At 29.5% G+C, this 72,089-nt stretch overlaps 4 protein-coding genes across 5 annotated transcripts in view; 3 read left to right on the forward strand and 1 right to left on the reverse strand.

Moving 5' to 3' along the window:
- LOC137819654 (dnaJ protein homolog 1) overlaps window positions 1–951 on the forward strand; it is a 4,198-nt gene extending 3,247 nt beyond the window's left edge. For both annotated transcript variants that reach the window (XM_068623556.2, XM_068623555.2), the window contains exons 7-8: window positions 114–312; window positions 407–951. In XM_068623556.2, the coding sequence (XP_068479657.1) occupies window positions 114–312; window positions 407–738 (531 nt within the window). In that variant the 3' untranslated portion in view covers window positions 739–951. The remainder of the gene's footprint in view (window positions 1–113; window positions 313–406) is intronic.
- Window positions 952–25,581: 24,630 nt separating this feature from the next.
- LOC137813792 (uncharacterized) lies at window positions 25,582–27,015 on the forward strand. Its single transcript, XM_090296057.1, has 3 exons — window positions 25,582–26,341; window positions 26,450–26,848; window positions 27,005–27,015. The coding sequence occupies exons 1-3, from the start codon at window positions 25,582–25,584 to the stop codon at window positions 27,013–27,015; spliced, it is 1,170 nt and encodes a 389-aa protein (XP_090152183.1).
- Window positions 27,016–28,690: 1,675 nt separating this feature from the next.
- Window positions 28,691–29,786, forward strand: LOC137819451 (ethylene-responsive transcription factor ERF035). Its single transcript, XM_068623306.2, has one exon. It carries the CDS (start codon window positions 28,774–28,776, stop codon window positions 29,623–29,625), a length of 852 nt encoding a protein of 283 aa, XP_068479407.1. The 5' UTR covers window positions 28,691–28,773; the 3' UTR covers window positions 29,626–29,786.
- Window positions 29,787–59,166: 29,380 nt separating this feature from the next.
- LOC137819656 (alpha/beta-Hydrolases superfamily protein) lies at window positions 59,167–71,152 on the reverse strand. Its single transcript, XM_068623558.1, has 9 exons — window positions 70,929–71,152; window positions 70,769–70,831; window positions 67,407–67,539; window positions 65,572–65,854; window positions 63,733–63,861; window positions 63,604–63,653; window positions 63,287–63,384; window positions 62,842–63,129; window positions 59,167–59,996 (listed from the first exon to the last, which is right to left on the reverse strand). The coding sequence occupies exons 2-9, from the start codon at window positions 70,817–70,819 to the stop codon at window positions 59,511–59,513; spliced, it is 1,518 nt and encodes a 505-aa protein (XP_068479659.1). The 5' UTR covers window positions 70,820–70,831; window positions 70,929–71,152; the 3' UTR covers window positions 59,167–59,510.
- Window positions 71,153–72,089: the final 937 nt, after the last annotated feature.

Raw genomic sequence — 72,089 nt, forward strand, 5'->3', positions numbered from 1 at the left:
TAAGTGGTTATGTTTTGTACCTATTTTTAACACTGAAGTAAATATTACCTTGATGTTGATAATTAAGGCCTGGTAATGTTGGTTTCTTACATAAAATGAACTCCTTGTTGCAGCCTGACGCATTGACAGGGGACATTGTTTTAGTATTGCAAGTGAAGGAGCACCCAAAGTTCAGGAGGGAGCAAGACGATCTCTTCATTGATCACAATCTCAGCTTACGAGAGGCACTCTGTGGCTTCCAGATTGCTGTCACACATCTTGATGGTAGGCAATTACTGATCAAATCAAACCCTGGGGAAGTCATCAAGCCAGGTAATAAAAAAATTCTGGGAGTACAGATAGCTGGAGTTTCATTCAACCTTTATATTCGATTTTCTGAGTTATGTATTTTAATTCTGCTATGTAGGTCAATATAAAGCAATAAATGATGAGGGAATGCCACAACACAACAGGCCATTCATGAAGGGTCGTCTCTACATCCAGTTTAATGTTGATTTCCCAGACACAGGGTTTATTTCCCCTGATCAATGCCAGTTATTGGAGAAGGTATTACCTCAGAAGGGCAGCAAGAACATGTCAGCTGCGGAGCTGGATGACTGTGAAGAGACCACTTTGCATGATGTCAACTTGAAGGAGGAGATGAGACGAAAGCATCAACACCATTACCGCGAGGCATATGATGAAGATGAAGATGATGGTCCTTCTGGTGGTCACCGAGTGCAATGTGCTCAACAGTAGTGCAATTTATGCAATTTATGGTAGAGGTTATATGTTTTCTGCATGGTTATCTTTTTGTTTGCATAATGCAGCAGCTACCATAACTGCGTGATAAATTTACCTTTAGGTATTATCTGGTAATGTTGTTAGTTTCTAGTTCATGGCAAATAACTAAGTATGTTTCTTTTTATTGCAATATCAAGTTTATGAAAATTAAATGCCCTTTGGTATACATATTTGATTCTTTGGGACGTGGTAGTGTTCTATAATGATTCCAGATCCCAGATGCATGCTTCCTAATACTATCTTGTTCTTAGCTCTGGTAATCCTTCAAAATATATTCTCATTATTATTATTATTTTAGTTTAGGGCTAATAAAGATTGTTAATAGTAATAACAGTGATTCAATTAGTTCTAATTCCCTATTGCTCTTTTTGATTAAATATTTAGTACAAGTTTGGTTTGGTTTAGCATAATTTATAAACACCTTTAGAAAATAATAAAACTTCTTCATAAACACTTTCATCTCCAAAGTTAATTGAGTGTTTTCTATGAACTAAAACAATTTGTTAAAACTTATTCATACAATTTATGTAAGTATCATAAATTAATATATTTTTAAACAAACATCATATCATAATTTATAATAATATAAAATGAAAATATCACTGTTTAAATTATTACTATTCAAAAATATAAAATATTTGTATTAAATGAAAGAAATGCAACAATGTCATTAATAAGGACAAGCTTACATAATAGATGGAAATAAAATTACACTTAATCTAATATAAAATTACATGAAAGTGAGGTAAAAATATGATTTGAAATAATTGACTAAACCATGTTTTTATAACAAAAAGAAGCAACAGTTGATAAGTCCCTTTTTGTTTATTTTAAATATATTTCAGATTAAATTTTACTAATTCAAAGAAAATAAAATCACCTGTTAGATGCATAGTTTGATTAATATTTGATCCTCACGAATTTTAAATTTTGTATAGTAATAAAATGGTTAATAGATTAGTTCTTGCTACAATTGATTGATCTGTCTAATTTTCAAAACTATGCTAAATTCACATTTGAATTTAATAAGGTAGATTACAATCCCTTTGTTTACCAGGATAAAATTTTAATCTCTTACTATTAATTAACTCATGCTATGGATGATTGAAGTTAAATTCTCTTCTCCTACTTAAAAAAAAGTGTATGATTATGAGTAATATTAGATTAGGTTTTTTATCAAACACGTAGTAAGCAAACACATAGTTTGATTAAATTGCACAAAAGGAGTTAAACACAAATCTGATTAAGGGAGACTCAATCAATTATGCAAACTATAATATAATTACTATAAGTTTAGACAATACATTAATAAAAAAACAAAATAAATTATTGATGAAATGTTTAATTATGTTACAACCTAAATTAAAACTAGACAATCATACACAAAATAACTGAATATTTAAACTAAAAATTTAAGAAATAAACCTTAGAAGAAAGAAAATAGAAAAAAAAAAGTAGTTTGAAGAGAGAATGCAGAGAGAACTTTTACAAGCAGAAAGTAAGAGCTACTGCAAAAAGAGAGAAATAGTGAGGAAATATGATATCATTGAAATCATGTAATAAAACAATAACGAAACTTAGATGATAAAGTTGAGATGAACCTGATAGTGAAGGAATAACGAAAAGAGAAAAGCGTTGAAATAGGAGAGAATGCGCAGAGAGTGATGAAGGAGCAGATAGAACTGAGAAGAGCAATAGCAGAGAGAGGTGCATTTATCCAACTGAGAGGGAATATGGTATTTCAAATTTTTTCTTTATTACTGAATTTCAAATTCCGCAATATCTTGCTTATTTATTTGTGCCCTAAAAATATATATAATTTTATAAAAGTTTTCTTACCAAAATAATATTTTTACTTTAAAGAATTTAAATTAGTTAAATAAATAAAATATTCTTTTAAATTTTCTTTTCTAAACACTAATACGATAATTACTTTGGATAAGAATCCTAAACTCAAAACCTTAAACTCAAAACAATTAAACGAGATTGATGTGGTGATGATGTTGGATGAAGTCAAAGCGACCTGTGATACTGGATGAAGACAATGCGACCTGTGACATTGGATGAAGCGACCAAGGAAAAACAATTGAGAAAGACATAAATTGGATGAGAAAAGTAAATCACAAAATTGCATTGCATTGTGAGATAAAGAAAAGAATTGAGAAAGACATAAACTAGATGAGAAAAGTAAAATCACAAAATTGTATTGCATTGTGTTTGATTACAAGATAAAATAAAATAAAATTGAGAAAGACATAAACTTGATGAGAAAAGTAAAACCACAAAAATATATTGCATTGTGTTTGATTACAAGATAAAAGAAAAGAATTGAGAAGGACATAAACTGGATGAGAAAAGTAAATCACAAAATTGCATTGCATTGTGATTGATTACCAGATAAAGAAAAAAATTGAGAAAGACATAAACTGGATGAGAAAAGTAAAATCACAAAATTGTATTACATTGTGTTTGATTACAAGATAAAGAAAAGAATTGAGAAAGACATAAACTTGATGAGAAAAGTAAAATCACAAAATTGTATAACATTGTGTTTGATTACAAAATAAAAGAAAAAAATTGAGAAAGACATAAATTGGATGAGAAAAGTTAAATCACAAAATTACATTACTTTTGTTTGATTACAAGATAAAGAAAAGAATTGAGAAAGGCATAAACTTGATGAGAAAAGTTCAATCACAAAATTGCATTGCATTGTGTTTGATTACAAAATAAAGAAAAGAATTGAGAAAGACATAAACTTGATGAGAAAAGTAAAATTACAAAATTGTATTGCATTGTGTTTGATTACAAGATAAAAGAAAAGAAATGAGAAATGCATAAACCATGATAAAAGTAAAATTAAAAATTGTATGCATTATGTTTGATTACAAGATAAAAGGGGTTAAAAAGAAAACTCTTGTTAAGAGAGTCGGGCCTTACATAATTGGGCCCAAAACAAAGGAGAAAGAACGGTGACAATGAGAATAATCCAAATGAGTCCATAACAAAAATTGTTATAAATTGTATTGCATTGAGTTTGATTATAAGATAAAGAAAATAATTGAGAAAGACATAAACCGGATGAGAAAAGTAAAATCACAAAATTGTATTCATTGTGATTGATTACTAGATAAAGAAAAGAATTGAGAAAGGCATAAACTGGATGAGAAAAGTAAAATCACAAAATTGTATTGCATTGTGTTTGATTACAAGATAAAAGAAAATAATTGAGAAAAGCATAAATTGGATGAGAAAAGTTAAATCACAAAATTGCATTGCATTGTGTTTGATTACCAGATAAATAAAAGAATTGAGAAAGAGATAAACTTGATGAGAAAAGTAAAATTACAAAATTGTATTGCATTGTGTTTGATTACAAGATAAAAGAAAAGAATTGAGAAAGACATAAACGATGAGAAAAGTAAAATCACAAAAATTGTACGCATTGTGTTTGATTATGAAATAAAAGAAGTTAAAAAAAAAACTCTTGTTAAGAGAGTCCGGCCTTACATAATTGGACCCAAAATAAAGGAGAAAGAATGGTTACAATGAGAATAATCCAAATGGGTCCATAACAAAAACTTTTATCTATATCTATACCTATAAAGGGGATTTCGCTTTTTAACTTTCCTTAATTTTTTTTCCTATTTTATGCTTATATCAATACTTGATTTTATTTCATTATTATGAACATTGCGACATTTCCTATTTTTTCTAATTTTTTAAATTTTAAATTTCAAACCCTAACCTTTTTCGAAAAACTATAAAAATTTTAAATATCCAAATTTTTAAATTTTTAGTCTTAAATTTTCAAAATTTTCTCTTATATTTTTAAAAATTTCAAATCTTAAAAGCCTTTTCGAAACACTTTGAATTTCAAAATTCTAAATTTTTAAATTTTCAAACTTTTTAAATTTTCAAATTTCGAAATTTCGAATATTTAAATTTTCAAAATATTTCACTCTAAAACTTCCTTCAATTTTTTTTCTTATTTTATCCTTATATCAATATTTGAGTTTATTTCATTATTACGGGCATTACGTTATTTTCTATATATAAAGGGGATTCCCCTTTTCAACTTCCCTTATTTTTTTTCCTATTTTATCCTTATATCAATACTTGATTTTATTTCATTATTATGGGCATTGCGTCATTTCTTATTTTTTTTAAATTTGTAAAGTTTCTAAATTTTCAAAAAATTAAATTTTCAAAATTTTAAAATTTTCAAAATCTTTAAATTTCAAACCCTAAAGTCTTTTCGAAACACTTCAAAAAATTTAAATTTCCAAGTTATTAAATTTTCATATTTTTAAATTTTCAAAATTTGTAATCTTAAATTTTTCAAATTTTCAAACCCTAAAGCTTTTTCGAAACACTTCAAATTTTAAAATTTAAATTTTCATATGTTCTTACCGGTTGACCTGGTCGCTGGTTGACTGAGGAAACAAGTTGTGACTCTATCTATCTCGTTGGGAATTTGCTTTTCCTTTGGATGTTGGAATGCGGTTCCGTTTGAAATAGAGGGGGCCCTACCTGTTGATTGCACTCCAACGATCCACATTGTCAAGTGTTGATTTGTGTCGTTACCGTAGGTATACATATTTGAGTTATCTACAAATTAAAATAATTTGTATACAATATATGTACCATAAACTAAAGTCAATGACCATGTTGTGTTCTAGATATTACTTGAAGATTGTGACTTTAGCAACTACTTCTCTTTTTATGATGATACACATGCCAAACCTTGCGTAACTGGATCAAGTCTATACCCACACCAGACATCAGGATTTCTATTTTCTGGAGCAACCTTTGAGAAGAGGGAGACAAGTGGTTTCAAAGCAAGCCACGTGGCTAAACCATCAGTATCAACTATAGCAAAACAAATAGATCAATAGAAAGACGAATAGATAGAAAAATGATTTAAACACTAAAGCATAATCCAAAAAAAGAACAAAGAAATGCCTTTAGCATTGAAGCCTACACCTTCTAACATCTCGAATTGAGAAAGTCTCGTCACGTTTTTTCATTCACGATTTTATGTTCTCGTCGCTTCTTCCTCTCGTTCCTTTTCTCTTGGACATCTAACTTTAGGAAGAAAAGGCAAGCAAACTAGGCGACAGAGGTTGTCTTCGCGGAAGGGGAAGAGTAGGAGGCGCTCCAGCTGTGCTTTGCTTCTGTAAAGTCGTGCTGCTTGGGTACGAAAGAACTAGGTGTTGATTCCCCTAACCTGACTTTCTTTCCATAAATGGTTGAATATTACTAAAAGGCTAGGACTTAAAAGCGCCTAAGACTACGACTCTTTCCTTCTAGCAGAAGGGATAACAGTGGATGTGAAAAACTAGGTGTCAAGAATCATTGAACATTGAACTGAGTTGTAACTAGAAACACACACTCAAACCAATATATGTCCAATTTTTGAAAATTTCGAATATTTAAAATTTAATTTTTTTTAAATTTTCAAAATATTTCACTCTTTAATTTCCTTCAAATTTTTATTCTCATATCAATATTTGATTTTATTTCTTTATTTGCATCATTTCCTATTTTTTCAAAATTATTAAATTTTTAAATTTTCAAAATTTATATTTTCAAACCCTAAAGCCTTTTCGAAACACTTCAAATTTTAAAAGTTTAAATTTTCAAAATTTTAAATTTTTTAAATTTTCATATTTAAAATTTTAAAATTTTGAATTTAAATTTTTTTAAATTTAAAAATTCAAAATTTTGAAATTTTAAAATAAATTTCAAAATTTGAAGTGTTTCGAAAAGGCTTTAAGGTTTTCAAATTTTCAAATTTAAAACTAAACGGAAGGTTTTATAAACCCATGAAACCTCTTTTTCATTTTCTATTTTCATATTTTCATTTGATATACAACAATTTTTCGCAGTTTGAAAAAGTGAGGGAACAATTTTTCATTTGATATAAGGAGCAATTTTCTATTTGATGTACAAATTAGTTTTTCATTTGATATAATGAGAAATTTTCTATTTGATTTACTGATCAGTTTTTCATTTGATTTCGTCATTTCTTACCATTTTAGTTAGTTCAATCCAAGAACTTACGATCGTATTGACACATGTTCCTTTTCTCTCTCTTTTGATTTTTATCTTTTGTTGAGTGAAAAGTAGTGTTGTACTTTTTGTTGTTGATTAATTGTTGATGTTCGGGGTTTTGTTTAGTGGCTTTGGATTGCTGATTGGGAAAATCTCTAGAAGCTTTGGTGTTTGCGGTATGTTATGAGAACATCTCTCCAAGGTTGCCTTTTTTTTTCAAGGAAGAAAAGAAGTTGACAATTTATTGGCTTCGGTTTTGTTTCAGAGTATGCAATATACTGATGTAAGTTATTGGGAAGAAGAACTTGTTGAAGACCTTCTTGAGCATCATAAGAGGTTTATTTTCTAATAATTAGTTTAGCATTTCTTATCTTTAAAAATGAAATAAAAAAATATCTTCTACAATAAAAAACAATTGGTGATAATTTCCCACTGCAGAGACTTCAGGAGAAACTCCAGATACATCAGGAGAAATGAGATCTGGTTGTATTTGAAATTATGAATGCTTGAGAAAAAAAATCGAACATGTATCATGTTGATTGAATGTCTATGTGAGTTCCTCAGTAATTAAGATTGTGTTTCTAATGTAATTTCAAAAGTTATCAAAGACCATTGTTGAGGAATGAAGACCCATATTGGATGCTCTTGACATGGATGCTAGAAATGGAAATTTCTTGGAAGCTCATGCATTTTTACAACTAATACCACGTTTTGGTATTGCATCTGGTTTTAATGAGGAGAGTTATGCATGCTATTTCCAGTGGTATCTCCACGTCATCAAGTGTTATCTTGGGTATACATATTTGAGTTATTTACAAATTAAAATATTTGTATACAATATATGTACCGTAAACTAGAGTCAATGACCATGTTGTGTTCTAGATATTACTTGAAGATTGCGACTTTAACAACTACTTCTCTTTTTAAGATGATAACAGCGGATGCGAAAAACCAGGTGTGATGAATCATTGAACATTGAACTAAGCTATAACTAGAAACACACACTCAAACCAATCTATGTCCAATTGTTTTAGTTTTGTAAGCCAATTTTCTGTGTCTTTTTAGTTTTCTCACAAAAAATTTAACTACATTTCGAATTTTCAGAACAAAAACACCAAATGTGTTTATTTTAAAATGATAATACCAAAATTATAGATTCAACAAATAGAGAACAAAAGTTATATATTTTAAAATATGATGTTAATTTTCATGTATATTGTAATTTTTACACTATCAGTTAATTAAATTTTATCTTAAATAACTTTAAAATAAACTTAAATATGATTATAATAATAGATAGACAAAAGTTATATATTTTAAAATATTGAATACATAATAACAATAAAACACTTAATACATAATAATAATAATAATAATAATAATAATAATAATAATAATAATAATAATAATAATAATAATAATAAAATACAAATATACATTAAAAAATTGCAGATACCGGCGCGAGAGCTCCTACGTTCTCGCTAGTTGGTAAATAACATAAACTAATACAGTTAACAAACATAATATTAAAAAAAATCTAATAAAAATTTCAAACTTTTCTATTACAAAAGAATTTTTTTTTGAAAAATGTTTCCCTTAAATTGATATTGAAATAATTATTTATACTATGATTGTTTTGAATTTTTTTTTTTTTAAAAAAACTCTCTTTAGATCCTATTGTATGTATTTGTGACCAACCAAATTAAAAATATGGTCAAGATCAATTACTGAAATGTTTTTTCATCAAATATACACTATTTACACTATTTCTTAATCCTAATTCTATATATGTATATAATTTTATCATAAAATAAGATTAGTGGTATATAAAACTAACCAATAAAAAAAATCACAAATAAAAATAATGATGTTCACTTGTAATTTTTTTTCAAATTCATCATAATAACATAACTAAACAAGTAAAATACACTAATTACCCCTAAGAAACTATATTATGTTATGAAATCAAACTAACCAATATCTTATTTATCTAATCTATAACAAAATCATGTTGACATACAATATTAATTCCAAATGCCAATCGTAAATTTTTCGTAAATATTTATCTTTGATTAAATAATAACAATTTGTATAGAGTATGACTACCTAATATCTTCATTTGTATGATTTAGAATATAAATAAAATCTAGATATATTATTGAATCTATCAATTTAATACTTATTATATTTTCATTAACTTAGTGGTACTTCTTTGATAAGTACCAACCCATGTCAAAATTAGTCATATTTCTTGAAAATAAATATAATTTAAATATAATAAAATAAACGAAACAAAATATATTGCATAAATATTTTTACACAATATAGACAAATTTAAATAACTGAAAATGAAAGTTAATGTTAAGTTATAGAGGAATATTACCACTTGAGTGAGGTATTTTTGCTCATTATTCAATAAAAGAGTGAATTTATATAATTAATTTCTTCCTCAAGCAATGGCTATTTCTTGAGCACACCATTTTTTTATCATTCAAGCAAGTCTTAGAAGTTTAAGATATAATTTATACAATTTTTTTACTCAAATGACGGACTATTACTTCCTTAGTAAAACTTATTACTTGAGCAAGATTTAAATATTCGAGTGAGAGAGCTCAAAATCATAACTTAATTTTTATTACTTTTGTATTGCTTGAGCGGTCGACCCATTACTCAAACGAATTACATCACTTATCTCAATTTTATGTCTCCTTTTTTGTCCCTTCAATAATTTTGTCTCATAAATAAATTTAACACTAGTATAAAATGTAATTAACAATGTTAACTTTAACACAAATCTAATCTTTCTACACAAATATACACTAAATCTTCACATCTATCATAACACAAATTGAGACTTAGGTGCATATGGTGTGACCCTGATTCAAACTTCAAAAACTAGAAATGTAAACATCGAGAATTGCAACTTCCTCCAACAATAAAGGAGTTAACAACATCTAAAGTCACTATTGTATCAAACTTTCCTGACTTTAGTAACATTGAGCACCTCAAAATTCTTGATAATGACAATCATTTGGTAAGATTTTGTGTGGTTGACGATGAACATATGTTTCTAAGAAGTAAAATTTTAATTTTATCAACACAACATACCCACAATTCATTAAAACAAGTTTAAAATTATACAATTAACCATTCTAATTTCTCATCCAAGTTTATAACCCAAACAAATTCTCAATAATAACAACATCATAATCCTCCTTAAACTCACATTTAAGAAAATACCCCTTTTTAATTTCTTATATTTTCTTATAATCTAATTCAAAATCAAGGTTAACTTCACTTACATGAAAATGAATTACTCTTTAAAGAATCCAATTGTAAAAAAGAAACAAAATTTTAAACCTAAAGAGAATTGAAAAACTTACCTCTTATTCTTGTGAGTTATTTGCTAGTTTAACTTACGTCTTAGGATGAAAAAGTAAAAAAAGGAAAATGATGGTATGGAGTTTCTATAGAGAAATAAGAAGATTTGAGAATACTTTAGAGTGAATGAGATAGTTTAGTTTTATATTTATAACCTTTAAAATTTACTAAAAACACAATTATAATTATTCATTGACTTTAAACCTCACATTTTTTATTTTTTATTTTTTATCAGTAATAAACAATAAATAAATGAGAATCACTTCAGGGGTGGTTCAACCCTTATACAAAGTTTCGCAATATCTCACAATAACCAACTTCTAACTAGAACCGCCTACCTAACTGATGAAAGCACTAACTAAACTAACACGTAAAAACTTCAAGGAACCATCCTCATGCACGTCGAAGGTTCCAAACACCAATCAGAATAGGAAAAGAAAGCATAACGAGATTTTGCGGAAATCCAAGACCAAAACTTTACTTGCATCATTGCAAACACTTTTGACACATCAGCCACACCCCTTTTGAAAATGATAAGGTTCTTGTGATTCCAGATTTCACTCACCACCCCCACCCAAATTGTACTCCACACAATGTTAATCGTGTCTGAAGACTGACTCATCCAGAAATGAGCAAAGTTGGACTTAAGATCAATGTGAGACACAAACGACACTCCAAGCCACTTATAGCAAAGACACCAAACACGCCAAGCAAAACTTCAATCGAAAAACAAATGGCGGTAAGACTCTTCCTCCTTCCCACACAGACAACACAAAGCATTTTCAACCATCACCCCTCGCCTTTCCAGATTGACCCTAGTAGCGATCTTATTCTCCAGAACCCTCCAAGCAGTAAATAAAGCAGAAGGTACTGCTTTACACCTCCACAACTTACTGAACACCGGAGAACCTTCCACCTCACTATCCCTTCTAACATGCATATAAGCAGAATTAATTGAAAACTTCTGAAGACCCCCGACCTTCCAAACCCAACTATCCGCCTCTCCCAAAATCAACCTAACACCTTGCAATACCTGCCAAAACTGATCCACCAAAGGCTTCTCCCATTCGAAAAAAGGTCTTCGCTAGACTAAATGCCAAACCCAAACACCATTAAACCAAGATCCAAGCTTTGCCACCTTTGCCTCTTTGGCCAAACACAGAGAGAATAGTCTTGGAAAGGTTCTCTTCAACGCATCGCAACCTAACCAATTATCCTCCCAGAAGGAAATATCCTTTCCATCACCAACTTTCCAGTTGAACCCATCTTCAAAACTTTTTTCCCAACCCTCTGAGCCCCACACCTCTTTCAAATCTTTCCACCAAAGAGAGCTCCTACGACTTTTTCCTTCCTCTCTCAAGCACCTCCAACCACCATACTTTGAAACCAGAATCTCCTTCCAAAGACCACCCTTATCTGTACCCAACCTCCAGATCCACTTTCCTAACAAAGCCAAGTTAAAAATCTTTAAATCAATAATACCAAGCCCCCCAAAATCGCGAGGCTTACATACCTTTTGCCAAGAAGCCCAAGCGATCTTTCTTCCTTCAGATCCCCACCCCAAGAGAAAATTCCTTTGAATCCTAACTAATTTATCTTCCACCCCTGAAGGTAGTTTGAATAAGGACATAAAAAATAACGGGATAGAGGAAAGAACAGACTTGATCAAACAGATCCTCCCAGCCAATGACAAACACCTGCCTTTCCACCTACTCAGTCTAGCCTGAACTTTCTCTATCACCTCATTCCAAAAGGCACCACGCTTGTGATTTCCACCAACTGGCAATCTCAAGTAAACAAAAGGAGAAACCATCACGTCGCAGTTAAGAATAGCTGTCAAACACTAAAGCAAAAGCTGATCCAGTCTCGTCCCACCAATTCTAATTTTCAAAAAAATCACCCTAAGCCCAGAAGAAAGCTCAAAGCATTGCAGAATCGCTTTGATATTGAAAACGTTTTTGGTGTTAGCTTCCCAGAAGAAGAGAGTATCATCTGCATATTGTAACATATTTACCTTCACTTTATCCTTGCCAACCTCCAAACTCTTTATCAAATTCTTTTCTTCAACCTCCAAACTTTAAACCTCACATATACTACAATCATCAAAGGAGTATCTATTTAAAGTTACTTTAGTTTTGTAAGACAAACAATAGTGTAATCTTAACACTTAAAACAAATATTAAATAAAAATTAATTTTAAAAACCAAAATAATTAATTACTGAACTAATTAAATTTAAAATTATTTTATAAACTAAAAAATTATTATATTTAAATTGATTTCTATTATTAATAAAAAAATATATTAGAATATAAAATATTAGTAGATAAAACATTAATAACTAATTTAAATATCAATTATAAATTATTTATAAATTTGTATTAATAATAAAAATGATTTTAAATATCAATAACATGGTATCTAATTTAGTTAATATAGTAATTAATTATTTTAATTTTTAAATTTAATTGTTATTTAATAATTTTTTTATAGTGTAAAAATATGATTACATCATTTAACTGCGAAATCAAGAGAATAAATATGAATAAGAAAATTAAGTATAAATTGAGTTCAATTTTAATTTGAAGTTAATATATTTATTGTAAACATAATTTATATGTTTTTTTATCATATTATTTATTTTATCAATAAAATTTAAATATATTATTTTCTTTATTATGTAGTTTTATCTCTCTTAATTATTTAATGAAAGAGTGCTAATAGTATCTTCCATTAAGAGATAGTTTTGTTCATAAATTACAATAATCCCATTCTACTTTATTTGACACAATCATTTTAAAACATTTTGTTATAATTTGTTAGGAATCACAAAGTCATAAATAGAACTCATAATTCACAATTCCTAATGAATTCAAATAAAAGTATAAAATCGCTAGTATTATTCTATTTTCTTACACTTATCTTATGAGATTTAAATCAAATTAATTTAATATCCCATTAATAAGTTATCAAAATAATCAAAAAATTTAGTTCAATTTTTTAATCAATGCTTATATTTTCCTATCAAAATGAAACACAATAAATAACCCACATATAATCAATCAATAATCTGAATTTTTTTCCAAATTATTTCAAAGCTAAGTTTAAATATATAATTAGTAAACCATCTCTCTCTCTCTCTCTCTCTCTCTATATATATATATATATATATATATATATATTTATATACATTTTATATTCTGTGCATCTTTATAAAATAGAAATAGAATGTTTATTCTTATTTTTTTCTTACTAGTTTTAACTTATTTGCAACCGAATATATCGAACAAAGCGAATCTTTAGCTAAGGAATTTTTTAGTTTTAGATGTAATGTAGAATAATATAATGAAGTACTTAATAGACACTTAAAAGTTTTTAATGCAAAGTGATACTAAACTTGAATATCTTAGATAAAGTTTTAAATTTAAATTTTTGTAAAAGATAAAAATTGTGATTGAAAAATATTTTACTAAAAATATGAATAAAGTTATGAAAAAAAAATAAAAACTCAAGAACTAAATCTAGGAGACAAAAATATGGATTTGGCAAAATGAAGGATCAAAACTATAAACAAGTCAAAAATTAATAAATTAATCCCTATATTTTTTTTGTACCTTTTAATTTATCTTTTAAAATTATTCTGTAGAATTAAAAATATATAATAATTTTTTTTTCTTAAAAATATTTTTGAAGTTTCTTACTTTATCCTTTTCTTTTTCCATGTTATAATATATGTGTAAATTAATTAAAAGTTAGAAAACATATAAAAATACAACTGATAAAAGTGATTAACTTGGTAATGAACTTTTGCAAATAAATAAGAAAAAAAAAATCCGAACATTAAAAGTTAACTTTTCATGTATGGTGTCCTATTTGAAGGTCAGTGAGTCCTTTGTGGTGGCTGTAAGCAGTAACCATGGCCCAAACTCTTGTGTATTAATATTATTATTTATATTTATGTTTATATTTATATTAATATTAATATTTTATATTAATAGTATTTAAGATGTGATATTTTCAATGAATGATAAATGTGTTGGAGAAGAATGAATGACACAACACACACCAAACCACAGAAAGCACGCCAAGAATATTTCCAATGTTTTTGTTTTTTTCCTTTACTCAAAGAACCAAAGCTTCATTTGATTCATCACTCTACACATGAAACACTACAATATTTTTCATTATAAAAAAATAATAATTAATATGGTTGAAGAGTTTAAACGTACATTATAGAAATATTTTTTTAATATGATTTATTTCATATATAATATGCATTTAAAAATATGGTTGCTTTATATTGATTTTCTTACGTCATATTTTTTGTTTTGGTACACGTTAGAGAAATTATTTTGGGAAAGTTTATAATGGTACCATAATTTTATAATGTGTTTGTTGGTTGTGGACTGTATCAAACTTTCTAGCTTTTTGTAGTGTTTGTTGAAGCAAATATGTCTTAAACATTTTTTTATAAGGATTGAATTATTTATCAAATGTTTCATTTTATTTATTTTAATTTTTATTAATAAAAAGAATTATAATAATAATAAAGATATTAATGTACTTGCATGTTTTTTTTATTAGAAATTTTATATCAAAGATAAAAATATTTTATAGTATATAAATAACTATAATATTTTTTTATTATTAATTTTGTTAAATTGATTTAGATTTAAAGTATACTTCTTAATAAAAAAATTAAAAGTATAAATTATTGATGATAATATGCATAGACAATTAAATAAAAATGAATAATATATTGTACATATATGCTAGTCTTTTCTTATTTGAAATTAATGAAACTTGTGCTATTGTTAGATTTTCAATATTCAACTTGACAATAATTAGAGAATAACGAACAAAGGGCATTTATTGATCATGGAGACTTCTTAACACATCCATGATAATATTATTAACAAATGGAGGTGCTTTTTAAGAGATTATGCATATAATTTATAAGAGGGATATATACAATACAACACAATATTTTTAATCCCTTTGAAATTTAGAATTGAGTTTTTAGTTCCTTTAATTTGAGAAAAAAAAGCTTGTTTTTGTGAACATATTATACTAAGCCATTGTCACAAATAAATATTTTAAAATAATGGCGAAACACTTGATTGAACATTCACTACAAGAAAATCATGAAATATAAATAAATTTTTAGAGACCAAAATAATTAGTTACAATAGGAACTAAAATAGAGACCGTTTTAGAAACTAAAAAAAAAATGGTTTCTAAATTAGTTTCAATTATTTTCTATTATTGTTAAATATTGGTAGTTTAAATCTTAGTTGCTAATTAGATACCAATTTAGAAACTATTTAACAATAATAGAAACTAATTTAGAAACCAAATTTTTTTTTAGTTTCTAAAATGGTCTCTAATTTAGTTACTATTGCAACTAATTATTTTGGTTTCTATTTCATAATTTTCTTGTAGTGATTACATAGAAAAAAAAAATCGAAAAAGGAAAATCGAAAATCGAAAATCGAAGGAGATTATCATGATTGGTTTTATAAGTGAAAAGCTTTAAGCCATTTTGTACTTAACAGAAGCACGTTTGTGTGTTGTATATTTTTATATGTTAGCTTGAAATTGAAAAGCAAAAACAAAGACTACATATAAAAGCAATTGAGTATCTTTTGTTATTATATAGAAAGAGAAAAAATGAAGAGTTAGGTGATGGCATCACACACAAGTTAAATGATAAAATATACAAATCAAATAAGATTTGTTAGTGTATGATTGACTAGATACGTATTTGTTCCAAAGAGAATAATTGGATTTTGATTCTTCATATTTCAAGTGTGCAAGACAAAGGGCAAAAAGAGGCTATGCAAATTATTTTTTAATGCGTGTATAATATATTAAGATAAATGAAATTATGCGTATAATATATTTAGAAATAAAAAGTGTGTTTTATGAATTATATGAGTGTTAATAATTTTAAACGATAATTAAAATATGTTTTTTTAATGCAATGACATTGCAATTTCCCTCCTATGTGGTGGTTTCGTAGAAACATCTTGGGGGAATTGGGATACGGCTTCGTGGTCTTTTATAAATTTGTTTAAAATTTTATTGACTTATATACATAAAATTATTTTTAATTTATATTCAAGTCATTTCGGTTTTTTTTTTTTAAATACACAAGGATTAAGGAAGAAAGGTGTATATAAATTATCTTTAACCTCAACTCCTAAGCAATGTGAGACTATATTGAACGTATTGGAACAAGTCCTTTAGTCGAGGGTTAAGGGGACGATGATTCGTATTTGGAACCTCATATCATTCCCACATACGACGTCAATGTTTCGACCTCAAGTCCGTTGTGATTGATCCTAGCGATGCTATCTCAACAGATTTGAGGTCGGAACATTGATGTCGTCTGTGGAAATGAAACGAGGTTCCAAAGATGAATCGTCATTTCCCAAGGGAATGCAAAAGTGGTTCCAAAGATGAACCTTCATTCCCTTAACTCTCGACGACTGTGAGCTTGTTCTAGTACGTCCAACTATATCGCTTAGGAGTCGATGTCAAAGACAATTTATATAGATCTTTTTCCCTTAATCCTCTGAGACACCTTTTAAGAACAAAATCGTAATGAAACTTTGAACTTCAAAACTAAAAATACTTCAAATATTGTGATTGACCTAGATGTTATTTTAACGGACTTAGATCGAAATAGTTTATAATAATAAACTTCATTAATATTTTTTTTTTCTTCTTCTAAATATATTTACGGAGAAACTTGTTTAAATATATCTAAAATTCGTGATTTGACTTAGCTCAATCTTTTATTAACTAAACTAATTTGTAAAGAGTTGAGAGTCATTGAATTGATTTTATTTATATTTTTATTATTTAATTTTAATAATAGATAAAGTTAGGATGACAAAGCAAGATGGGTCTTTCAACCCGCTAACCCGCATTAGTCCGCCTCGCGCGGGCTAGCAGCGGGGCAGGCTGGCCCGTAAGCCCGCAAACCAAAAATAAAAATTGACTTTGGCAACAGTGGAGTAAATGTTATGTTTTTCTTCCTTTTTTATTTTGGGGTAGAAAATTACAAGGGTTATTGGAGTTATAATTTCCTAAAGACTCCTTTTTGGTCTAGTTTTGGAATGAAAATACTGGATGTTGGATATGATATTTTTCATGTAATTTAAAATAAATAATAGTATATATGTTAGGTAGTGGGTAAGTCAATAATATTGGAAGATTGATACTTGGATTATGTAACATTCAATTAATGTTATTGCTATATTAATTCTAATACCTTTGTTTTTTATGACAATTTTTCAAAAGAAAAAGTAAAAAAAAATTATTGAATTTCTAAAAAAAAGAAAATTGAATGTTGTCTGGCCCACGAACCTGCGGACCAATCCTTATGCGAGACGGACCCGCAAACCCGCAGACCAGCTCTTATGCGAGATGGGCCAACTCAACCCACATTTTATGGGTCAAGTGCAGGACGAACCTATGCGAGTGCCTAGATAAAATCATAATACGCTGGATGTACATATATTATTAACTATTAATGTGTATGTTAAAGTAAAAGTTCTATAAACATTTTAAGTTTTTTTTTTTAATTTTTCAACACTAGTTTATTATTATAAATCAAGTTTGTGTGAGAAAGATTATTACTCGGAAAATTTTGCAATTAGAACTTTCTAGGACTAGAACTTAAAACAAAAACAACTAATCAATTTTTTTTGGTAAGCACTATAAAAACCAAACAAATAATTGAATCTACAAGGTCTTATGTTAATATGTTAGATTATCATATAATATCCACATATCATACTATTAATAGAATATATCGTACCCACAATGTTTATATTATCAGTTTAATTTATTCAAAACAATATTATCAGTTTAATTTTCGTTAAATGAACATTACACTAAATAAAGACTAAGAATTTTTTTTTAGAAATTGAATTAGTCTTGAACAATATATATCACCTAATCAAAGTGTTCAACGGTTTTTTATTTTTATCAATTTCAAAATAATATATATATATATATATATATATTTTTATCAACAAAGAATGAATAGAATAAAAAGGAATCTTTGAAATAAAAAGGAACATTTTAAAGGTGTTCCAACCCATATATAAAATAATTTTCTATTGCAACTAGGTTTCAACTACAGAAAAATTAGAAACATTTTCCAAAAAGAAGGGTATATATATATATATATATGTATATATGACTTTCTAAATTTAAATGATACATTTTCTTCTAAGATACCTAAAACTTTACATTGTCCACAGGAAATAAGGGAATATAAACCTACCAACATAGGACTTTGGTGATGGGGTGTGAGGGTCTATATGGGGTTCATAATGACAAAGATTTTGAGTCCAGACACAATGTATTTGATATTTGTAAGTAATATATATATATATATATATATATATATTTATATTGGTTTAAACATTTTTATAAATTATCAAACACATGTTTAGATGAAAGAGTAAAAAGAAGAAGACTATAGAGAATAGAGTTAGATCGAACTCTTTTAAATGTGAGTACACAGTTCTTTTGCAAAATAAAAAGAAATAAAAATTAACTAATAATGAATAATTTGGGTAATTACAAATATTTTTTTTATTTTATTAAGCATGTGTGTTTGGATAAAGCTATGAGAAATATACGTTTCTTCACCTAATTTAAAATTTATAAAAATAAGAATTTAGAAAAATTATATATATATTTTTATAAATTATCTTATATATAAATTAATTTTAGTTTATGAAAAAAATAAATTTGTATCTTTTTGTTTTTCTTTTCTAAATGAAGAAAGTTGTCTAAATATAACCTAACTTCACGTATCATATTGTTGAACTCAGTTAGAAGGTAAATTCTTCTGGATATTATTTATCAGAATTCTTTTGATTATTTTTCATTAATGTATTTCTTAGTTTATTTCGATATACTTTTATATATGGGTAAAAATATGTGTTTCAATGACTTTTAAAAAAAAAATAGAAATCAACTTAATCAAAATTTATTCATCTTTTCTTTTAATTCCTATATCTCACTAATTTTTCTTTATCATATACATATAATCATTTTTATTAACTCTCAATTTTCTTCTTCTTCTTGTTATCCATTTAATTCTTAATATTTATATTCCTCAAATGTTTAGTTGTGTATAATAAAATTTTTCTTTGAACTTGATAAAAAAAATTATTATTAAAAGTAACATCACTAATGTCTTTTCTATTTGACAACACAACGTGAATCATATCTGAAACATTTTTTTTCAGTATTTCATGTGTCATTTCTATTATTGATCTTGGATACTTGTTTATATATAAATTAATGTAGAAACTCTATCCTATAATTTATCTATTTTTTATTTTTATTTTTTTATATATAAATTAGTTTAATTTATTTAGAAACAAATTTTAATATAATTTTTATTTTAAAAATATTTTCGAAAGAAACTCATGTAACTATAATCCAAATAAAAAAAAAAGTCATGTCAATTTTTTCATTTGAAATTATTATGTTTTTAAATTTGATATTTTCAATTAAATCTATATTAAAATGTTTTGTTTAAAATTTAAAAGTTATAATTGTTTATTGTCTTTGAATGACATTTAAAAAAAAAAGAGAAAGAGTTAACCAGAAAATTAGATTACAAAAAAGAAATAACCAAGTTATTTATTAATAATAAAATTGAACAAAAGATACTTACACAAAAATAAAATAAATTTTAGATATTTAATAAATATTTTTTTAATAAAAATAAAAATAAAATCTAAATTTATGCAGCATTTAAAATTGAAATAAAAGTAAATAATATAATAACTTGTAACAGATAAAAAAACCTCAACTAAATTAAGAAAAAAAAAACATAGAACTTATGAAAAGGGAACTATTTGCACATTATAGTTAATTGCATATTTTATTTTACAGATTATCGAAATACACACATACTCATATATATATATATATATAATCATTATACGTAGCTTTTTAACAAAAGATTATACATATATGTACCTTTTTACTTTTTTTCATTGACCTTTTTGCAAGAATCTTTACCCTAATGGTGCACCTTTGTTTGCAAAGGAATCTCTTTCTCATTGGTTACAAAATCTTGTGAAAATCCTCACTAATTGACTTTTACACTACACATACCTTTATTCGTTATTTTGTTATAAGGAAAACAGCTCACTAAATTATCATTCATAAAATTTTTATTGGTTGAAACTTTGGAAATTATATTTCTAATATTATAAACACATTATATATGTGATTTGTAAATTGCAAAACCTAGTTTACAATTTTTATGCTCTCCACCACCATGTGTACACTTTGGTGGGAGTTAAGTTGTGAAATTTTCAATGTTTAAGTGGTGTTTAGGTTTATTTTTTTTTTAATTTCTATGGTTTAGTTTGTGAATATATAATTTTGGTTCTTAATAAATTTTAAGTAGATTTGATTTTTAAATTTTTTTAAATTTAAGCAATTCTAATTCAATGTTAATATATTATATAACTATTATAAGAAAATATTAACATATACGTTTATCTTACCTAATGAATAGTTGATATTATTATAAGAGGTATTGATTTTTGTGAACAAATATTATTAGATTAAAATTGCTAAAATCTTGAAAAATTGCAAAATTAAGTTTACAATTAAAATTTTAGAAGAATATAAATTGAACATTTCTAATTTATAGGAATGAAAGATGGATTTAAGTTTTATTTTTATTAGGTTGTTTAATATCTATAATTTAGATAATGAAGTGAAACTATTTGTCACCCCAACTTTTAAGTAAACTTCATTAACAATGAAAACTAAAAATGGTCTAAATAATGAAATATTGAGTGCACATTGCAATCATCAAAGAATATAAAGTCAAAAGTGACATTTTACTTTCTATTCAATCTCTTTTACACTAACAATGTCTCTGTCTCTAACTTTGAGAGTTGATATTTGATTTTTCCTACATCTCATATCTAGTGTTGAATGAGAGTTTTTTTTTGTGTTCCCATAACCTTTTTGCACCCTTTTGATTTTGTTGCAATGTCCTTTCTTCATATACTATTTGGAGACAAGTGAATAGATCATAAAAGTAAGGAAGCAAGAATATCATTTTTTTCATGGGATTGTGGCTAAGTCAATATTCAATTTAAGAAGGATTTGGTTGGTGATTTTTGTATTTGATTAAATTAAAACAACAAACAAAGAAAACAATTAAATCATTTAAAAAGTTTAATAAGTTAAAGGTTGTAGGTATTAGAGTCCTCTCAATTACCCACTAACATAAAGTCAATTTCTTATCAATCTAAAAGTATCATTTTCTATAAAAAAAAATTAATTTATTATCTAATATAAAAAAATATTCAAAATATAATATTTACTTGAGATAGTTAAGTCGAACGATCTATAAATACAAATAACTCGAATATACTTGACAATTAATTACAAATAATTCGAATATACTTAAAAATTAATTTTCATTATATAACTTTCAGAATTGGAAAAATAATATTTTTACTATCACATATACCATCAAAGTAATATTATCAAGATTTTTGTATTGACATTTTTAGATTTAAAAACTCCGAATCACTTTGACAACAACTACTTCAAAAATCTCTTGATAAAAAAACTTCCTCAATTCGGAAGAATAATTTTTGTTTTGTTTTATAAAACTAATAACAAGTAATTTTTTTATGATGCTTAGTTTTGAGCTTTAGGAGTCTTACCATATATAAACTTCCATGCCACAATCACCATCATTATTTACAAAACTAATAACACAAATAAACGTTTTACATGGAGCCATAAACTTTATGTACATGTGTCACCCTTTTCTCCATGTACACACACATATATTTAGTAGAAAAAAAATTACTTAATCGTTTTATATTTAAGAGTTAATATGTAAATGTAAAATCTATAGATTTAGGAAATGAAAAGAGAAATGTTAGTTTAATTAGTAAGTGATAAAAGCAATTAAATATGTGGGTTAGGAAAGTATAGATGAAGAATATTATGTTGTGCTTTAGTTGAGACACATTTTGCTTAGGATGGAACATAAAATGGGGACCAAGGGCAGTGGATACCTGGTTAAGAGGATACAAACAAAGACAATGTGGTATTTAGTAGAAAAATAAGAATGATTTTCGAATTGATTAAGAAAAAACAAAGATATATTTTGTTGCAGAAAAGTTACTGATACTGATTTAATGGTTGAACCTACCCCCATTAACTTAACTTTCTATTGTCAATTTCCTTCTTACTTATCTTCTGCGGCTTGGTTTAAATTCTCTTATCCGTTTTGCTTTCTACGCACTCTGCACCATTGTTTTACTCTCCACCTAACTCTTTATTTTCGCTAAACACTTACCTAATATATATATTTATTCAAACACTTCATTTGTTGCAGCCATACTTACAGTTTTCAATAAGTATGACTGAAAAAAATTCAAAATCTTTAAATCTTTAAATCCAAGTACGTAGTTATTCAAATATATAATAATAAATTTCTTTAGGTTCATATTTAAATTTTTAGATTTAAGCCCGGTCTATTTAATTGGATAATTCTTTTTAGATTTTAAAGATCTATATGTGAACGAAAATCCATTTATCAATAGAAAAAAACACCATAAAACTTATTTCAACCACTAACATTTACTATCAACCATTATAAGTAACTACCACCACTTGAAAATGAAAATGAAAATGAAAATGAAGACTCCACTCTCAACCATACTTAGAAGGATATTGTTGAAATAAAAAAATGTATAAAGGAGTAGGGAGAATTTGCTAAAGTTAAGTCAAGTCAAACCTAGGTAAGACATGATAGGATCAGGTTGACACAACTCATTTAAGGTTGAGCCAACTTGGACCCAAGTCATTCAGTGTTGGGTCGGGTAAACTTAGTACAAGTTGGACCAAGTCACACTAAACTAGAGTTAGTCAGATCCAGGTTAGGCAAGATTAAGCTAGACCCATATCAAGCTAGCTCGACTCAGGCCCTTCCTAATAAAGTCAGGTTGGACATAAGTAAAGTTGGGATAAGGTATACTTAGGCCAATCTGGATTGGGTCAGACCCAAGTCAAGTTAGGTTTGGTCAAAACTATGTCAAGTTGATTGGCTTGGGTCTAAGTTAGGTTGGGTCGAGCTAGGTTTAGGTCAATAGAGTAAGACTGAGTTCAGGTAAGGTCGAGTCACTCATGACAGGTTTATGTCAAGTCGAATTAGGCCAAGCGAAAGTCTTACTAAGATGAGCATGGCCTAAATCGGGCTAAGCTAGCACCACCAAACTCAAGCCAAGACAAGTCAAGTTGACGTGAACTAGGTCTAGGTTAGGTTGATTTAACCTAGGTCTACATCAACTTGAGTAATCTTGATCCACTTCCAATCAATTGTCTAGGTTGAGCTGAGTTGGCTTATGTTCACGACTGGTTGAGTCGGCCTGTGTTCACGTTTGGTTGAGTCAACCTTGATCCATGTTAGATCGAGTCGAAACGAGTAAACATCAACCCAAATTGGGTTGAACCAAAGATAGGTTACATCAAGTAGGACTCAAGTCAGACTTGTCAAGACTAGCTTATGTTAGGTGGGTCAGTCCCCAACTCAGGTTAAACTTTGTCATATCGAGTCTAAGTCGGTGGATTCAAATCTAAATTTAAATATAATTTTGAAAATTATTCAAACTAGATTTAATCTAATTTAAACTGGATTGAAAAATCTAATTCAATTTGATTTAATTAAAATGGATTAGAAAAATCTAATTCAATTTGATTTAATTAAAATGATTTGGATTTTAGATAAAGTTTATTTTATTGAATCTAGATTGAATTTAGATTATATTTTGAAAAATTTAATTCATGATTACCCTTATCAATAAGTAATTTGTTAAACTATATTTTGTAGTGATGATTAATAAAGTTTAAGTGACGAGTAAGATGGCTGGTGAGAACAATAAGAACTTCATGGTGGCGTCTTATGATGATAAACAAATTGTCCTGTGATAATAGTTGTGAAAGTGAAAAAAAAATGAAAATAAAAAAGGAACACAAGAAATAGACAGAGAAAAATAATAGAGGAAGTCAAAACAACGAAACACAAAAATAAATATCTAGTAAAGCTTTTGTACTGATAGGGTAAAACCGAGAGGTTCATGTCGAGAACTACATAGTATAACAATTAAGATGATTAAGTTAAAACCGAGAGGTTTTGACCGAAAGCAATAAAGACAAAAGAATAAAACAAAAATATAAAAGTTGTAAAAGCCCAATTAGATAAAAACTTGCAAGAGGGGTGCACAAATAATAAAAAAGGTGCAGAAAGAAAGCCCAAGAGTAAAGGGAAAGCCCATTAAAGAAACTCTATAAATAGGAGTTCAGAGATAGAAAGAGGTAAGAGTGATTTTATCTGATGAACGTTAAACCTTTTCTGACTTTGGCATCGGAGCGACTTGCAGGTACCCCCCACCTGTTGTGAGGAGAAGCCGAGAGCACCAGCCGGGAGGAGAAGCCGAGAGCACCAGCCGAGAGGAGAAGCCAAGAGTTTCTATCAAGGAGAAGTACCCGGCCCAAGATGGTATTCAGCCCAAGATTGAAGGATTAGTCTTGATTAACCCATTTCAAGTGTTCTTGGTCCTTGTTGTAAGAACATTTTGGCGCCCACCGTGGGGCCGAGGGTCAATTGAGAAGGGTTAAAGACAAGATGAGTCAAGGAGGAGAACAAGGTGGAGATCGGGAAGACAATGTTAACATGCCAATGGCAATGTTGGTCCAATTACAAAAAGAATTCGAGATGTTAAAAAAGAATAATGAAGAAGAATTGAGTATGTTAAGAGCCGAAAACGCACACATAAGGAGAAAGTTACAAGAGGAAACGGTTTTGAATTCATCTTTCGAAACTGTCCAACCGGGGATACAAGTGAACGAGAGGATATATAATGAAAATTCTCAAACCAGAAGAAGATGGCTTGAAAACTCTAGGGTTTGTGCAGGAACATCTTCCAGAAAACATCCGTTTTATGATGTTATAGTCGATACTCCGTTGCCTGACAACTGGAAGAACTTAACCATTGACAAATAAGATGGAAGTACGGATCCTGATGAGCATATTGCAATATATACTACTCAAATCAGCTTGTATACATGGAATGATGCTGTTATGTGCAGAGTATTTCCTACAACTCTGAAAGGGGCTGCATTGAGCTGGTTTACACGCCTCCCACCTTTGAGTATAGATTGTTTTGATACGTTGATAGAAAAGTTCGGTGCTCAATTTGCAACTAGTCGTCCCCATCATTTAACGTCAATCGCCTTAGTGAACATAAGACAAGAGAAAGGAGAGTCTTTAAGAATATTCATGGAACGTTTTGGAAAGGTTGCTTTGGGAATCCGAAATCTTAGTCCAGAGGTCACCATGCATCATATGATAACGGCATTAAAACCGGGACCATTTGCCGATAGTCTTTGCAAGAAACCTGCGATCAATCTGGATGAACTAAGGCAACGGGCATCAAAATTTATGCAAATGGAAGAATTAAGGGAGTTTCGAAACCAAGTAAGGGTTGATGGAGGCGAGAAGAGGGTGACAGAAAGAGAACACCCGCCTGTTGCAAGAAGAGCCCGAGAAGAATTCAGAAGCCGAAAATTCCAACAATACACACCTTTGAATGCAAACAGAGCTAGAGTTTTACAAGAAGCTATGGCAACAAAAATAATACCACCACTACGAAAAGCACGAACACCAGAAAGAGCAGATCATACCAAGCATTGCGAGTATCATAAAAATCATGGCCATCATACAGAAGAATGCATCGGGTTGAAGGATAGAATAGAAGAATTAATTCAAGCTGGACAGTTGAAACGCTTCGTCCAAGGAGGAAATGTGAGAATAAGGTTAAGTCCTGAGAGAGGATCGAGAGGGGGAGAAATGGGCCAGAGAAGAGTTGAAAGATTTGAAAGAAGAGATGAAAAAAGAGTTGAAAAAAGAAGTGATAGAAGAGATGGAAGGCTAGAAAGAAGAAGTGATAGGGATCATCAAAACACTCAGTCAGTAAGGCGGAGTAGGGAACGAAGTCTGGGTAGGCCGGTCAGAGGATTTATAAACACAATTTCAGGAGGTTTTTCAGGAAAGGAATCCTCATCAGCAAGAAAACAACATTGGAGAAGCATCAGAACAATCAATCATATTTTCAAAAGAAGAACCTTGCCACCAATGCTTTTCACAGATGAAGATTTTCAAGAGATTGATCCCGATCACGATGACCCTATGGTGATAACGGTAGAAATAGCCGAATATGCTGTTATGAAAACCTTAGTTGATCAGGGGAGTTCAGTTGATATCTTGTTTTGGGATACTTTCAAAAGATTACATTTAAGAGAAGAAGATATAATACCTTTCCGAGAGCAGATCATTGGCTTTTCGGGAGAGAGAGTTAACACTAAGGGGTACATTGATTTGATGACCACGTTTGGAAGAGGCAATAAAACTAAAAAAATCAAAATCAGATATTTGGTGGTGGATGCTACTACATCATATAATGTGTTATTAGGACGATCCTCTTTGAATAAACTGGGAGCAATAGTTTCAACACCGCATTTGGCTATGAAGTTCCCAACAGAAAAAGGTGAGATAGCAACGGTTTATGTCAATCAAAAGGATGCAATATCTACTAAAATTGCAATCAACACAATATTTTTATCCCACTTCAAATTAAAATTAATGTATACAATATTTCCATGTTTATAAGTTTGTCATTATTTGATTTACTTATGTTTATTAGAAATGTTATAAATCATCATTGATTTTTGAATTAGTAGTTTCAAAATCAACTACCTTAAATACCTAGAAGAAATTATTGTTCATAATCATCATATCTATCTTAGGCTAGAATACATGACATGAAAGATATAAGATACATGATCTCTAGAAGGAATTTCCCACAGCATTTGTTGCTTCAGACGATTAAACTTCATCATCGTCTTGCAATTCTTTGACGCACACGACTCAAATTCTCAGAATGGGTTGGCCAAGATTTAGAATTTCTACACAAAAATCGAACCCTAAAAGAAATAACAAGATCGAAGAGACCTGTTTGCGTATATAGTTGACTCTTAGACCAGAATAAAAAGGGAATTTGAGCCAACATTGGCCCACAGGCATGTGCACCATGTGTACGTAAGCCATGTTTTTGTGCTAAAGTAAATCCCTATATCAACCTTTCCTACGTCAATATAAAGCTTAGTCAATAGTTAAATCAATGCACAACAATTGACAGTTAGCAATATAAACATCATACATGTCACTCTTTTGTTCTCTCACAGAAAACAAATACTATAAACACATTAACATAACAAACCAAATTAATATGATGTTTTCAAGGTAGTAATAAATTTTAAGTAAGAAAATGTGTTAGAAGGGATGTTGAATGTAAAATGTTCTAATATTAGTCGATGTTTTATCTCAAGATTTTATATGGAAAGTTTTGTTTATGTGTGTTGCGTGACTTGTCTTTATCCTTCGTTACCAAAACCCACGTGGGCCTGCTCAAGTGGTGAAATGCAGAAAAAATTGTTATTGAAAAATTGGTGGTTTAATTGAATGAATTTCCACCAGCTATTGTGAGACAATAGTCCTGATTCCATTGGTTGTGCCAAGTGATAACAACTGGAGAAAATATTGTTTATGCATAATTAATCAAAACATTGAAAATGGAACACCAATCTCTAGCAGAAGGCCAGATCAGGCTAAGACATATATAATTAGGCCAAGTTGAAGAAGACACACTAACAAGCTCATCAAATAAAATATTGTTTTCAAGGGGGAATTGATACTGTCTTGCTGAGTTAAATAATTGTATAAATCCATACCAGAAAACTTGTAATTATGCATAATAAGGTTGAGATGAAAAATATGAATGAATGTATAAAAGTTCATAGAAGTTTGTAGTTATACGCATCACCATGAACAAAGAAAGACCATGTCATAAACTTCACACAAGGTTGAGATAAAAGTATTAAAGAATTAATGGGGTTTGGTGTGCTCTATTTTTTAGGACCTAGCTGGCCACCCCACAAACCAATAGTGAGAGTTTTAGATAAACTAGAATGAAGGGTCATTATGAAAAAATCATGGTAGTGAAATTAAGGTCCTACCACTTAGGGAAGGACCCCAAAGAGGGGTTGTTCTTGAAAGCAGAACAACAGAACTGTGGAAACACATGAAAGTTATGACCACAATAGAATGTAGACACTAGAAAAAACCAGAGGTAAGTTACAAAAAACAACATTGGTCTATAGAGTTAAGCTTAATCACATTATTCAATTCCCACATGGAAAACAAATTAGCTGAATGTAGCACAACTGTGCCTTATGGAACCCATGCTTTTTTTTTTTATATTCCTTTTCCTCCTTTTGCTTTTATATGTTATTATTTTCCCTTTCTTTTTTAAGATAATAATGATTTCTAAGGCTTCCTTAGCAGGGTCTATTTATTTTTGTGCACCCTCCACTCATTCTTTCTGTACCACACCAATCAAGGTCCCAATTAACCATGAGAAAACGTATCAGTATGGAAAGTGATGCTGACTTCTTCAATTCCTCTGCCACATCCTCCTCTACTTCCACTTCCACTTCTACCACCACCACCACCACAACCCCTTCGATCTTCATTGACACCAACACTTCCAGCACATCATCATCATCATCATCATCTTTAACACCCTCCACATCTTCTACCTCAAACTCAGATTCATGCATCAAAGAACACTCCAAAACCCCTCAAGATGACTCAACAACTCCTCTAACCTCGTTGGAAAATGAGAAGGATTCAAAGGGGTGCAAGAAGAGGCAGAGGGAGAATCCCAGCAATCAGAACTACCCTACTTATAGGGGTGTGAGGATGAGGAACTGGGGCAAATGGGTGTCTGAAATCCGTGAGCCAAGGAAGAAGTCAAGAATTTGGCTTGGAACATACCCTACAGCAGAAATGGCTGCTAGAGCTCATGATGTGGCTGCCTTAGCCATCAAGGGCCATTCTGCATACCTCAATTTCCCTGAATTGGCTCAAGAACTTCCAAGGCCAGCTACCACATCACCTAAGGACATTCAAGCTGCAGCTGCAAAAGCAGCAAACACATCCTTTGAGCTGGTTAAGCATTGCCAAATTGAAGATGAAGAAGAAGGAGAAGAACCAAACCAAGCAGAACATGCCTCATCTTCAACTCTCTCAATGGACAACACACAAGAATCTTCAAGCTCTCACTCTACCAATGATGATGACACTTTGTTTGACCTACCAGATCTTTTCCCTGATCAACTTTGCTCCTATTCTTCTTCTTGGCATTTGTGTGCAGTTGGTAGTGGATTTAGGCTTGAGGAGTCACTTTTTTGGGAGAATTATTAGTGTTAGAGGTTGTTTACTTCAAGCAATACACAAAATTAAATAAAAAATGAGGAAAGAAAATGAGTAATATCCTCCTGAGTTTTTCTTCTTGTTTAGTCACTGCAACTGCATTCTGCACAGAGAATAACCAGTTGAAGAAGAGTTTTTTACATTTTTTTTTATCTGGGTGTTGTCAATTGCTATTATTTTGTCCAACATAGTTTATTATTCTTTTCTCTGTTTTGGTGAAAGAAGGTTCAATTAGGTGAACAAAGACTACTCCTTTTGATCATGTAAATTACGTATAAGTTAGAAACACATACCATATCAGACAAAGTCTCTTTTCAACTATACATGAATTGAAACACATCATTTCCTTTAATTTCGCCTTAAAAAACTTTTCAAAGGGAACAAATTTCCATAATATTAGACAAATCATATCTAATTTATAATTTTGTTGGACTAAAGTTTTGAAGTATTTACTAAATGAGGGTATTTAATCATCAACTATATGAATTAATTAGCACAAGATAATTCTATCTTAACAGATAGCTTTAAACTTAAGAAACCTATACTTTGACACTTTCCACAAAAATTACACTGAATCACTTGACAACTATTTTAACAATATAATAATATATATTACCATTTTAAGTTAAAAAGTAAAAGAAATCTAATTAAAATATTAATATTATAAATTGTATAATGAATGTATTTTACTTTAAAGTGTCAAACTATCATCATCTCTTTCGATTTTGTCTCACACCGTGTCAATAAGTTGACTTTTTTAATCTTGAGTTTTTTTTTTACTATGTTTCACCATTTTTGAAGACACAAGGTTTTTACCATGATCTCACAAATCCTATCTATAACAATTTCATGAATTCAAACTTAATGTACTGAATTCTTCATTTTATTTTGTGTCCAAAATTGTGTAAGATATATTTTACTTATTTTACAACTCAATCGTTTTGGGAATTATAACTTTCAAAAAGACAAAATTGTATTTAGTTATTTAAAAAAAATGTTATTCAGGTTACATTTTTTTCATTAAATATTTTATTTCAACTTTGAAAAATTATATATGATTTTTTGAAAATGTTAAAAGTTAAACTAAATATAAGAAACATCATTTATCACTTTCAAATTAACAGGAAACTATTTTTATCATAAAAATTAGATTACATTATGAAATTTACAACAACTTATATACCTTACTCAACCAATTGAGTTAGATTAATTACCTAAAAATATTTCTTTAACAAAATCCCAACACTGATTTATTATTATCCTATAAAATTATTTGAATGTTTCAATTAACATTACTGAAAATTATAAATAAAAATTAATTTTAAAAATAAAAATAATTAATTATTATATTAATTAAATTAGATACTATATAAAGATTAAAAAAATTATTGATATTTAAAATAGTTTTTATTCTCAATGAAATTTATAAACTAATTTTTAAATGTTATCTAATTAGTTACTGAAGTTTTAATTACCAATTTTATAATATAAATTCATTGATATCTAAAATTTTGGTAGTCAATTAAATACTAATTTCTAAATTTTATTAATAATAAAAATTATTTTAAATATAAATAATTTTTTAATCTATAAAATAATATTTAATTTAGTTAATATTGTCCTGACCAGTCCTCGGTCATTGACTCCGGAGACTAACCTCGGACATAGCACACCTAATAGCGGCAGTGAGGCCACGTGAGGTGGGTCCCAGACACACCTATCAGGAGATTGGTCAGACTTCGGACATTGGTACCATAAGGTCCCGATGTTGGAGATCGACATCAGACCTCGCCAACAAAGGGAGAGATCGGACATCGGTGGTTTGAACGTTATGTTGGGCCACGTGAGGTGGGCCCTAGACTTATCCTAAGTTATTAGTTAAAACATCACATATGAGGGAAGCCTAAGTCACAAGGGATTCATGCACGTGGTGTGCATAGTGCATACAGGCGCGACACGTGAGAATAATCCTTGGAGGCACTAAGAACCATTAGGGTTAGGGTTTCCAAGGGAAGCTGCATGCATGACACGTGAATACTTAGGGCACCCGTAGAAACAGATGGCGCCAGAGATTAGGTGCACAAGTTGGTACCTAGGCGACCACTTTGTTATTCATTGCACTCTAGTTAAGGGAAGTTCTATGTGCCAGATACGCTAAGATCACGTAAATAACGGTGCAAGGATGTTCCCCCAAGGAACCCTATACAAGGGTAACAACACAAAAGTAAACCGTAGTTTCAACCTATATAAAGGGTGCCAAGAATCCTAACAAGGTACACAGTTTCTAAGACTGAAACTACTTTATATACTTGGTGTTTCTTTGCCCTTATACTGACTTGAGCGTCGGAGTGCAAACGGCCGTCAAGGCGCCCCTTTGTCTTTGCAGGTGAGAGATTTCTTGATCAAAGAAGTACAATTCTCAGACGAAGATAGAAGGGTCTAAGACTGTCATTAGAGTCAACCGACAGGAACAAATATAATAATTAATTATTTTTATCTTTAAAATTAATTTATGTTTCATATGATTTTTTTAAGTAATACTTCATATATTTCCCTTTTAAAAGATAATAATTAAGAGATCATTAATATCTTCATTTGTACTAAAATAACTAATACGCCTCCACTATTTTATTTATTTCGTTATAATAAGTATATAAAATATATAAGAACTAAGTACAAATAAGGGCATAATCAAGAATATAATCAAAATTATTTTCGCTTTTATATTTTTCATAATTTTATTCCTTTAAGAAATGTTTTTGGTTCCTATATTTTTCCCCCACCAAACTAGGTTTTGGTTTATTCAATTTCAAATTGTTGAATTAGTCTCCCAAGTTTTGCTAATTGAAGATTACTTTTTTTTTAGTTTAAAAAAAATTAAAAAAAAGTTTCTTAAGTCTGTTTGATTTTTTTAAAATTTTTTTAGTTTTTTTGATTTATCTCAATGATAAACATAAAAAAATTATTTCATTTATTTCATAGTCTATTGTGCCGAATTGTTTTTGCGTTAGGTAATAGGTCAACAAAATAATGAATACGATAGAATACAAAAATGAATTTTCTTAATTATTTTTTCTCTTTTTTAAATAATGATTTATTTACAGGCCCAGCTCTTTATCCCCTTTTCATTTTTTTCATTTATAGGAAAAATAAAAAACACATTTTTAAAAAATAGCAACTAGCTTCTATTTATTTTTTTCTTTTAAAACCTATATAGTTGAATTATGAGAGCACATAATTGCGTAAGCATGACTCTAACTAAAATGTTTAGTCCTTTTATATACTTGAAAAATATGCATTTGATATATGATTATGTGATGATTAATTATTTTTTTTGAAAGAGATGTAATTGTTAATTATGTACATGTTATAGTGTTAAAGAATAGTGTGACTCAAATTAATTTTTAAGAAAAATTAAAGTGGTCATCATCAAACTCAACATACTTTTGTATGTTACCAATTTCATTACTTAAAAAATTACCCAATCATTTTTTTATTATTAGCATTTAGATATCACACGAGACATTAAATTAGTGTTCTTTTGTCATACTTAAGACATTAAATTAGTCTTCTTTGTCATAGAGCAAAAAAAGAAAAAACAAAATCTTAGACCTATGATATTTTAATTTTTATTAAATTGGGATTGGGGTAATTTCAAAGTTTAATTTGGATGTTAATGTTAAAAAAACAGGAACAAAATCATATAGTTATCAACTTGTTTAAGATACAGCACATTATTTACTTTTCTCAAATATTTATTATGTAAGAATCGGCATATTCTAAGAACTAAATATTAATATATTCAAATGATTGATTAATAGAACTGTAGTAACTAGTAATAATCAGTACAAAAAATGTTTAAATCTATGTTTTTAGCATCCTGTATTATTGTCTCATGTAAAATATCATTGTGCTTTATATTTTGCGTACCTTTGAAGTCTTCTTATTTGACACCTATTTAATGTCTCACCTACTACTACAATTAGTTTATTCAATTTTAGTATATGCTTTATTCAAATAGTTTTTCCAAATAGTTAAAGTAAAGTAAAGTTTAATTTATAAATAATTTTCTTTCTTAATTCATTATATTGTTCTATGTCAAAGTCACTAAATATTCACCACCAAAAATCATTAAATAAAAACTAATTTTAGAATCATTAAATAAAGACTAATTTTAGAGACAAAAATAATTAATTTATTAATTAAATTAAATATTATTTTAAAAATTAAAAAAAATTATTAATATCTAAATTAGTTTTATTATAAATAAATAATTTTTAAATGAATATCTAATTAGTTACCAAAATTTTAACTATCAATTAAGATTCTAAAGTTGGTAGCTAATTAAATATCAACTTAAAAACTACTTATTAATAATAGAAACTACTTTAGAAACCAAGTAGTGTTTAAAATAATATCTAATTTAATTAATATAATAACTATTTTTTTTTCTAAAATTAGTCTTTATTTAATATTTTTTTGTAATTAAATAAAAAGTATTTCAAATATTATATTTTAACAATAGTAAACGATTTAAAGTGAGAATATTAACATTAAAAGAGAATTTAAATTACTTATTTTCTTAAGTTAAATTGAGGATTTATTTCAACAGTTTTTTCATTATTTGAAAAATGTCATATTAGAAACCATTTATAAATATTCTTCTTTTTTTTATTAACTTATCAAAACAAAAAATTATTAAATACTAAAACTAAAAATATCACGTATACAATAAATATATATTTGATTATGTGTTGGATCAAATAAACGCGAATTTATTATTCACATTCAAATTAAAACCATTTTAAATAATTTTTAATTTTCACATCCCAAACATAAACGTAGGTATACACATCATGAATTAATATTAAACGAAACAAACACTATAAGAAAATAATAAAATAAAAACTAATTTTAGAAATTAAATAATTATATTATATTTAATTAAATTAAATATTATTTTATAAATTAAAAAAAATATTAATTTTTAAAGTAGTTTTTATTATTAATAAAAATTTATAAAATAGTTTATAAATTGGTATCTAACAATTAATTACCAAAGTTTTAGCTACTAACTACTTTATATTTTAAATTAATCTCTATTAATGCTAATTTAAAATTTAAAATATTATTAACTAAAACCTTAGTAACTAATTTAGATATCAATTTAAAATTATTTTCTAAATTTTTATTATAATACAAAATCATTTTAAATACGAATATTTTTTAGTTTTTAAAATGATATTTAATTTAATTAATATAACGAGTAATTATATATATTTTTTTAGTGAAATAATGACTTAGAGGATAAAAAAAAATATAATACTGTTTAAACATAGTACTTAGTAAAAGTTTAGACTGTGTAACTATTACAAAGCCAAGGTGTTTAAAAATGTAATAGTTTTTAAATATAGTAAAAGTTTGAAGTATAGTGTTAACTATTAGAAGCCAAACTAGTTTTTCAAAAACGTGTGAAATAATTTAGATTCTCTAGACAAAGAAGAGATGTATTTGACCTCTTCTTTCTACTTGCTTTTCTTTGGTGCTTTTAATATTTTTTGTGAAAAGAAATCCAATAAGATTAAGTGCATCATATAGTAATCATGGTTTGTAAATTAATCTATTAAACATGATACTTTGTAATATAAATTAGTCCCCAGAAGGATCGAGATCGAATAAGTTTTTGGTTCTAAGTGTCACTTTTTGCATCATGATTAATCATAAGAAAACTCATCTTATTCTATCACTATATATGTATATACACACACATGTAGGAACCCAATGAAGGAGACAACATCATCTAAGCAAAGAAAAGAAAAAGAATGGATGAAGATAGTGTAATTTAGGAGATCAAAAGTCCATTGTTTCCTTTTCTAATTATTCAAAACCACTAAGAAGAGAGTGCTAAATGACCTCACCATGAGAAAAGAGTGAGAGAAAGAAGTAAGTAATAAAATAATTGAATGAAGTGTAGAGAGAGAGAAAAAGAAGAAGGAAGAACACCTCACTACTATGTGCACTATTTTCACTTTCAAACTATATAATATAAATAATTGAACACAACATGTTCTGTTATTGGTTGATTATACATGTCACAATTCAAAGTACAATTATTATAATTTTCATCTTTGTAAATTATATATATATATATATATATATATATATCTTTTCCTCCTTTTCTCTTTTATCTGAATAAAAAATATAAAACTAATATATAATATATTATGAAAATATTTTAAATCTATCATAATAAATGTTGGACTTATCAGATTAACTGCTATCAGACCATCCATAAATATATAGTTCCGTATATGAATTGATACTTTCGATGTGAAGGATATGTTAGAAACCGCACATAAAATTTAGATTATGACATATTATAATATATATAAGTGAATGTAAACCTTACCTTATAAATCAATTTTATAAAGTTAAGTAAAACTTAAAAAATATATATAGGGTTTGTAACATTTTTTTTAACATTTAGATTATCCTTTAAATATTCTTTTTATTAATTTTCACTATTAATACAAAATCTAATTAACCTTATAATTCAGAAAACAAGATCAGACTGATTAGTTTAATCCGGAAATGATAAACTCTATAGTTTGTGGAACCACAAAATATAACTCTATTATTGAAACTTAAAAAATCAAGTGTTATTATATGTCTGATTTGATTCTGTATATGTGGTTTAAATATTAAAAGTTGATCAAATTATGATATTATTTAATTATAAATATTGATTTAATCGTTAAATTTTCTGTTTTGACAAAATATTAAATTTTCATAATATTGTTGATTAATATGCATACTTTATTGATTAGTTTAAAAAATACATAAAAGATGAAGATTAACACCCAAATTTAGGCTTAAAATTGATGAAAGCGACAGAAACTAAAGAAAATGATGATTGTAAGAATTATTACGATCTTTTTGGTATGATAATGACACAAAAAGATGGAACTACCACAATAATAACATGGTTGATTATACCATAACTGTCTTAATACACTAATTATTAATTATTGAAACTATTTGAGAAACAGTAGAAATGACTAGAAAATTAACCTGTTGATTAATTAATTGTTAGTGAAATTATTTAGTGGAAAAAGACAAAGAGACACACTTGGTTGGGGCTTTATTGATGGTACATCAGAGTAATTTGGAACAGAAAGTATGTTCGTGTTTTGCTATTGGTCACCCTAACAACAACACAACACACGTCAAATTTCACAACGTACAATACATGTTTTGACATGTGAGAAGAGACTTGTGTGTATGTGAGAAGGTCTTCTAGTTTATATATATTATATATTTCTAATAGTATTGATCTTAATTATTGAGTAATTTTATGCAATATACAATGTATAATATAATAATCTCATAAATTAGGGTGACGTTTAATTTGATTAGATAATAGAAAACTTTCATTAATTCTTATTATATGATATTTTTATTTATATGATTCTAGTTATTAATAGAACATGCATTATTGAGTTGCTTTACTTAATACTAGATTATATATTTTTTATAATAATAATAAATAAAAATATTAAATGAAGTAAATGGGTTTGTTTATGACTGTAAATGATGCATAATTGTTGTCTAGCATGTGAATTCACTTTTTTTTTCATTAGACACGACAATGGTTAATCTTTACATGATAGTTCTGTCTATATATATTAAGTGGTAATTAGCAGTATGGTGTCTGAATATGGTTGGGTAAGTTTTAGTTACAGGAGAATGATATGAGTTTGATTATATAGGATTGAGACACTCTTAAAATATTCTGTTTAATTTATTTTATTTATTGTTAATAAAAAAATTTAGCTGAATCATAACAATTATAGCATTTCAATATCCATATAAATAGGACAAACATCCATAGTCGGATTAAAAAAAAAACTTCAAGATACTCGTACCAAAGTGAACCAGAATATAACTCTCCTAAAAACATTATTGTTTCTAAATTTCCACGTAAACCAGACAAATGAGTAATGTTTGAAAAAGATGAAATTATCTTCTATATTTAAATTTATAACATATAAATAATAAAGTGTGCCTAACCGTATATTAATATTAATTATATTGTACAAATTATTTATATAATATTTGTTATATCTTTACTACTTAATATAAAAATCTCTATGAATACATATATATATATATATATATATATATATATATATATATATAACTTTCTCATATGTTCGATAATTCTTTGTCATAGTTCATGTTATGTTTTTTATCTCCAGTAAAACGTGAATACTCAAAATAATATAATAATTTTTAGAAGATAAAGATCATTACTCTAAACCATATAGGCCAAACCATTACTATTTCTATTTCAATAGCAGAACTCATTACGAATCAAATTTGGTTATTATATATAACCATATTAGGAAAAGAACTATTCATTTTAAAAACAAGTAAAACTAAAAATGGCTCTTTTTTCAAAAATTAAAAAAACATGATTAACCCTTTTTTATTCTTTAATTAGTATCTCTTATGCTATAGTTGCTAAATTATAAAGTAATTTTTTTCAGCATCTAATGCCTCAAATTGACAATACTGGAAGGTTCTGCGAAATTGCATGTGAATCTTAGTGAATGTTAAGAACAGATATTCCTAAAAATCAGTAAGTATTAAATGTTCAATATCAGTGTGTGACACCATTAAATTTGCATGTGATGTTACATCCCCGTCATGCTTTAATTGGACATAATTTTAATTTTTAAAATACGAATCATCATTGAAATAAATTTTTTTATTAAAGATATTTGTCGTCTATATGTTAAATTTAATCTATAATTTTTGGTTTTTTATTTTCAAATAGAGAAATTAGTCTTTAATATTTTAAAATTATAATTTTTTTTATTTCATATTCAATTTTTTATCTATGTTTATTTCTTACATTTTAATTAATTAAAACGTATTTTATGACGTCCTATCAATTGAAAGTTAAACTATAAATATGTATTTTTTGAAATAAGGATATTTGCATGTCTAAAACTTTTTTTTTATAAATGAATTAAATGGGATAATTAAGGAGTGTTCTAATTCTTATTCAAGTAACAAAGCTCAAGACCTAGTAACAAATATATTTTTTTATTAGCAAAACAAATTAATAAATATGAATCACTTTAGGGGTGATCCAACCTTTTTATAATTGCAATTTAACTTCTTCTACCCTTCCAAGAAATCTCTACCAAACATACAAAACAGACAAATCCACAAAAACTGAGAAACACAAAATCTACACAAAAACTACGAAGGACATCAACAATCCAACCGCATGCAAGCCAAAGGATTCAAACACTAATTAAGATAAGAGAACGACCTAAAACGAGACTTAGAGTAAATCCAAGACCAAAACTTAATTTGGACCATTGCAATCATATTTGACACGTCAGCCTTACCCTTATTAAAAATTACGTTATTCATGTGTTTTCAGACTTCACTCACCAATCCAACCCATATTGCACCCCAAAATTCGTTAACCAAACCTGAAGCATTACACATTCCAAACTGAGAAAAATTTGACACGGGATTAATGTGGATCACAGTCGTCACGCCAAGCCACTCAAAACAAAGACACCAAACAAGCCAAACAAATCTACAATTGAAAAACAGATGACGATGGGATTCCTCCTCCTTCCCGCACAAACAACACAAAAGATTGTCGACCATAATACCTCGCCTTTCCAAGTTAACCGTAGTAGCAATCTTATTCTCCAACACCCTCCAAACAGTGAAAATAATAGAAGGCAAAACTTTACTTTTCCACAGCTTACTGTACACTGAAGACAACTCCTCCTTACGATCTTGCCTTAACAAAACATAGGCGAAATTAACCGAATATGTTTGAGAATCTCCCACCTCCCAAACCCAACGCTTGTACACTGGCACTGGTTTTTAAAGCTGCATTATGCAACAACTCTGCATAATTTCTACCGCAGCAAAGCTGCATAAATTCTGCCTAATTCTAATGCAGCAACGCTGCATAATTTCTAATTTCTAGAGCAGCAGAACAGTTATAATATACCACAATGCCATTACCAAATCCATGTTGGTTCATATACTTGTGTAGATATGAGACCAACTGCAGACAAACTCTTACAAGCTTGCTGTGTTCGATTCAATTTTATTCCTACAAATTTGTTCACCAACAGGATGACCTTTTTTGGCATTGACCCTAGATATAAGCTGCCATTACATATTCAGGGAAGTTCCAGGATACATTTGTAGTATTTATTTTTTCTACATCGGAAAAAAAATTATTAAATAATAACTAAATTTATAAATAAAAAATAATTAATCATCATACTAATTTAGAGACTAAACAATTATATATTTATATCTAAAGTGGTTTTTATTATTAATAAAAATTTATAAAATTATTTTTAAATTGTATCTAAATTAACTACCTAATACCTAAGTTTTAGTAACTAATATTTTAAATTCTAAATTAGTCTCTAAAAGACTAATAGAGACTGACTAATTTAGAATATATAGTAATAAATAACTAAAATCTTAGTATAATGATTATATACTAATTTAGAAACTATTTTATAAATTTTTATTAATAATAAAAACTACTTCAAATACCAATAATTTTTTTTTTAATTTATAAAATTATCTATATTTTAATCAAATAATAATTAATTATTTTAATTTTTAAAATTAATTTTTATTTAATAATTTTCTTGTATTGAAAATCAGAGCCAGCTGCAACTAACATATATTTGAAGAATCACAAACTAGATCTCTTGGTAGTTCTTGATTGTATACTACCTTCAAAACTTTGTTCACGGAATGTTACGCAAACAAATGGTAAATAAATGGTTCTAAAATCATATATTAACTTTATGCGTATAGGATACATAGTTTTTTTTTTCATCCACCAAGATAAAGGAATGTGATGATATATAAATATTTTTTTTTCTAATGTAATATCTCCCTTATTACACTGGTTCTGGAACTAATTAGAACCAATTTAATACATATTTTTATGCTTTTTAATTTATATTTTTTAAATTGATTAATATTTAAATTTAATATATTTTAATATTTTAAATCAATTTTATTGATATAAATTAGAAAATGAATTACCTTTTATTATGGTTTTTGAATATTCAAAATTATAAATAATGCTTGTGAAAATTGAACACAACATTATGATATTTTTGCAGACAATTGGAAGGGTCCTGTTTAGGAGTTTATTTTTTCACAAAATGTAATTTAATTATTTTATTGTTGAAAACCTTTGAATGTGGTCAATTAGTCAAGAAAGGAGATAGAAGAATGAAAGAGAAATCTTAATTATTGAGTCAAAATACGATAACCACGTGATTCATATTCAACAGATATTTGTTGATTAATATAGTTCAGGACACTGCCATTTCCAATAAAGGAACAGAATAATTGTATAAATGGAAAAAAAAGATTGTGAAGCTTAATTAATAAGCCAAACCCTAGATTTGTTCAATATAAAATTGAAGCCACCACTTAATTAATTAACAAGCGCATATATAGGAACTAACACATGAGGGATATTGTAATGATTAATTAACTAAAAGGAACCCTAAAACTGTGATGAAATCAAGATTGAGACATTTGTAATTGCAGATTCATTGATTAATATTTATCATTAAGGATTCTAAATCTATAAAGATCAAAGAAGGGCCACTTGGAATAATAATGACTTTGGTGTGGAAAAGGAAGACTAGATTCAGTTTAATTTTTAACTTCCAGTTGGAAAGAAATGCATCTGATGCTTTTTTGCCAACTGATAAAAATACTTGTATGTTTTTCATGCAAGTTTCTTCTTTTAATTATTGGTATAAGAAACTTGGGTACAAAAGTTTTTATATGTTTTAGAACAATGGTTCATAAATTACTCTATAAGAAGATAATTCACTGATACAAAAATATTAAAAGACGGCGGTTATTTTTATTTAAAACGGCGATTTTATAATTGCATTTGTTGTACACGTAGTCGTAAATACAAGAAATAAGAAGACGGCTATTTAACCACATTCTTAAATGTCATTTAGAAATGCAGCTATGATAAATAGTCGTATTCTTATTGTTTTTAAAAAAATTAAAACTCTAAACCCTAGACTAAGGCATCAACGCTGGAGGCAGCAGGGACAGAGTAGTGATGACTTTCGCTAATACAAGAAAACAAACAAATAAGAGAAACAAAACAAATATATAAACCAATGGTGAAAAAGAGAGCTCAAAACGAACTTACAATGACACAAAGAAGACAATGAAGGGTCGCAGAAGACGAGAGCAAAAACATAAGAGAAAACGAAGCGCCAGAGAACCCTTCGCCAATGCAAGAAAATAAACAAATAAATGAAATGAAAAAATTTATAAACCATTGGTGAAGAAGAAAGAGAGTTGATCGAAACAAACTTACAATGACACGAGAACATAATGAAGCACGCAAAAAAGACCATCAGAGCAGAAACAGAGAGAAAACGTGAACCACCAAGAGGAAAGAAATTATGAAAGCGTAAGTAGTGCGCTTCAAAATTAGGGTAAAATATGATTTAAGAAGGCGACTATTTAATAGTCGCCTTCTTAAATCAAGTTAAGTTAAAAAATGCCACCGCATTTTGAAAGACAGTGTCTAACCCTAAAACCGCATTAAACTTTTGTACTAGTGATTGATATAAACTATTTTAATTTAATTAGGTCTTCGAGTTTGAATAGTAAATATATAATTTGTGTTTAATATTTAAAAAAAACATTTTTTTAGTTAATATTAATTTATGTGAATAAAACACAACAATCTTGTACGATACATAACTGGAACGGTATAACTGAGAATAGACACATTCAACTAATAGTAGTGAGTAATCACATCGATCTCAAACGCCTTGTTGAAGACAGTTTGGAAAATCAACATAGACAAAATAATTAAGCACATAGTTAATTTAATCAACTTAATAAACATATCGTATTGTCGAACTAATATAAGGTTACTTACAATATTTGTACTAATCTAGACTCATTTGATATCCAATATGAATAATTATAAATATGTTTGCTTGGGACAATAATCGTTAACCGACTTGAATGTTGGAATATCTCTTACACGTACACACCATCCCGAATCAGAAAAGGATATCATTATGACAAAGACATCCCAAACTAATTAGTGACTAAAAGGAAAACCTTTTTTGTTTATCAACAAAGAATAAATTGAATTAAAGAGAGCATTTGAGGGATGCTCCAACCCATTTACACACAAGAAGCTAACCACCCCATATTTAACATATCCCAAACCTAATCTATAATACAATCCAAAAAAGTATACATACATAAAAAAAAAAAAAAGGTTATTGTCTATACTATTGTGTACCTAGACCATGCAAAAAAAAATAAAAAATACACGATTAACTACAAGATAAAATATTCATTAATAAAGCTTTGACTAGTGAATTATTCTTGGATAGCATTTAATTCAGATCATTCCTTGTTCGCTGGAAAAACAATTTAAAGAAAAAAAATAAACAAGAATATTTCATTAATGAAAATAAAATAAATAAAATATCTTTAAAATAAATAAAAAACTTTATGAGCTTCAAGCTCTTTTACTATTTTAGATTCCCATATTCAATTTTACTAATTTAGATTCTTATTCAATATTACATTAAAAAATAATTTTTAATCTCTTTAAATTTTAAAATTAAAAATTAAAAATTATTAAATAATTTTTATTTTAATATTAAAATTGTATTTCTTTTTTACTTTACTTCAAAACTATCTTAGATTGTTGTGAAAAAGATAGGTATTATCATTGAGTTGCTAAATCTTAGTTGACCTTTTGAAGTACCTTTAAAGTATAGGTTCCTCTCTTCTAAACTAGAAGTACTTTAGTTTTCAGAAGTACTTTAGTTTAGAGTGATACTATTAACTCAAAATAAAAATAAAAACAAATACTTCTTTTTGTGGAGGGACTTATTCTCGAGTTAGAAGAGTCTAATTGATATGTCAAATTGAAAACTTATTTGAGTAAAAAAATTGCGAAGAGAAATGTTTTTTATATGATTGTTGGAGATCTCATGTTAACTAGAAAGAATAAAAAAATACAGTATATAAGTGACTGTAAACATCACATTACTGTAGGGACTAATGGAAGAAAATAAGAAAAGACAAAAGGTTATAACAACTGGTTGAACGTAATTGCACAAAATTGCAAAACTGATCTTATTCATTTTGATTTACTTAATCATATATATAATAAAATTACAATTACTGGAAGCTATAAACTAGGAATACTAACAAGCCTATAAACTGACCATTAATGCAATATAACAGTTAAATAATTTAAGGGTAATAAAATCAGAATTAATAATAATAAAATCAGAATGAATAATAATAAAATCATAATTAATAACCAACATCCTCCCTTAATTCTGATTTGGAACAACCTTCCCAATTTGAGTCATGATATTGTTTTTCTCAATTGCCATCAATTCTTCATTCATAGCCTTTTGCCATTTGGGGTGTTGAATGACATCGACAAGTCTCACAGGTTCTGATTCTGTAAGAAAAGCAAAGTGAACCAAATCTCCATTGTCATCAACTTCATCATCAAGATTTACTTCACAATCTTTGTTCCTGCTAGGGAGATGAGACCTAGAGAACTATTGAAGTTTTCTTCTCCTTCCTTCGGTCGGGCAGGTGACTGGGTGATGAACTAGGACTTTTCTCGTCTTCCTGCTTATCCTTCGGCACTCGGGACTCGGTCGTCGGGTGAACACCGGATGGTGGGGGTACCTGCGAAGGCACTCCGACGCTCAAGTCAGTAAAGTGGGTGGTCAGCTCTCAGGTAGGTGAACAGTAATAAATGACATACCTTAGTCCTTGGAATGCGTGCTATTTATATTATTCTAATGGGCCTACCTTGTTGGGCCCGTTTATCGAGGTGGATACCGCTTAGGGTTGCATTACCTAATTCTTGATGATGGATTAGCTTTGCTGATCTTGGTTTGAGCGTTAATTGCAATGGGGTTCGGCCATCGGCCAAATTCTCATGGTGAGGGTCGGCCATCGGCCAATACCTGTGGTCTTCGACCGTCTCAGTTAAGTCTTCTAAGGTCTCGGTCTCTCGGCCAAGTCTCCAAAGGCCTTGGCCTCTCGGTCGCTCGGCCAAGTTTCCAAAGGTCTTGACCTCTCGGTCTCTCGGTCTCTCGGCCAAATCTCTAAAGGTCTTGGCCCCTCGATCTCTCGGTCAGGTTGACTGGGCTTCGGGCAACCAGGCGGGTCCCAGCCTCGCCTAGTACCGGTACAATCTTGAAGATGTACAGGTTGTCGCTGCTGCCTTATTGGTCGCTCCATCATAGTTGCAATTGGAGTTGCAACTTCAGGTTGAATTACAACTTCAGGTTGAACTGCAGCTTCAGGTTGAACTGCAGGTGCTTCAAGAGTGACTCCATCTTCCATATCATCATTCAAAACATAAATAAATCGTTTTTTCAAATCTATTTTAGCTGATGCATTCCATTGCCATTCCTCATCTTCGACAAATGTAACATCACGACTAACAATCACCTTCTTTGTCATTGGATTGTACAGTTTGTATCCCCCATGCTTATATCCAATGAAAATGGTCTTCACTGCCTTATCATCCAATTTCGATCTTGCTGCCTTGGGAACATGAGAATAAGTAATTGACCCAAATACCTTCAAGTGTTGCACATTAGGTTTGAATCCGCTCCATGCCTTAATCAGAGTTGTGTTAGGAACACTCTGAGTGGGTGATCTGTTTATCAAATATACCGCACATGTTACGGCCTCAACCCAAAAATAATTTGGCATACCTTTCGCTTTAAGCATGCTCCTTGCCATGTCCATGATTGTTCTATTATTTCTCTCAGCAACTCCGTTGTGTTGAGGTGCGTAGGGGCAAGTTATGTTATGTTGCAACCCAAGTTCTTCACAGTGCCTCTTGAATTCATTAGACTTGTACTCACCTCCTCCATCACTACGCACCATCTTGATTTGTCTGCCACTCTCTCTTTCAACAAATGCTTTAAATATTTTAAAGCAGTGGAATACTTCATCCTTGCTTTTCAATACATAAATCCAGGTTTTTCATGAAAAATCATCAATAAAGGTTAAAAAATACTTATTACCTCCAACTGATGATATGTTCATCGGGCCACAAACATCTGTATGAACAAGCTCCAAAGGAAATTTTGCACGCCAAGGCTCCTTAACAAATGGTATCCTGTGATTCTTTCAAAAAATGCAAGCCTCACACAATTGATCAGGGTGATGAATATGGGGTAAACCATTCACTAAATTTCTTTTGGAAAGATTTTCCAAACTCTGAAAATTTAAGTGCCCAAAGCGTAAATGCCATAACCACGATTCATTATTCACTATTGCATTCAATCACTTGAAATCACCCATATGAATATCTACTGGAAACATGCAGTTTTTTGGTAAAAAGGATTTAAGAATCAAACTACCTTTATTTTATCAAAAATTGATAATTTATTTTCAACTATGTGCATCACAAAACCCTTCTCGGCCAGCTGCCCCATACTCAACAAATTACTTTTCATATCAGGTACATAGAAAACATCATAGATGTACCTGTGATCACCATTCTTCAATGTGATAAGAATTCTCCCTTTTCCAGTCACCAGAACGAACCTGCCATCACCGAATTTCACTTTTGCGCGAAATGAGTCATCCAAATTTGCAAACAACTCCTTCTTACCACACATGTGATTTGTGCAACCTGAATCCAAATACCAGGTCTGATTGTTTGGAGTTTCATTTGATGTGGCTGCCATTAGTACTGCATGATCATCTTTATCTTGTTCGTGATTACTGTCTTCTTGAGCACAATTGACAGCATGATTATCACCTTTTGATTTGCACTCATTTGCATAATGACCACGTTTATGGCAATTATAACACTCAAACATTTGATTTATTATAAATGCCTCCTCGTCCTCCGCGTCCACGTTCACCATACCAAGAGTTATTTGAACTTGGATTGTGATTGGAACCAATGTTGTTTTGCTCAACGCCAGCATGATTCTGGTCACCACGACCTTTACTACAATAAGTACCTTGTTTATGATAGGATCTACCAATTGAGACTTGTGCTTGTAAAGCCTGTTCAATTGGTTTTTCAATCTTATTGTCATTCATCCGCTGCTCATGCGCTCGTAGGGAACCAGACAATAACCTTACTATCATTTTTGAAATGTCATTAGCCTCTTCAATTACGACAACAACATGTTCAAATCTGAGAGTTAAAGACCTCAAAATCTTTTCCACCTTTGCCTGCTCCGAATGTGTTTCACCATTGCTCTTCATCTAATTTGTCAAGGCAGGAACTTTGTTTATATAGACATCAATAGTCTATTTGGTTTCCATCTGCAGCAATTCATATTGGCGTCTTAGGGTTTGAAGACGCACCCTTTTGATCTTATCATCACCTTTATAATTGGTTGACAAAATTGTCCAAGCCTCACTGGCAGTTGTTGCTCCTTCTATATGCTCAAACGTCTCGTCATTCATCCCTTGATGGATGAGATACAAAGCCCTATTGTCCTTCTTCTTCTGATCACGATGCGCTTCTCATTGCGCCTCAGTTGCATTAACAGCTAATGCAGATACTCCACTCTCAACGACATCCCATAACTCATGATAATCAAACAAAACTCTCATTTGCACACACCACCATGTTACAAAGTGAACTTTAAGCCTAACTCAACCCCATAAAACCGGCTCATGAGGTGAGGTTTGCACCCCACTTATATACAATGAAAGGCTCTAATATCGATGTGGGATCTCCATCACACCCCCCTCACGCCGAGAGTGATAGATAGAAGCTCGTGCGTGGGATAACATATTATGGGTGGTGGCCTGATAAACCCAACAAATACTCGCTAGGGTAGCGATCAATGGCTCTGATACCATGTGTAGGAACTAATGGAAGGAAATAAGAAAAGGCAAAAGGTTATAGCAACTGATTGAACGTAATTGCACAAAATTGCAAAACTGATCTTATTCATTTTGATTTACTCAATCATATATATAATAAAATTACAATTACTGGAAGCTATAAAATAGTAATACTAACAAGCCTATAAACTGACCATTAATGCAATATAACAATTAAATAGTTTAAGGGTAATAAAATCAGAATTAATAATAATAAAATCAGAATTAATAACCAACAATTACAAATCGTATAGTTAGTTATGTAAGCATGGGTATAAGGGAGGACAACTATGCATATTTTGTATGGGTTGAGACACCCCTACTGTCTCTAGCAAATATATATATATATATATATATATATTGTTGAATAAAAAATTGCTAATTTTGTAAGAGTTGTGTTAGACATAAAATTTATTTTTTAATATGATTGTTAATGAAGAGAAAAATAAGTCAAATTCTAAATCATATAAGGTGAGTTGGGTGAGTGAAGAGAAGTAGAATGTGTGTATAATAGTTTTAATAGGAGGGGCCTATATTTGAATCATTTCAAAATTAAATTAATTTGATTAACATGGTTTTTGAATATGAACCATAGAATATTGTGAGCTTATAAAAGAACTCATACATGTTGTCTGAACCAACACTCCTAGTACAATAACCAACACAAGTGTGTACAAGTACTACTTAAAACCAAAGCTCCATTTGTCTTGGTGTTGTGGTTGATTGATGCAATTGTCTTATTTTGTTAGTTTAAGATACAAAAAGCATTTTGTATACAAGTAGCCCATCTTTAGTTGTGAGGATACATGTAGAAGGTTTAATTGTTTGTCCATTTTCTATATAAGGGTTTACCCCTTAAGTACTCATATTTTATTTAATTAATTTTTGGTTCATAAAATAAAACACCAAGGCCTAAGTGTCTAAGTTGCTCTACCACATAGTCCATAGTGCACTCATATTAAAACAGGCTGATAATAACACTAATATGAAAAAAAGTATAAGTAATTATCCTTCAATAATGCCCTTCCACTGCAGTCTCATAACTGGACATTCCTATGTTCCCTTAGTGCATGGCACTATACAAACCGAAATTGCCAGCCATAACTTGTCCATTGTAGTTTGATTTTTTTTTTTGATTTGGTTGTTCCCTCCTAGATATGATGTCAAATTTTCTAGATCTAAAGCACCTAGCATTTCTATTTAATTTCCATTAGCCAATCTAATATGCTACTTCATTCATTTGCAGGTTTTATCTACACTTTTCATATTTGTTACTATTATTGTCCCATCCAAAATACCTAATATACCCCACGAATTAACATTTCCATCCTTGTTGTTTCTACTTTGAAACTATTGTTGCTAATTCACCCATACCCTCCTAATATGCTTTACTAGAGATACTTTACAGATAATTTGACACACACACTTTTCAAAGTACAAAACTGACTTATATAATGTAATTTCTCTAGTTCCATATAATTTCAATCAACATACATTTTTTATTGGATATTTTAAGGGTATATTTATTGAAAATATTCTATAGAAATGAATCATGAGTAAACTCATATAAGAGATAATGACGATAATGACTCCATGTTGAACCCAAAATCTTTAGATCATGGGTTTGTGAGTCTTCTATCCTTTATATTTTGTTAAACATTCTAGTTTCTAGTTAATATGAGAGTCAAATTCACATTTGAATTCTTACCTTTCTATATGAGGTTCCCTATTCTATTCAATTCCTATTGTATGAAAGGCTAAAAGTGTTGTTAATTGAGGTTATGTTATGCTATAAATATCCTTCACCAAAAGTTACATAAATTCCAAACATGCATTGCTATCTTGCAAATGAAGAAAAGGTGGCTAGTGCTTTATCTATTGACTTGATAATACTACCTAAAGGTACTCATCTATTGTTGTCTAGATTATGCCTAGTAACCACTTATAAAATACTAAAAGTAAATATTGAGTAAATGACAATTTTAATTTTCCAAAGTATGTTATAAATGTTTCTGTTCTCCTTCTACAAATAACTTGCATACTATTGTAAGCTAACTTTATAGCATATATTTGTTTTCTATTGTAGCTCCACATTAGGTGTATCTTCTACTAATGTTGACTTCAATATCATTCTTTCTAAAATCTAATCTTTGTTCTTTTTCTATCTTACATAAGATGTTTTTATTGTACCTCTTTCTCATTTTCCTTTTCCACATACCTTCCTTAAAATCCTCCACCATCATGATTCATGCGTTGCCTCATTTTTAATGTTTAAATTTTTCTAAGATACATATTTAGACTTTGAAATATCCATTTACATTCCTTGATTTTCTATTTTTAAGTCTTCACTTTCATTTAGTTAAGAATGCCCTATTAAATGATTTTAGATTTTTAATACTTAATACTTAAGTCATCCTAATATTTGTACTTACAAATGTTTTCTCATTTTGTCATCAAGCTATCTTTATGCCTCATTTCCTCGACCCCACTTGCTACTACCATTTCTAAATCTCTTCCCACCTTTAATTTTTTTTTTCTTCATATTATACTTGCTAAAGTTCACAGAAAAATGTGTGAAAGAAATAAAATATTATTTTTTTTCCCTTTTTCCCAGCAAGCTCATCATTAACTAGGGTGATGGTATAAGGCTCACCATCATTTCTTCCTTCTCCATACATGAACTGAATTCTCACATTGTGACTAATTTATTGATAGTAAAAATAAAATACCTTTTTTGTTACAAAAGATTTAGAGGGATAGCACCCGATTGAAGGTATGAAAAGTTCCTAAATTAAAAAAAAAAAAACTTACTGAAATAATTACATTTATGCATAAAAAATGAGTACAGATTCAAATCTGAGTTGTAATAAGATTCTGACGTATCTTCACTCAAACATTTTCTTAGAACTAAATTAATAAAAAAAAGTTAAATTTAAACACGACAGCGAATTAAATTTAATTATTTATAATTTAGATTTAAATGGTTTATTCAAATTTGTTCTTTTCAGAGAATAAATGTTAATAAAATAAAAACGTAAAAGGTGAAAATAAAAAAATATATTTACAAAAGTTTAGAGGACAAAATTTAACAAGATTATAATAGAATTAATTAAATTTTATAATTTTTCTAAAACATTAACACTATATCCACTAAAAAAAATCACCAAACAAAAACTAATTTTAGAAAAAAAAATTATTCACTATATAAACTAAATTAGATATTAATTTAAAGGTTAAAAAAATTATTGGTACTAAAATAGTTTCCATTACTAATAAATAATTTTTAGATTGATATCTAATTAACTATCAAGGTTTTAACTATCAATTGATAGTTAAAACTTTGATAACTAATTAGATACTAATTTAGAAACTATTTTAGATACAAATAATTTTTTTAATATATAAAATAATATATAATTTATTTAATTTAGTGATTAATTATTTTTTTCCTTTAAAATTAGTTTTTATTTCATTATTTTGGTAATAGTGATCATACCTTTTTTTAGTATCTAAAATTTATTTAAAGAGATTTGAAAAATTCAACAAACATAATTATCATGGTTTGATAATACCTAATTGATGCATATGTGACAACAGTTTACATATTACTTTGAGACCTGTACATCTTTTTGTTAAAAAAGTATTGGAGAAAGATGGTTTAGGAGAATATTGCACAACAATTTGCATATTAAATATTAGTGTATAATGTATGTATGCACTAACAAAATTTGTGATTATACTTTTTAATGATCTATAATATTATAGTTGCAGTAGGATAATCTTGTCTATTTTTAAAATATTGTCTATGTGGTATTGTAATTATTTTTGGTACATTATTGGATTGTTTGTTCAAAATTATCATCATATTTTGTTATTATTAATAGAGAGATTTTCATATTAAAATATTGATTAATTTTGTTGTGTAATATTTAATGGCAAGTGGATCACATTGTGAAAATACCATGATTCATGTCTTCAAATTATTTTTTCTTTTCTTTTCTTTTCTTTCCACAAACTTTTTATTATGCTTTGTTGCTTTTTCACACATTCACATGGTGTTCTTCTAACAATTTTCTTTGATTAGTTTTCTGTACTTAAAATCAGTTCAATGGTTCAACATAATTCGAATTAATATATAAATTGCGAAAATTCCATTCACGTGTGTTCTAATTTCATATTCTTATTAACAAGCTTTGTTCAGTACACTTTTTCTCACATGGTTAAGGTGTTTTTCTAACTCTAATATTCTAATAATTTCGCTTAATAATGAATTAATCACTTTTCAATTTTTTATAATTAGTTAAATGGTTTGATTCAATAGTTTATAACAATTCAGACCAGTTAGTGAACACCTATTCTTCTTTATGAAAGATTATGAAATACCAACGTGGTATCTAATAAACTAATAATAAATATTCTTTCTTTTTGTAATAATGCATGCTATTAAGAGTGTTCAAGTCTGGTTCAAATTTTGAGTAAAATCAAATTTGAATGAATAGTTTTTATTTGTTTAATTTGAATGAATGAATAAAATATTATGAAAGATCATTTGACACCAATTTCTGGTTTTCATTGAATTGATTCCACAGAAGGAAACTTCTGTCAAACTATCACTGATTCTGTTGTTGGAAAACTATGTTGATTTAGGTAGCAAAAGTTTAGAATAGTGGAATCAAATAAGAATCTGATAGCATATCTGAATTTGAATACTTTTTAAACAAATTAATTTAAATAATTAGTCAATGACTTGTGTTTTTTTTGAGATTTGGCGCACACAAAATATATAATGAATATCACCGTTTAAGTGCATTATACAGATTTATTCACATATACATGAAGCGTAAAATATATATAACTTTTTAAAATATATTTATGAATAAATTGTTTTTTATAATAGAAAATGGAAATTAAAAAATTGAAAAAGCTACTCACCTTTAAATTTTTCTTTCTTTTATAATTTGGAAATTAATTGAATTGTTAACTTGTATTTTTCCTGGAGAGGTATAAATAATTTGTATTTAATATTGGTTGGATAGGATATTTTTTTTGAATAAAATTATTGGTGATAAGATTTTTGCTCCTCTCTCTTTCGAAGGGTTTTGGTGCGACTAGGGTTTGTGTGGGCGGCCGTTCATTCTCCAGTTTTGTGGTGGATGATGATGGCACAAGGATGGTGGGTGCTGGTCGGTGGCGGCGCGACAGTCTGCCGAGACGCTGGTGGTGGCATGACGACTCTCTTCGTCTACATCAGAGGTGTATTATTCTTTCCTTAAATTTCTTCTTGGAAATTCTATTGAACACAACCAAAGTTACCACCTTTTTCATGTAGTCAGTTCTAATTTGTGGTAAAGTCACGATTTTTATCGAAATTTGTGGTAAAATCACGATTTTTTATCAACATTTGTGGTAAAGTCAATATTTTTAGGTGGTGTGGCTAGTGGGAAGGTGGCGACTGGCATGGGCTGGTCGGCAACTTGTTAGCCTTTGAGAATGATGGAGGGCTCAACGGGTTTCCTCATCTCATGGGCTTGTTTGATGGATCGAGATATGTTCCTTAATTAGAAAGCATCTATTATGCCAAGACAAAGGAAAACTTTTGCTCAGGGCTTTGGGAAATACATGTGACATTCCTTTGTCCTAACTACCTACTCCTTGAATTAAGGGAGACATGATTGTTGTCCGGATTGATGAAGAAAATTACTTGGCTGGTCTTGAGGATTGCAAGACCCATCTTCATGGTCAGATTATTCTATCTAAGGGAGATAAACCTTTCACAAACCTGGATTTAACTAAAAAGTTGCAGCCGATGTGGAAGACTCTTGGGCCGTGGAAAGCAATTCCTCTTGGGAAGGGTTTTTATGAGTTTTAGTTCGTTTCTTTAGAACACATGCGATGGGCCCTCGGGATGGGTTACTTGAAGTTATCTCTTGGTTTTTTTAGATTGTTTGCATGGACAAAAGACTTTGTTCCAGCTACCATGAAGAGTACCAAAACTCAGGCCTGGATTAGAGTCTACAAATTACCTTTAACGTATTGGAGACCAAGGGCGATATTTTCTATCATCAAAGGTCTTGGTACTCCATTGTCTCTACTCTTGTGACTGTACCATTTCCGTTGCGTCCTACCTCTCCTCGGAGGGCTAAATCACCTGCATATTCTAAAGCACCAAATTAATACTTCAATTGATGGTCATCATGTGGAGGTTTATGCTATTGTGATTGTATCATCTTCGTCGCCTCATACCTCCCATCAGAAGGGTAAATCTCTTGAGGATGTTAAAGCACTATCGTTGGATCTGCAAAATCACTTTTCCTCTCTTGATGGTTTGGAAACTACAGATGTTGTTTCAAAATTTTGGGTTGATCCTAACGAGATGGAGGAGGATGTCAATGATACTGGGGAAGAAATAGTTTGCACTAGAAGAAAATAAGGAAGATCACCTAAGGGGACTGGTAAATAAAAAAAAACCACTAAGGCAGTTCTCTCTACAATGTCGCAATGAAGGTCTCTTCATTTTTCTAAAATGTTCGAGGACTAGGAAACCACAAAACTCTGACGATGTTGATTACTTTACTTAAACTACATAAACCCCTCCTAGTTTTCCTTGTTGAACCTATGATGTCGTACACTAATGCTTTCGACATCCTTTTCAAATCTGTTAATATGCATTTGGTGGCTACGTCTCCTATTGTTAATAAAGTTGCTAAGCTTTGGTGTTTGTCGGTTCTTAATCTTGTCCAAAATTTCTTTGTCAATGATCAATTTATTTCTGTAACTTGTCTTTTGCATGATAAATGTTTTAGCTTTGCATGTGTTTATGCTGTTAACACATACTTGGTTAGACAGTTTTTGTGGAGGGATCTTAGTCCTTCACAGGGCCTTGGTGTATTATGAGAGATTTTAATGTTGTGCTCTCGGCGGATGACTGTAAATGGGGTGACTCCTAATCAGGTTTTTTGTAATGAATTTCTTGATTGGATAAATACTAATGATCTTTCTTGTATGGCTTTTACTGGATCTTGTTATACTTGGTGTAATGGAAGGAGAGAGTTACATAGAATTCATAAAAGTATTTCTTACTTCTCATTTCTTTAATAAGGATGATATTCTTTTTTATTAAGAGTGATGGTAGTCCTTTGGTTAAATTGATTAAACTTGTTGTGATAACTTTTTCTATTTGGATGATATGACGTATGAGGAATTATGCTAGATTTCAGGATAAGATTGAGGTTTCTAGGGCTATTTCAGTAATTAAATATTTAACTTGTCTATTGGAAAATTCGTCTAAAGCTTCAATGAAGAATGATATATTGGATTTCAACATGATTAAGTTTTTTTTGTATCAATACTCATAGTGGTAAAGTTTTTCGTCCTCTTCCTATTAGATGAGAGTTTCCTTCACCATATTGAGTTAAAATTAACACTGATGGGACTACTAGGGGGTATCCTGATCTTGCTACTTGTGGAAGTATTTTTCGTGGGAGTATGAAGGAGTTTATTGGTGATTTCTCTGCATTTCTTGAAGTTCAGACTGCTATGGTTGCTGAGTTTTGTTTTATGGAGTTATACATGTTATGAAGAAAACTCAAAAGATGGAGCTTACTAATGTCTGGCTTAAATGTGATTCTGTTTTGGTTTGTGTTGTGTTTACTGCTAGAACTAATGTTCCGTGGATGCTTCGTAATCGATGAAATACTTGTCTTAATTGTGGAAAAATCAGGTTTAAGGCTACTCATATTTTTTGTAAAGGGAATGTGTGTGTTGATAAGATAGCTAATTTAGGATTTATTCATAGAAAATCATTTCATTGGTATAATAAGCTTCCATGTAGTCTGTTATTATAATTCTTTATGAATAGGTATAGTATACCTATGTATCGTTTTTTTTAACATATGTGTTTTGGTCTAGTTCTCCCATACTTTGTATTTTCTTTATTTTTTCTTTTTTTAATAATAATACTTTTTTCATATGATGATAGGTGTTTGTTGTTACTTGAGGTGTCAATGTAACTGAGATATTAAGTTGCATAGTGATACCTAACATGAAAACTTTTATATAAAAAAAATATTGGTTAGATAAATTTGATTATTAATTAAAGTAATTATGAGATATAATCTTTATTAGATGACTAATTAAAAATATTAATTTCATACAAAAGTTAATTAGGCTTGCTATAAAGGGGACATTTCACTACATGAGAGTGAGATAAATCTTCGAATTTTTCTTTAAGTAGATTTGTGTAACCCTAACAATAAGAAATTAAAATAAATTTAATGGTTCGAACAAATAAAATTTCATATATTTGAGAATAGTATAAGACTGAATAGAAAATGAATCGTCCTTTAGGGTGTGTTTGGATTGAGGAGGAGATTTGAGGGAGTGAATTTGGAGTGATTTGAGAGGAAAGTGAGGTTGTTTTGATTTGGGTATATTATACTAGATTTGTGAGGAAAGTTTATTGAATTTTGTGAATGATGTGATAGTTGTGTGAAATTTTTTAATTTTTTTAAAATATGTAAAATACAAGTTTACAAATTTACCCTTACTTTTAAAAATATATGAATAATAAAAAATAATTAATTAATTTATATAGTTATTTTTATAATTAATAATAATAATATTATTATTATATAAATAAATATATTTTATTATTATTAATTATTATTATTATTTATTTTTATTAATAATATTATTAAATATTTGATACAAATAAATTAAGAGTAATTTTGACATTTTAATAATATTATGTAAATTTTTAATAATTATAAAATATATTATAAATTAATTTAGTTGTACAATTATTTATTTTTATTTATTTTTTATCATTATTAATTATTATTTTTAATTTTTAATAATAGTTATTATTTCATAAATTTATTATTAATATTTTTATTTTAATTATCATTTTATATATTTATTAATATTTTAATAATAATTATTATTATTTACATTATTTTAATCATATTCTTCGTAAATCTTCGTAAATATTCACAAATTTGCAAAAAAAAATTGTGCAATGCTTTTGCTTTGAAATTTGTGTTTTATTAATTTTTTGTTTCTTGGTCTGAGCTTTACGTGCCTTTCTTCACTTCCTGAGAATCCGTCGTTGGATACAAACAGAACATTAATGTATGTTTATCCAAATGGTGTTGGTCTCTACATGGTTGAGTGTAGTAGGAACAAGGGTGGGGTTATAAACCACTAGCCATATAAATCTAGTTTTTTTACAGTTTTTTACAATTATTGCATATTGTATAGTAGATGAAATGAACATTTTTTTAGAGTGAAAAATTAGAAGAATCTATCACATCAAGGATAAGATCAAATATAATTGATGAAAATTTGATGTTGTTATATCTTGTTTTGAAACTATTTTTTATTTTTTTTATAATTTTGATGTTGTTATATCAGATATAAGTTTCTTCATAATATTTTTTTATCATAATAAAATAACTAGAAAAAATAAAATTAATTTCTCTAAAAGGTAAAAAGAACTAATGTCTAAAAACTCTTTCATATAATTTTTCTAATTTTTTATTTTTAATTTATATATAAACTAAGGTTAATTTACAGAGAAATCAAATTCATATTTTTTTTTCTTTTATATCATAAATTAACTCAATTTCACAAATTTAACTTGATAAATTTACTTGCAAATTGATAACTGAAAGTTTTTAAAACTCAGTAGTAACATCTAATTAACTTTAGACTAAATCACCACCTTTTGAGACTGCAAGTAAGGTAGTTCAAAGAGATTACACCTAACCACAATTAATATTTTTTAAATAAACTAATTCAAATACACATTTTTCAACTTTTAAAAATTTTGCTTATTATATCATGGTTCTTTCAATTTGTGTACACAAGACTTACATGGAGAATAAAGGTAACTTGGTGTCATAATATCAAAAGGAAAAAAAGTGCTTAATCTTCATATCCATAGCATATTTATTGTGCAAAGTAGAGGTTCCATAATTTTCTCTTCACATAAAAAAGTTTTTGGTACCTAGGCATCAAAGGATATTATTCTTAGAAGGCAAATTCTTCCTGCACCCATCTTTTTCAACCTACACCTACATAGTTTTAAATTTTCAAAAATACCATTTATTCCAAAAATACCATTCAGAATGAGAAATAATGCATTCCGAAAAAGTATATTGTGTTCTGAAAATAAAAATCCAGAATAAAAAAATATGTAATACAAAAAATTTGTTATGCAAAAAAATATCCAGAAGAGATCCGATCCAGAATGTATTTTGATATGTACCCATTTTATTTAACTCATTTTATTTAAGGACACTTGTCCTCTTTTCATACTGAAATTGGGTCCAAGAAGTAATTGCCTTTTTAGAATGCTGACTAGAGTCTATTACAATTTTAGGTGTTCTCATGAAGACATCACAACCCCTGTGATCACATCCAAGATTTCTCCGTACATCTCCATGACATCTAGAAAATATTTATAGTATCTTTTCATGCTTCAGTAATTAAAAATTTAGCCAATTTGTTCCACATTTTACGATTTCTTCAACGTTTTAAATTGAAAAATCTAAAATTATTTTTTATTTGGATAACAAAAATTGGAATTACAGTAGAACCCGAAACAGAGAACACGGTTCTACTACCCCAGCAACTTACTACTAGTATTAGATTGGACAAGGTTCAGCCTCAGAAGGATTGACCATTACAGAGAGCGATTGCCATTGGCACTGTGTATCGAAGACACCCACTGCCACCACCTCTCCCAAAAAGGAATAAAATGAATGGAGAAGAAATGTCCTTCCATATCAACCTCGTCCAGAAATATGTAATAACCAGTTCAAGAGATATAAACTGAAAAGGCTCAAAAACAAATGATAGAAATTCTCACTGCATGCATATCAGAAATGCAGAGGAAGAAAATTGGGAAAAGGACCAATAAGAAAACCGGGATTGTCATCATCTACCTTGAGTATGCAGCATGAATTGATTAAACATGGGTGTAAGGTATTCCTATCATCCCTCATCATTATCGCATTAAGGGCATTAAGGGCATTGGTACTCATCACATAGAAAATTGGCAACTAGAAAGAAATACCAAATTCCAAACATATCAGAACTTGTAATATTTATAACAAAACAAAGGAGTCAATCAATCAACCTGGTATGCGAAAACAGTCCTCTGATTTCTGTTCCGCATGTAGACTTCTGGATTAAAACTTTCATAAAAAATAATTCCAATGGGTTAATTCGGAAGTTAAAAAAAATAATTTCAGCTAATCTAGAATTTAAAAAAACTATTATAGATTATATAATTCAGAAACATATCCTGTACTTGCATAAATAAATATATTCTAGATTGTATAATCCAAATTAAAATAAATAATTTTAGATCGTAAACACAGTCTCAAAATTTTTAACTTTCGAATTAATACCGAAACTTTCAAAATCACTCAATTTAGGATCTTCCTAGGGAAACCTCATAGAATGATATTTTTTCCGTTTCCACGCTTCATGGAGGTACACGAAGAAACTATGGAAGTGTAGAATGAAAGAACCTCATGATGAAGGATGAAATAATTCCTATTGGGTCAAAAAGTTAAAATTCCAGTTTCCGTGAAATGCTTGTCCCTACTCATACATTTGCATGGCCTGATGATTCAATCAGGCAAAAAGACCAAAGCAGTCGTACCAGTGCATTGCATCATCAGTTTATTACCTAAATCACATGAAAGCTTTACTTCACCATGTCCTGTTACAGCTATGTCCTCTCACTCTACAGCTACATATATTAATGTGTTCGTTACATATATATGACCTACCTTCAATATTTTTTATCAGTTAGATCATAAAAAATAAATTGAATATAGAGCTTTGGAGAGAGAAATATGTACAGAGACTGGAATGCTTCATTCATCTTTCCTTGCAAACTCATGCATCTTTTTCTGCCCGATTTCCACAAGTAGAGTCAAGAGAGCCTCGCACACCTGAGATGCATCTCCTTCAGAAAGGTCATCATTAAGCGATGAATAAACCATCCAAGCATGGTCTAATTTTCGCTTAGGTCGCACCACAACAGATCCAGGAACTTCTGCATCTCGGCATGTCACAAGGCCGTCGCTTTTCTCACCGTACCTAACCTGTGTCAATTGTGCACAAGCAGCCATTGCAGCACCAAGGGGCATCACCACAGGGAGTTTTGTAGACTCACCAGTAGGAGCGACGAGGGGTGGAAATTCAGCATGTGCAACATGAGATAATGTGGCTAAAACAGCAGGGGAAATGCCAGCTTCAGTCCGAAAGGAAACAACTGGGACTTCGTTTGGCAGATGATGCTCTTTCAAAAACTCTCTCCGCCTTTCATATGTCAAGTCTTCTAAGGCTCGCATGTCACCCTTCAAAATAATAGATGATAAGTAATAGCAAGCAACCGTAACTTCAATGATGACGAACACTGACAGCAACTAAACAAAACTAACCTCAGGTAAAGATTTAAAATAATTATGTAGCTTACAAGGAAACATAAGATAGAAATAACTTAATCAACCAGTTTCTACATTAAATAAGAAGAATCAAATAATGACACCATACAACTTTTGTTAGCATAAACTGACAAATATGTAGATTAGCAGAAACTATTTGAAATGCCTTTTAAAAGGATCCTTCGATTTCTCAAATAATTTAGCAAGAACAAAGTAATACCAGATTGTAATAAGAGTGAGAAATTGAAAATACAACCTGCATGAATAGACAGAATCTAGAATCCCAACCGTGCAGCAAACTATATTGAACAAAAAGAACAAATCACTCCTGGGAGACTTCAAGGAGTTTTCCTTGGCATAACAGCTAATTCAGGATAAGACTTCAATTTGGAATAAAGGGCGTGATATTTGTACATGAGTTCCAGATATGTCAAGGGGTTGGGCAACTTTGTTCCATTGATATTTCTTTTTTCTTAAGTGTTAAGTATTTAGCTCTTACCATTACGAGAATTTCTTATTCTACAAATTCATTTTAATTTCTTTGTTTTATTGAAGATCCCACCATTAACTAGTGATATGACCAAAACAAAGTATAAAAGTGAGAGACAATCCTCACTTTCCATGCTAGCTTTTGGAATAAATTAGATTCTCAAATTCTAAGATGGTATTCAAGTTTATCCTAGTAGTTGTTCGACCTATTAGGTCATTCATTTATCAAGTTGATACACATATTCAATATTACAAACTTGATATTCAAGATATTCAGTCCTCAACATTATGAGATGTGTATGAGATGTCATAATAACTAATAATACAACAACCAGCTGATAAAATGATAATAATAATACAACAAAAATAGTGTACGCAAGTGGAGGGTCTCATTCTATGACCAAGTTTTTGAGGTAGAATTATGCTCAAACCCAAATTCCAAGATGTAAGATGTGTTAGAGATCTCACACTAACAATGATGAAACAACCAAAATAGTGTATATAAGTGGAGGAGCCTCATCCTATGAGCTAGCTTTTGAGGTTGAATTAGGCACAAACTCAAATTCTAATATGTAAGATGTGTTAGACATCTCACATTAACTAATGACACAGTAGCCAAAATAGTTAAATATGTGAAAGGGGGTCTGATCCTATGAGCTAGCTTTTGAGGTTGAATTATACTCAAACCCTAAATTCGAAGATGTCTCGATGAACGTTCTTTAATAAAAAAAATAATCCATATATTTCCTATTAATATATTTTTTAAACAAATAATTATACTTCCCATATCTATCTCTTTCTTACAAAATATGATTATGCAAGCAAAAACAAACTTACGTAATATTTATATTTTCTTTAGTAATAGATAGGACAAGATTGTTTCCAATCATTCTGATGGGACCGAAACAGTCTGCTAAATAGCATTGTAGTTCAAGGAATCAATAGATATTCCTTTGTTGATCAAGGCTCTTCAAGACCCTTTTAGAATATTAGATTTGGTTTTGATGATGTACTTTAAAACTATTATGAGGTGCTGTTTTTATTTTATGTGTGAATGTTTAGAGTCATCTATTAGTTCTAGGTTTACTTTAGTTTATGTATCTCATACTTATTTTGTGCCTTTGGGAAAATGTTTTCGACAATATTTTAAAAATGTTTTAGAACATAATAATCGATTATGTTAAAACATAATCAATCATTTTGTGATGCATAATGTTGTGCTTCCACATATAATAAATTATCTTATTTCATAATTGATTATCAAAAGTGAAATAATCATTTATTTGAAGCTTAATTCAAACACAAGCTCTGCAGGTAATCGATTATGTTATGACTACAAATAATCAATTAGGTTGTTCTTCAATTGAGAGCAAAATAATGGATTATCACTGAATGCAATCAATTACATCGGTTTTATATCAGTTTATATTAAAAGCTTTTCTGCATATTTTGAAAGTAACAAGTCTTACACAATTACAAATAATTTCTAATAGTTCTCAAGAAAATAAAAGTGTTTTTTCTTTGGAAATCTATGAGGGGATTTTTGACTTGAAGGTATTGGTTGATATATCTGCATAAACTCTTGCTCTTATTCTTCTTGGATTATCCATCACATTAAGTGCTATTTTTCCATTAACTTTTTATTCTTAGTGTGACTTTCTATACACCAAGTTTGGCGTTTCATATAGTAGACTTTTACATGGTTAGGTAGTATTCTTGTTAGGTTTTCAAGAAGGTTGTACATCTTGAGTGATTGCATTTATGCATGCAAAGTGTATTTTTAATCCAATATTCAAGATTGTGCAACAATCCTACTAAGGTTATCGTGATTAATATTATATGTAAATTCGGGAAGAATCGAACAAGTGTAAAATTCTGTGTTCTTTCTTGTCCTTTATTTTATTTTGTGTTCTTCGTATTTTCTTGGATTGCAAGTGATCTTAACTTCTCTCAAATTCTTAATCAAGTGTAGCAAGAACATTTTTTGAGGTTCTACTAATCAAATAAAAAAATTTAAACACCAATTCACCCCTCCTCTTGTTAGTGTAGGTATTTTTCTTTACACCCTCAAGCAACACGAAACTGTGATACAGCATATCTGATCAGAAAATGTAGATTACAAGCAAGACAACAAATGGCCAAAGTTTTTATAGAATAACAAAAGAAAATGTAAACGTGCATGCAATGCATTTCAAAAGGATGCCAAAGAAAATATACGTTTCAAACAGAAAAGAACCAAAGGGTGATAACAAAAAAATACTCAACATACCTTAATTACTTTACAGATAAGAATCTCAGTAAGTTTTCGTAAATTCACATAATCGCCAAGCTGTCCTTCGCGTAGAAGATCTGAAGCTATAGGAGTTCCACCGTAGGGACTTTGAGCTAATGCCAAACCAGCAACTTTGTCTTTCAAATCAGACCAATACAACGATAAAGCAGCTGCTGCATCTACTCCTCCTTTGCTATGTCCAAGAAGCATAACACGTTTCTGTGAACCCCAATAAATTTCCTCAATGTACTCTTTCAGCTCTCTGGCATTTTTCTCCACTGAAGCCTGGTTAGTAATTACTCAAAATTCAGTAATAGAACTGAAAAACAAGAACACCCATATGATCTACAAAAAAATTAGTTATAAATTTTCATACGAACTACTATCATCATCATCAAGTACTGGATTGACCACTACTACTACAATGACTATTAGAATGTACCTCGCTATGAATCTTTGCAATATGACAGGCCAAACCCAATTTTGAAAAACTGACTTTTGTATTGACAAAGTAAAGTGGACCATGATTACTGAAAAGACCTGCCATTGCAAAAAGCATTATAGTTAAGAGCACAGAAAATATGTTGCAACAATGAACTTAGGCACTTTTACTATTTACATCCGATAGGTCAGGCCAGGTGCTCATAAACATTTATCATTCCAGATGCACCATTGACTTTAGGCCTTTCCTTTATGTGAGGCTTGAAAGTGGAGTTGGTCATGATTAACCTGATCATTATATATAATCAGTCACTTTACCTGGAACTAACAAATAAACCACTGAATTTGGTAACTTGTGAACACCATGCCTGACAAAGTAAGGTAAAACTTAGTTAACAAAACAATGACAACGAGAAAATTGGAAAAAATAAAATTCTACCAACTTACTTGATGTTGTCCAGAATTTCAAGGAACCTATCAGTTCCATCTTCAACCGGAGGCATTCCTGGATCACGTTGAAGCCATCCTATATCATCTGCAGATCCACGCACGGTCCTTCGAGCACGATCAATCAGGCTGAAGTAATAAAAACAGATTACAAACCCTCACGTCAATTGTCAAAAGGGCTTTAAAGCTTTAAAATTCAGATTTCAGATGGTTCTATAACAAAATTTAAAAACTAAATCAGAGTAAAGGAGGACAAATCAACATCCACAAATTCAATGATGGGTACAACAAGGAAAACAGTAGAAAATTATACACAAGGATGACAAATAAACCCGTCTCCACGGGTATTGTCGGAACCTAACCTGATTCTCTGACGGATAATCCCCACATTGGCTTAGTATAATACTTGATTTTTTAAATTAGGTATGGGAATGAGTATGTACACATCCACCCTGTCCCTATCCCTATACTCTCGTCCCAATACTTGTCCTTGTTCCTATACCCGTTCCAATATCTGTCTCTGTCTTCGTACATTTTGTTTTACAACCAATAATTTAGTTTTAACATTGTATTTTTTTTTAAATTAAAAATAATTATAATTTACTTTGACACTTATAATGTATTTTCTATATATTAACTATTGTACTTAGTTGAATTATATATTACATGTGATTATCTTATTTATAAAAAATATTAACTATTGTACTTAGTTGAATTATATATTTAAAAATAATATTTTTTAAACAATATTTTATATTTTTGGAATAAATAAAATATTGTTAATAATAAAGACTAAGAAGCCACTAACAAAATGTCAAATATTTAAAAGTAATAACAATTTTTTCAATACTAAAATAAGACAGAATAATATATTTGAAGGATTTAATACATTTAATCCAATTATTTTATATTAGTTTTAAACTGTGTTAGGATAAAAAAAAAACAGTAATGATTATTTAATATATTATAATTATTAATTCCAAAATTATAAAACATATTTGTTATTTTTTGTGTATAGGGATAAAATCTCAGTTTATGGTATATTGAAAAATTAATTCTATAATGATTAATGTTATAATATCAGAATTAATATATGGAAAATAAATTATAAGCTTTAAGTAAAACATAATTATTTAAAAAATAAAATATTAGAAGTAAATTATTGAATGCAAAAGTAAAAATAACATATATAATTACCTTATCTATATTAAGTCATAAATATATTAAATAAATTATGTACCTAAAAAATATAATTATCTTAATTTGAAATATCCTTTGTTGTCTTGATTATACTAACTAATATTTTTAAATTTTAGTATTAAACTAACTAGTTAATGAGGACAGTTAGCAAATGTCAGAGATTTAAAACTAACATATACTCTTAACGGACTAAATGCAGGCATAGTCATATTTATAAGTGCTACAAATATATTTAAACCTTTTAAATAATATTAGTACATTTAAATTATGCTAACGAAATTTTCTAAACTAATGTGAATAATTTTTTCTATTGTAGAAACTGCCACAACTTTTTCTTATTAATCGATCTTGAAGGTTTGTCAAATTCATTTCTCTCGGTGTTCATGCATCTCAGTGCATTTAAAAACAAATATACAGAATAGAACAAGTGCACCCAGATGAAATAAATATGAAGAACCAGTTAGGTCTAAATTTGCAAACTCATTTCACACAACCGTCCTTTTAAAAAATTCACCACAGAATGTCACACCTATCTAATACATTACAGTTTATAACAACTATAACTAGCCAAGAAGCAATGATGTTTCCTATTCTATACCTTTATATAGAGCCACAAACATATAAGTTGATAAAGAATACCTTTGGAACATGGAAATGCCACTTTGTCCAGTGCGATTCGATTCAACAAGTGCACTCGAATTTTGTAACAGAACTCCACCAGAGGTACTAGTGATTTCATCTTGCAAATGTGGACGTGCAAAAGTTGAAGTGTTGGATGATTCAACACTAGTTAAATGAATTCTGTTTGAAGGAATATGATCAATTTCAGTAGATGAAGATGCATCAGTTTCTGCAGAAGGAAATTCCACAAGCTCTTGTGCGATAGGGACAGAAGCACCAGAACCTCTGGGGGAATGTTCTACTGAAATATTAACAAAAACTTCAAGGTCTAAATTGCAGAAGTCAGGGAATTGTAGCAAGTACAATTAACAAAACAGACATGACACAAAGTCACTATAAATCAAAGGCACATGTTTAGGAAGTAATCAAATAAAATAACACGAGTAAAGGTACTCAAAGAAATATATATAAGGAATAAAGTAAAATCTTGTTTAGAAATCTTTACAACATTTTAGAATATCTTTGATGACCTCTTAGGCAATTTTGTTAAAATTGTGAATGTACTCACATACTCATGTGATCCTAGGAGTAAGGGAGACACAGCAAGGTGATGCACATGGTGGATTAGGAGAAGCATAGGTTGTAGTGGGATCGGTTGCTCATGAAAACAAAGTATCTTGCTAACAACCCAAGATGGCCCTCTTCTCCTAGGGTTCCATTTGCAAATCAGAACATAGTCAAACAGTTCTCGATGGTGCCCACTCTCATCATCGACAACACAACTATCACAGTCATTGGCACCAGCAACCAACGCAACATTGTCACAAATTCTATCTCAACATCAGCTATCACAGCACTCATGTCCATCACCTTGGTCGTTGCCTTCATCTTTGACTATGTTCTGTATTTTGTTGTTAATACTTCTGTTCTTGCTGCCATTTTTTAGAGTGTTTTGTTCTATTTAGTTGTGTTAAGTATTGGGTCTTATGAGTTATTTTTCTTGACTGTATTATTTTTAATGCATGCACAGGTTATAAATATAGTTTTTCATACACTAATATACTCGTAACTCTTGCAATCCTCAAGTTACGACTTTTTATCCTCCTTCCAATCCTTTTACCATCATTCTCTAGCTTGACAACATTGCTTTTAGGTATTTCTTATATTTTTAGTCAAGGAAATGTAATAAAGATATTATCTTAGAATATTCATAAACAAATTCAAAATTAGCTGTAGATGAAATTTCATGAAGTAGTAGAGGCATAGTAAAAGGAATCCCAAGTCCTATGTTACCTAGAGTAAAGCAAATTTTCAGAATCAAATTATACCTACAATAATCTCTAAAGTGAAATCCACATGCTTTACTAGGATTTTTAAGGCTGGTTTCTACAAGGTTTCACAACAGCACAATAAATCTTACTTTATGATAATTTCTAACGTGATAATTTCTTACTTTGGGGCTTTGTCTATCCCTAGAAGGGATGTCTTTGTTTCCTGAAAGGTGACCATAAATCTAAAGTAATCTGGTTAAGGCCTTCAATTTTCAACATCCATGTATAAATGCAACAGTTGAGATAACATCAAATCTAAGTCCATCATTTCTATTTTTCATTAAAAGCAGATGTGCTTAATTGAGGGAGACAATGATTTTAATTTAACATCCATATTCTTTTTCTCACAGATAAACCACATCATTATTTTGATATGCTACATAAGAACTCAACGTCATTATTTCCTTTTCCTTTATGAAAACTTATGACTGGCTACATAATTCCTTAAACTTCTATAAAGAAGAATCTACTTAAATTACACCCCAAACTCTTAAGAGCTAGATAAACAAATAAGAAACTTGCCTGAATAATCGGAGAAACAACCAGTTAAGTATGATGTTGTTTGTGCAAGATAAGAAGCAGCATCATTAAGAGCTGGCATAGATGAAAATATCTGAGGAATAAGCCCATCATTTGTCAAACCCTCTCCCTGTACCTAAAAGAAGATAAACATAATTTGATTTCATTTAAAAAACTAATAAAATGATTGTTTGTTATTGCTTTAATCATCAAGACAATCATGAAAGGAAGGTACAGCTACTAGTAAAAAAGTACAACTAAATGCAAAAACAAAATCATAATAAGGAATTTCAACTAAACTATCCTTAACAGCAAGATTCATATTCTACAAGAAAAAATTCTCCACGGTAGAAACACCAATAAATGCATGCCTCAAGAAGAAGCTAAGTATTTCAGTTGAAAGAATCAAATCACCAGTTAAAGATGCTGGTTCACATTGAAAGGCTTTCATTTTTGGCAGGGGCAGGTAGGAAGAAAGGAAGTGGTTGTCAATGAAAAACAGGCAATAGGAAATTTATGCTCATAAAATCTTCCCTTGCTACAGAGCAGTTTCTGATTACTTGGTAATCCACCAACACAAAGATAACCTTTTTTGTAACCCACTTTTTAAACTTAGCTTCCAGAAATCAATTATTTGTTTAAAAAACTAACACTTGCTTACATTTTTTTTAACATTAATTATTTCATCATTCATTTGCCTAACCACTATCACCAAGGTTGTCAAACTTGAAGGAAATAGGTAAGTACAACTGATTACATCAAACATTTTTTATAGGAAACAAACTAGTAACACTCTACTAACAAACTACTAATCAATATCTTTAATATCATGGTAAAACAATGCCATTGTGCGGTCAACGAGAGCAAAAATTACATTTGATATCAAGCATGTTCACTCAAAGAGTTTATACAAGCTTACCGAGGTAATTTACCATATACTATCCTTAAAAGAGTTTGATAGTGAGTTAACCCAATTTGTCTACCTAGAATCATAAAATCGTAAGAGTTTTAAGAGCTAACTTGAGAGTTTGATAACCATGATCACCACCATTTTAGTATCCCCAGAAAATCCCCTTGTCATGATGACAAATCCAGCTTATTGGAATACATAAAATGATTCGAGCACGGCAAATGCTTCACTATGAAGACATAAAAAATTTCAAGTATAAATTATCAAAGAAATCACATACCATATTACCACCAATGGGGTGCTCGATTCCCCATTAAGTAGGTTTTGAGCTAGTGAAGTTCAAACCAATTTAGGCCAAAAGGAAAATAATAAAGTTCATGACACAATTAACCGCATAGTTCCAGATGATTGGATGGAAAAAACAAATTAAAGAGAAATTCAATCAAACTTTGATTTAGTAAATTAAGACCTGATAATGAATCGAAGTGACTGCAACTAGGAGAATGGGTTAGTGAAGGAACTGCTAACCCTCTTATAACTACTACTATGAGAAGTTGAGGACAATGTGCGCAAGTGCAGAAGAGAATTCTAGATTGTAAAGGGCTGTAACAAGCACGCATACATGGTGTGGAAGTAATGGAAAAGGAGTGTAATATGGGAAAGAGAACAAATTGATTAAGTTTTTATTTCTTTCCGTGCATTTCTGTTTGTTCAATCCCTCAACAGAGAGCTACCTCTGCTTGTGAGTTCCTTGATCTCAGTTATTTCTACTTATCCTTAATATTTGGCTCATATTGATTCTTGAACGAACAATCATTTTATTTCAATTCTTTCACCATCTTGCAAGTGTTCAAATTCTCGTTTCTTGATAAATATATGCTATATCAAATCTGCCTATTTAAATATATAGTATGTTAACAATTCTTTGAAAATGAAAAAGAAAGAAATCCTGGTGCACAAAATTTTATCATGACTACAAATAATTTACTCATTTTCCAACCTTGTTCTCATATATGCTTCCAGAACAATATAGTATGTAATAAATAACATATAATACGATAATATGATCTTAGCAATCAATAACCATTAATGGTCTTGTAGTATAATAACATTCTATAATAGAAAAGATCTTGGTTCAAATATTGGCAAGCACGCTTTTCCATTCTTTTTAAGCTAATGTAATTCACATATTATGTAACAAATCATGTGAGCTTCACAATAAAGAAGCACGATTGAAGGACAGCATGTATGCATTGGCCCAGATTTGAATTGTAGAAACCAACATAAAACACAAACTTGAGACAAGCTGGTTTGGGTTAGCTTATTTTCCCATATCTTAAAACCTTTTAAGCCACAGAAAGCAGTAACAAATTGAGTCCGTGCAATGGAAACATCTATTGATACCATGAAGCATGGGCCACATGAACCATGCAAGCCAATATAACCTTCTATTATCAAGACAACAAAATCATGTTTGGTTTAAGAGATTGAAATTGGAATGGGAATGGAAATGAGGGTGAGCCTGTCACATTGGTAAGGTTGGGCCTTGGTGAACGGTTAGTGATGGATTTGAATCCAAAATCAACCTCTTAACATACATAACGGAAGGTTGAGTAGAATGACACCCATACTTTCACATAGCAAAGACCACTCTAACATCAGGTTATGCTAGTTGAGATGAAAAATAAGAAAGGGAATATGTATTCCCGTGTTAATAATGAACATTTTTTTCCAATAAAGTAAACGTAATTCCAGAGTATTTAAGAAGGAATGAACATTCCTTCAAGGAAAAGCTATCACCATGCATTTATGATAGGATAAATTCACCAACGCTAGTCGTTACCTTTTTCTGCTAGAAATGCACTCACTAGATTTTCGTTTACATCTTATAACACCTGAATAAAAGTTCTTAACTTGAGGTAAAACTGCCTACACTTCATTGATACGTTTCAGTTAAAGAACAAATTTCTGTCAAAGCAAGACATGTGAATAACTGAATATCAAAAAGTTCTGCATGCGGTTACTTCCACCTTAAAGCACATCCATAGTTGTGTGACGCCGATCTAAAAACGTAAATAATTAACCTAAATCTCGTAATTAGTTCTGTTTTGTCATAACCATCACCTAACTGTGATTAATTAGCAGCATCGATAACGACAAGTGAACACATCTCATTTTGTATATTACTCTACAAATGTTAACACCAGAATAATTCTATGATCAAACAAACATTTTCTATCTTCAAATAAACTTCTCATTAGAACTCTAACTTACCACCTTAGTTAACAATTTCTTTAAAAAAAAAACAAATTAAGGGAATGAAAACCATTTCCTACGCGAAATTCATCAAATTATAAACACACCAAGCATAATGTACCTCGCAGTTTTCGTGCATGGAATACTACCAATTTCGTATATATAAGATACAAAAAAGAACGGCAAATACGTGACTTACGACTAAGGGCGTGTTCGATTCCAGATGCTGCGGATTTGAAGCTCGCACCATCGAAACAAGTTTCTGCCAAACGCGAACAATGAAGCTCATGAAATGAAAACAGCGATGATTGTGAAAATGAAGAAAACGAAAATTGGAAACATGTATTGTACAATTATACCTAGAGAATTGTGATGCGAGCGAGATTTTGAGGAAAGATATCGAAATTGAAAGTGAAAGAACAAAGGAAGGAAGCGAATTCACAGCGAAGGTGTTGTTTTGGTTCGTTTCGTAACGACCGCGGTTAGAGAATTAGAGGAATATAGTGGTGGAGACGAATTTGACGACGTCGCTTTCTATTACCTTTCCGGGATGAATTCTTCCTGCACCCGTAATCTTGAAAATACTAAATTATCCTTTAATATTTTTTATTAAACATTTTTTTTTTATTTTCGAAATGTAAAATTTGGAGATTTATTAGATTATAAAATTTAAAATTTATGATTTCTTTTATTCTAAAATATAAAACACAGTACAAAATACAATTTTTATATTTTAACTTGTAAAATCGAGAATAAATATCTTCATAATTTTTGGAAGTATAGAATGCAGAAAAAAAGTTCTGGAGGTGCAGAATAAAGTTGTCTTCAGTTTTCACCTCCATTTCTTGGCAATTACTTCCTGCACCATATTTATGCACCCAATTTTATTCTGAAAAACGAAAATTTCCTTAGATAAAATGGAGGTATTTATAAAAAATACATTCCGCACCCCTTTTTTGGAATATGTTCTGGATTTTTTTTTTCCGGAACAAATTTTTTGTGTTACAGATATTTTTATCCAAAATGAAAATTTGATTTTTTTTTCCCGATTTTTATTTCCCGATTTTTATTTCCATAACATAATCATCTCTTCCGGATCTGTTTTTCTGAAATGTGTTATTTTCAATTCTGGATTTTTATTTTCAGAAAGAATGTCATTTTTGAAAATTTCAAATTGTGTTGGGTGTAGGTTCAAAATGATTGGGTGTAGAAGTATTTGTCCAAGTTCTTGGTTGGGTGTCCAAGCCCATTTTTGCGTAGGGAATTTTTTCCTGCCCCAACATAATTTCTTCATGTACCCCCATGTTATGGCAAAAAGACCTTTGTCACCTTAAGTAAAAAAAAATAATCCTACTTCCTCTACATCTTTAATCTTCTTCATTTCTTCAGCAGTTGCGACACTCCCAAGCATCCCCACCGCACCTATTTTTTTCTTTCAAGCTTCTTTCTTGTGTTTATAGAGCATTTGTGTAGCCCTTCATTGAATATTTTGAATATGCATTGTAGAATTATTACTTTCT

Source organism: Phaseolus vulgaris, chromosome 10, assembly GCF_051622355.1.
Source record: "Phaseolus vulgaris cultivar YP4 chromosome 10, ASM5162235v1, whole genome shotgun sequence".
In the NCBI taxonomy this organism is placed as follows: Eukaryota; Viridiplantae; Streptophyta; class Magnoliopsida; order Fabales; family Fabaceae; genus Phaseolus; species Phaseolus vulgaris.

Bases quoted from the DNA above. Each gene is read 5' to 3' on its own strand.
- LOC137813792 (XM_090296057.1), top strand. From the start codon at position 25,582: ATGGAACGTTTTGGAAAGGTTGCTTTGGGAATCCGAAATCTTAGTCCA. The intron at 26,342-26,449 runs GTTTTTCAGGAA...TGCTTTTCACAG, and splicing joins TATAAACACAATTTCAGGAG to ATGAAGATTTTCAAGAGATT.
- LOC137819451 (XM_068623306.2), top strand. From the start codon at position 28,774: ATGAGAAAACGTATCAGTATGGAAAGTGATGCTGACTTCTTCAATTCC.
- LOC137819656 (XM_068623558.1), bottom strand. From the start codon at position 70,819: ATGGTGCGAGCTTCAAATCCGCAGCATCTGGAATCGAACACGCCCTTA. The intron at 63,862-65,571 runs GTATTCTTTATC...TTATTACTTCAG, and splicing joins GGCATTTCCATGTTCCAAAG to CCTGATTGATCGTGCTCGAA. The intron at 63,385-63,603 runs GTAAAGTGACTG...TTGCAATGGCAG, and splicing joins GGTTTATTTGTTAGTTCCAG to GTCTTTTCAGTAATCATGGT.